The 72,089-nt window shown below is 41.9% G+C and overlaps 1 protein-coding gene and 1 non-coding gene across 3 annotated transcripts; one reads left to right on the top strand and one right to left on the bottom strand.

Moving 5' to 3' along the window:
• Window positions 1-491: 491 nt before the first annotated feature.
• Window positions 492-563, top strand: TRNAG-UCC (transfer RNA glycine (anticodon UCC)). Its single transcript has one exon. It is a non-coding gene; the product is annotated as a tRNA-Gly (tRNA).
• Window positions 564-26,942: 26,379 nt separating this feature from the next.
• On the bottom strand, window positions 26,943-71,789 carry RHOH (ras homolog family member H). Of its 2 annotated transcripts, XM_057727868.1 has the most exons (4): window positions 65,319-65,447; window positions 61,820-61,905; window positions 28,361-28,483; window positions 26,943-28,057 (listed from the first exon to the last, which is right to left on the bottom strand). In XM_057727868.1, exon 4 carries the CDS (start codon window positions 27,841-27,843, stop codon window positions 27,268-27,270), a length of 576 nt encoding a protein of 191 aa, XP_057583851.1. In that variant the 5' UTR covers window positions 27,844-28,057; window positions 28,361-28,483; window positions 61,820-61,905; window positions 65,319-65,447; the 3' UTR covers window positions 26,943-27,267. The 2 variants fall into 2 exon arrangements, with proteins under 2 accessions (XP_057583851.1, XP_057583852.1); XM_057727869.1 differs by lacking the exons at window positions 61,820-61,905; window positions 65,319-65,447 and adding an exon at window positions 71,700-71,789.
• Between the last annotated feature and the right edge of the window lie 300 nt (window positions 71,790-72,089).

Below are 72,089 nucleotides of genomic sequence, written 5' to 3'. Positions count from 1 at the left end.
TTCAGCAGCTTAGCAGAAATCTTAACTAACACAATGGCAAAATCACTAGGGGACTTCTGAAAAATGGAGATAACTATTATTTGATTTTATCTACTTTGCATTTTTCTGTGCTATAAACCCTCCAGCTTTTGACTTTTGGCAAAATGCGGTACAATGTGTGAGTAAGTGACTTGGGAGAAATCAGGGAGAGTATCTGGGTCCCCTAGCTGGCCCACAGAACACAGACAAGGAAGAGAACATGTGCAGGATGGTCCAAAGACTGAAAGAATGCCACAGAAACAGGAGCTCTGAGCCAGATTGCCATGACAATGCGAGCCCACCTGAATCTCAGGGAGGGTCTGGACATTGCACAGGGTGTGGAATGGAAAGATGATCCAATTCAATCTAGAACCTAAGGGTCAGGATAACGCCTACAAACACCTGGACCAAAACGGTGATTAATCCAAGAAGGCGGGAATATGTAGTGATTGAGAGTAGAGATTCTCGGGAATTCCCTGGTGGTCCAGTGGTTAGGACTCTGCACTTCCACTGCTGGGGCCCAGGTTCAATCCCTGGTCAGGGAACTAAGATCCCACAAAGCCATGCAGCGCAGCCAAAAACAGAAAAGAAAAAAGAAAAGAAAAAAGAAAAGAAAAAGAGTACAGATTCTAGAGTCAGACTGAATGAGTTCCAATTTCTGCTCTACCAACTACCACTATGTGACTTTGGGGAAGTAACTTAAAACCCCAGCCTCAGTTTCCTTATCTGTAAATTGGGTATAATAAAAATATTCTCCTCATAGTGTTTTCATAGAGAATTAAAAGGAATAACGTATGTAAAACTCTCAGCAGAGTGTGTGAGATATGAGGGATCAATACGAACTGGCTTTTATTAATAATAATATTCATTAATTTCATCATGACATTAAAATGAGATCCTGGCTATTATTCAAGGCTTACAGAAGAAATCACTAACTTTTAGACTCCTCTGGCAAAGTCATAAGCTCAAATGTTTCTGACTTGACTCGAGGACAGGGGGTGAGAGCAGGGCATTACTCCAGCATGTGAGGTGTCACAGGACCAAGTATCAGTGGCACCCTCGTTCAGCTGAGAAAACAAAGAATTTGAGAAAGATGCCCGAGGTAGCAAGTTAGTGGCAGAACGAGGACTAAAATGGGGTCTCAAACCATCATTTGAGTTCCCAGGCATGTTAGCAAAGCCAGGCTGAACAAAATAAGAGAAGTGTTACCTGCAGTTTCATGTGCCCTGGGGCCTGTCCCCTTACCTTGCGCCTCCTTCCCACGGTGTCCCCCTCTCGGTAAGCCACCCGCCATCACTCAGGAACTCAGGCAGGAAAGCCATAGTGGTTCTGTACTTCCTGCTTTCCCTCACCCCCTACTTCTAATCAGCCCTCAAGTGGTGTCTGTTTATCTCCAAAATCGCTCTCAAATCCATCCACTTCTTTCTACCTCCACTCCCAGCCTACTTCAGACCAGCTACAGTAGCCTCTTAATTGGCAACTACGCTTGCTTTCTTCATTTTCCTCTCCTCTCGGCAGCCACAGAGATTTTTTAAAAAGCAAATATCATTATTCCTCTGGGACTTTCGTAGAGACGTGGATGGACCTAGAGACTGTCATACAGAGTGAAGGGAGTCAGAAAGAGAAAAACAAATATCGTATATTAACACATACATGCGGAATATAGAAAAATGGTACAAATCAACCAGTTTGCAAGGGAGAAATAGAGACACAGATGTAGAGAACAAACATATGGACACCAAGTGGAGAAAGTGGGGAGGGTTAAGGGGGAATGAATTGGGAGATTGGGATTGCCATATATACATTACTAATAAGAAAAAAAAACAAATTGTGAATTCTAAATATATGCAGTTTATTGTATGTTAACTGTATCTCAATAAAAAAGTTCTTTAAAAGAAAAACAAAAATGCAAATATTATTCCTGTCCTGCCTAATACCTCCTATCGGCCTCCCACTGCCCCAGGATGAAGTTCAGCCAGCCTACCTTGTTAGTGTCAGCTTAAAACACTCCCCACCTCTGCTCTCGAAGCCCAAACCACACCAGACAGTTTTTCTGTTTCTAGAATAGAAAACAGAGCCCCCCACCCTTTGAATGCTGTTTCCTCTGCCAGGACACTGTTTCCTTCTCTACCTCCCTTCATCTAACTAACTCATCCACTCAAAAACACTTTTATCAAGCTCCTACAATATGTCAAGCACTGTTCTAGGCCACCGGTAAATAACCTTTTTCGTGCCATGATCTCTATTAGTAATCTTGTGAAACCTATGGACCACTTTCTCAGGCTAATGCTTTTTTTTTTTTTTTTTTTTGATGATGAATTCTATATAAATATCACTGTTTACTTATTTCACTTGAACCTCACCACTATGGTTAGATAAGATAGATATTATTGGACCTCCTCCTTTTCCCAACATGTTACAAACAGGGTTGAAAAGATTACAGTGAACACTGATATGGGAGGCAGAATAATGGTCCCCCAAAGATGTCCATGCTCTAACCCTTGGAACCTGTAAATATGCTGTTACGTGACATAGCAAACAAACAAACAAAACAAACAAAAAAACAAAAACCCCAACTTTCCTCATGGAATTAGGGACTTAAATATAGGGAGATTATCGCTATGGAAAGATTATCCTTGATTATCCAGGTGAGTCCAATGTAATCAAATGGGGCCTTAAAAGTGGAAGAGGAAGGAAGGCAGAAGAGTTAGTCAGAGAGATACGATGGAAGGAGAGGTAGGAGAGGTTTGAGACTTGAGAGGGACTTGACCTGCCATTGCTGGTGCGGAAGATGGAGGAAGAGGTTTGTTATATAGGTTGAATTATGTCCCAGGCTGATGTTTTTTAAATTCATAGAACAAACACAGGGGATCATAAAAGAAACCAAATGTATTGAAACGGTTACCAAAATATTTTAAAATTGTGATATAGTAACATATTATGTTTCTTTATTATTGCGTTAAATAACAAGATCTAGCGGTGGTTCTCAAAAATACTTTAACTTCCTAGTGGTCAGCATAAATGACATTTCAAGATACCTGTAAAACGGTAGTGGGTGACAAAGTCTCAAGCAGAGTTCGTATGGCTGTGGTTTGTTGCCTACACTCACGGAGAAAGGAAATGCTAAATTTCAGTTAGGGGTTAGTGAAAATAAGATGAACTTTTTGTTCTAGCTAAATTCTTGGAGCCCAAATGCTAGCCATAGACTCCTAGCAGAGGTTTAGGTTCAATCCAAGGAATGTAGTAAGCAAATTAGGAGCTTACGTTCCAGTCAGGGAAGATTAATAATAAACACAGCTTCAGATGGTGACGAGCTGTTAAAAGACGATAAACAAAATCATATCGGACTGCAATGAATTGTTTAAAGAAAATAAAAAGTGATGGAGAATGACTAGTAACTAGGGTGGTTGATTAGGGTGATTAGAAAAGGCTTCCCAAGGAGGTGACCTCGGCTGAAACCCAGAGGAGGAGAAGGAGCCGGTCTCATGAAAAGCCAGGGGAGAGGGTCGCAAAGACGGGGACAGGAAGGGGCAGGCCGGGCTTGGCAGTGGAGGGAGATGGAACCAGAACAGGCACAGCGAAGCCTCAAAGGCCAGCGGGGCAGGTCCTTGAGCAGCTGCTCAGTCCTCCTCCTAAAAAGTAAGATGCCGTTGAGACAGCATCTGGAGTTATTCTAGGAGCCCTTGAGATAACAGGAGTGAAAGGACCTAATGCACAACACTCCCTGGGAGCTTCCCACGGCTCATAAATCATCCCGTTTAAACCTGCAAGTGCACGTTGTTGTCCTATGAACTGGGAGGGTCCCCATTTCTCCGAGAGAAAATGCTTAAGGCCATCTGCTTAAGGTCTCATGGATGGTATTTGATAAAGCTGGGATCTGACGAAACCCTTTCCCTTGATCACCAGCTTTTTCTACCTCTTGTCTGTGGATAAAGCATAAATTCTTTCAAATCAAAGTCACCCGCCTCCCCAGTGGCTCCCAGGACATGCCTGTCTGCCATCCTTTCCCCTTCACAGAACAGTGTCTCCCAGGAGGAGAAGTGAAAAATCTAAAGGCGGCAGCTAAAAGCTGCAGGGCCTGGGGGAAGCCACTTAGCCCTAAGTGCCTAACTGTTAAAACCAGCGTAACCATGGCAACCCACTCCCAGGGCTTTTATTTAAAAATCTGACTGTGAAAATCAGCTTAAATCAACGTAAAGAGGAGAGGTTCGCTCTAAGTGCGGCTGATTCTGCCCTCCACAGCACCCTGAGGTGCTAAAAGCAACCCCACCCCCATCCCCCTCGCCCCCGCAGGGCAGCCCACCACCCACTAGGGACTCCCCGTCCTTTTGTAAGACAGAAGCTCCAGTGAGTACTCTTGTGCAGTCTTGGGCCAGTCCCCTTCCCAAGAGAAGGTTCTCTCATCGTAGAAGTGTCCACATTTCTAAAACAGCCCCAATGCAGCCAGCTAGCATCTCCTACCCATTTTCAAGAAAGAGAGAAAAAAAGGGAGAATTGGGCAGAGAGTGAGGGTTCGGTCAAACCTTCTCTATTTTCACTCTCACTCTTGTTTTTCTCTCCCTTTTGCCATTTCTCCAACCTGACCTCAGAGCCTTTCCCTAGAGATGCTCTTGGAATCTCCCGCTGGTTGGCACTTTGGCCTAAAGTATTTGGACTACAGGTTCTCCCTGCTTCATCCACCTGCTGCCTCCAGCAGCTCTGTGCCTGGTTTGTTTCAGGCTTTGTCCAATTCGCTAAGACCTTACTGGACTGGGAAACATTCCAACTTCCAATGGTACTGGGGGCATTGGAAGTACATTCCATGCCTGTGGACAACGTGTTTCAGACCAAGCAGTACATCTTCTCACCTCTTTTATTTCCCTGTCACCATCAAGACTGAGGATGCCCCAGAAGTGACAGGAGTGAACTTTTTACTGAGTCTCCATGTGGCCCACCACGGCTGAGTGCATTACCTCCTTTCAACCTACTTACATTATGAGGCGGGCACTATCATTATCTCATCTAATAAAAAATTATTATTTTGTAGAACCAGAAACTGATGTTTAGAAAGTTTAACAACTTCCCTGAAGTCATTGAGGGTTTTAATTAACTCATGTCATGTGACTCCATGGCTTTTACTTCCCCAGATGTTGCCTCCTGGTCAAAGAATGAACCTGGAACATTACCGTGCTGATTAAACCAGAGTCTACTTTGGGCCCAGAATCAGTATGTCAACATGAGGTGACACGGGAAGTGGTGTGTCATGGGGATTCTTACACATATACTGTAAATGGTCGCAGACACCTTTGTGAATGGAAAGTATTAACTGCCCCAAGCTTGCTGCCGGCGCCTCATGGAAACGAGGGCTCTGACGGACTCCCAGGCTCTGCAGATACCTCACGGTGGCAGCAGCCTCCTTTTCTGATGTGGCTTCCGTCTCAAAGCTTATCTTGCCAAACTGCTAGAGAGGACTAAAATTCCTTCCACGGGACTAAGTCCTCCTCATCTTGGCTGAAGCACACAGGGAGGAGGAAAAGCAAAGAGAGTTAGAGAGAGCAAGTGGGCGAGCTTCTGGCTGAGGCGTGTCAGGAAGATGGGCTTCCCCCAGCCTGCACAGCCTGATCGTCTGCACTCATGCTCACCAGATGGAAAATATGCAAGGGTTGGGTGGTCCCCCTCCAACCGTCTTCACAACACAACAGACAGTGAGCGTTACCAGGGGAAAAGCAAACACTACGAAAGAAGAAACTTGTCAGAGGAAATCAGAGGGCCATTCGTTCTCAGCCTGTCACTAAGGACCCCAGGACCTAAAGCCTTCCTTGGCCCTGGGCCCTAGCACACTTTGGGCTGGGCGTTCACCTCCCTCTCTTGGCTTCAGGTTTCCCTTGGGGAAAACCTCGCTCCCTGAGGGCAGGGACGTGGCTCCATGTTCTGTCATTTCCCCAGCACCCAACACAGGGTCCACCATGTACTGGGTGCTCAGAACCCCCTTGGTGAATAAACTCATAACATTCTGAGACCCAGAAGGCAACCTAAAGAATCCTTTGAAATCAAACCCATTTTCTCCTGGGAAACATAGGCCCTTGGTAACAGCATGGGAACAAAAGTTAGAGAGGGACCAAAGCAGATGTACCTAGAGGGACTCCTAAAAGGCAAAGTGTGTGTCGAACTATAATGGGTAATTTTGTAATATGATAGGAAGTGCTGCTCCACGTTTTTGCCAACTTTTATTTGGGTTAAGACGTTTCTGTTTCCTTTGTTTGACTATGAGACTCACATCCCCACTTATGTACACTCAGATTCAAGGTTAAGTTCTGGGAGGCAGCAGGGTGAAGGGTCTGAGCAGTCAGGGCTCTCACAGTGCCATGTATGTACCTGTGTGTATATATATATATATAGAAGCCTATAGAGTGTGTGTGTGTAAATACACATGTATATTATATAAATAATATCCCAATATTATGTAAATGTTTTGTAATATTATGTAAATATTATATACATATATATATACTCTAATCATAATCACAGCACCATTGAGGTCTCTGAGGCTGTCCCTCAATAAATAACATGTCTCTTTCCCATCCTGTCTCTGAACAAGTTAAAAAATAAAATAGAAGAGAAAGCCAGAAGCCAAGATGTTACCTTTGTCGCTGATAAAGCTGGGCAGGAAGACATGGCCAAGTGTGAGAGTAAATGAGCTTATTTCCTGAGCCCCAGAATCAGGTGGATTTCCCACCCGTTCTCAGCAGTGCTCACCAGGGGCAGGGGTGGAGAGGGGCCAGCGCGGAGGGACCTGTCCTGCAAGGACTCTCAGCAGGCAGGGTCAGAGAACACACACTCTCCTTGGCCAGGCCCGGGCCCAAGAGTTCACAGGGGACCGAGCCGAACATACCCAGGTGTTTTCCCCAGATTTACCAATGAGGTCATTCACTCCACCTTCAGGGTGTGGCATGTATGAAAGGTGGGGGGGGGGGGAGAGAGAGAGAGAGACCCAGAGTTATATTAATCAACCTGTAACATTTAATCACATGAATTAAATGTTTGTTTACAGGTTGTCTCCCACTTTTGACCAGAAGCCCCTTCAGGGTAGGAATTGTGCTTTATTTCCCTTTGTTTGTCAATGCCTTGTACTTGGAAGGCATGCAAATGTTTGCTGAGTGAATATGGACCTGGAGTCCGGACAGCCCCAGTTCAAACCTCCTTCTCAGCCAATTACTATGGAAACATGAGCAAACTGTTTACCCAGAGGTTGCAAATGGTCAACAAACCACATCCAACTCAGACATGATGTGTTTGGCCCATGGAGCATTGACCCACTGCTGTCTTAAAAGTTGTAAATTAGTAGGCAAGACTTAAAACTCAGGAAACTTCATCTAAAGATCTAGATTTCTAGCTTCTCCTGAAAACTCGGAAGGCTGGATGTGGTCGACTGATTGCAAAAATGGCCTCAATGTTTCACACCTCCCTTTGTCCACGCACTTTGCAAGGTCACTTTACAGTTCTTCCCATAAAGGGTTGGAGTCTATGTCCCCACCCTTTTCCTCTAGATCAGCCCTGAGACTTGCCTTGGCTGACAGAACATGACAGAAATGACGCCGTGCCAGTCCCAAGCCTGGACCTAAGAAGATGTGGACACGTCGTCTCTCTCTTTCTTGGAAACCTGCCAAAATCCCACAGGAACAAGCTTGGTCTAGCCCACAGGAACGTGAGAGATCATATTGAACAAAGACAGGTTATCTCAGTTGTCCCAGCCAAAGCCCAAGAGAAGCCAGAGAGCCTGTGCAAGGTCAGCAAAGCCAGCCCAGCTAACCTGCCTGCTGACTGCACGTGCATGAGTGAATCCAGCCAAGACTAGAAGAACCACCCACGTGATCCATAGATCGCGGGTTGATAATAAATGCTTATTGTTTTAAGCCACTGAGTTTGGGGGTAGTTTGTCATGCAGCAGTAGCTAACTGATGTACCTGGCCATGCTGGGCCTGCTGTCCCTCGTGGCGGTACTTAGCTGGGGGAGCAGCGCCTTGAGATGAGGCTGGAATGCTGCGGCTCCCCACTGCTCCTGCTGCTGTTCCTTCTTGTCTGTCTGACACAGGAGCTGAGTAATAGTTGACATTAATTGTCATCCTTTTCATTTTTTTTTTCCTTCTGGTATATGCTCTTTTGTAGGTCTATTTTCCGAAAATACAGGACAACAATGAGAGTCGTGGCATAATAATAATGGTAGTATCAGTAAATTTTATTGTAGGTTACACTTATTGAGCAGTTACATGTGCTGTAGTGCACGACCTCACAATCTCTGTACAACGCTATGAGGTAGGTGTTATTGTCCCCATTTTAAAAATGAAGGAATGGAGGCTGAGAGCTTCAGTGACTTAACTGTTTGAGCCACAAGCAGGCTTGACCAAGTCATGTCTTAAACATTCCCTGCAGCCACGTTTTCTTCATCTATGAACTTTAATGAGAATGGTCATTTTAAATTTTAAATTGTTTGTGTTGTCTAATTGAGAGGCCTTGACTCTCACCGGTAACATTTCATTGTCATTCTTGAGCTGTTGTTTTTCTCATCGTTGGGTTAACAGTAAACCAAAATAGAAGTTCTTATAACCATGACTATCAATAGAGATAGAGAGAGGTATATACTCTCCGCAAAACGAGAGAGTGGAGGGGAAAATGTCATCTTACATCCACTCCCTACATGTACCTCAGTTTAAGCTCTTGATTTAAACCCTCTCAGCTTCCGTTTTCTCTGTAAAACGGGGTTAAATACACTTGCCTTGGAGGATTCTTTAAGAACTGAGTTAGCTTTAGCAAAACAGACAGTGGTTTGGTGCATAAATTCTGGAACTAGATTGACAGGGTTTAAATCCCAGATTTCCCACTCATTAACTAAATCCATACATAGTGCCGAGACAGATGCAAACTGCTCCTAATAGATATTCAATAAAATTACTTTAGTCCCATTTTCCTGTAAGAATTATTTCTAATCTTTACATTGTTCTAGTAAATGATTATTGATCAAAGCTAATTTTAAAGCAGATTATTATTTTAGAAATATCCTGAGAACTGATAGGGACCAAAACAATGTCAATATGTTGAGTATTAAATAACTTTGATAAGAATTATAAAATATTTATACCTTCTGATCAAGGTACAAACACATTCCGAAGATAGCCCAGACAAATAACATAAAGGCAAAAACACTAAGATATTTACAGCATCTACTCATGCAATGGAATATTTAGCCATAAAATAAATATTACTATGGAAAAACATGAAAATTTGTTCAGAAAATAATGTTAAATGAAAAAAATATATATACAAAAGAGTATATACATGTTAATTGCAATTCTACAAAAACGCAACTACACATTGAAAATGATTGGAAGAGAATATTGAATAATATAAATAGTTGTCATTCCAAGTTTATGAGATTTTAATAAAATTTTCAAGTATACTATAATTTTAAAGTTTAGAAAATGCAGATCATTATGCTACACTATCATAAAAAGTGTAAGTAATTGTAGGCCATTACTCAAAGAGAATAACTATTTTTATTGGAATTTATCAATAAATTTAATTGTGTTAGTATGTTTTATTGGTAAACGTAACAAGCTATTATACAAGCAAAATTTTTTATTCTCTTAAAACTTGCAATCTGAATGTTTATACTAGGACTCTTTCCCTCACTCCCACTCCCAAACCCACCTTCATTCCTCCTTGTTGTTAAAAATGAAACAGAACAAATCAAAATTTCAATACTTCTAGCCCTCGATCAGACTATATCAGAGGAAACAAAGGCTTCGTCCTCACCAATGACAGCATGCTGTGTTCAGCCAACCAGGTAAACAGTGTAATCATAGTTCTCCAGGTTGCATGTTGTCTGATGGAACATTTACACACAGGGTGTCACAGTCACACTCAGCTTTCGGCATGTGCCCCTCTGGTTGCATGTGAAAAAGAAGATCTCCCTCCTCCTGGATACCACCGCTGAGTAGAAGCCACTCCAACATTCTTCCAAAGGAGGATTTGGATACTTTTTTGGTTTACTTGAACAATGGAGGAAGGGAGCTACGGACTAAAGACGGCTGCCCGGATGAGCGGCTGGAACTCAGTTCTCTTCCTGAATCTTGCCAGCTGAGTATGGACTCTGGTTTTCCTATCTGTAAAATGGCTGATTCTTCTTGCCCTTTCCTGCTTCATAGGTGATAATGGTGGTGGTGATGGTGGTAAGAGTAGCTAACGAGAACCTGCTATGAACCAGATCCTATGTTAAGCTCTTAACCCTCATTATCTCACTTCATCCCCACAAAAACACATGAGAATGGTATTTGTATTATCCCCAATTTTGTATCTGAGAAAACAAATTTGGAGAAGATACATAATTTGCCTTAGGTCACACAGCTAACACAGGGCCCTGAAAGAACTTAAATTCAGATCCATCTGATGATGCAGAAACCTGGCTTTTAAACTTAATACCATATGCCCTTGATGTAAGTTTATAAAACATCATAGGAAAGTATGTTAAATATCCAAAAAGTCTGGAAGAGACATATTAGAAGATTAATGAAAGGACATTTTATGGTATTATTCTTGGTATGTAGTACAGGTTCCAAAACAAACTTCAGTTCTGAAACATTCTTCTCTACTTGTTGGGAAGAAAAACAAACAAACAAAAAAAAGTGTGTGTTTTGTTTTTTTTTAATTGCTCTCAACCCATGGAACTTGCAGTCATGCGATACTAGCTCAGAGCACCAGAAGGGACTTTCAAGGTTATAGAGACCATTCACTTCTTTTCATAATTGAAGACAGTGCAGCTGGGAGAGCAGAAGGTCATGGCCACACAGAACTCCAGTCCAAGCTTGATTTTGCCAGGCGTTGTTTAATTCTCTCCTGGCCCCTTCCACAGAGCTTTCATCTCTGTTCAGATGATTCTTGGAAGCACTGAAAAATTCACCTGCCCTCTCCCCATCTCTGTCTCCCTCCCTCCCTCCCTCCACCACCAACCACATCCTTGGGCCCTCGGTCATCGTCATGCTGTCTGTACTTGCTGGTCTGCCTGTTTTCATAGTGCTCCACATGCAGGTGCAGGAAGGGCTGCAGGTGTGAGCTTTGATTAGGTGGTGAGAGACTCCCCCAGACCTCAGCTATTCTCAGCTCACCATGTACCGGGTAGTCTCATCACTCTGCCGCAGACAGTGGGTCCCCCCACCGCCAACTGCAGCCAAGATGTCTGCAGAACTGCATCTCCAACCTTTGCACAGATTCATGAAGTTGCAAAGGAGTGAAAGGTAAGTATACAAAATACAGAGACCTGTAGAAATACAGCTGATGAAGGCCCATTCTTTACCATGTCAATTAGACCCAATCGAAAACTTCTCTAAGGAACACACTCCAATCAAGCTTTTGCCAACTCCTTTTGGATGAAACTGCTTTGATAAGGTCACTACTGTGTTAAGAAACCCAATGGCCAACTCTCAGTTCTCTTCTACTTGAACCTCAGTAGCACTTGACACAGTTGAAGAAAGGGTAAGTGCCCAGATAATAATGTCACCTAGTTGAGAGTTTCATTAATGCCCCAGTGACAAAGTTTTGGTAGTTAACACCAAAGTGGACCAGCAGTCTTTGTGGTTGTGGAACATATGTTTGTGCTGAAGTGAACTGTGGACATGTCCCTCTCTGTTATTGTTGTTAGGAAGTACCACATGTGTCAAGTCATATGAATCTCTTAACAGAAATCTGTTAAGCCTAAGCGGATGTAATATTACAACTACTACGCACACCCCTGCCACTTGCTGAGAGTCCGCTATGCATCAGGAATTGCATCGTCTAGTGCTTAAGGTCACAGACTTACTGGAACCTTCGGGAGCCTCACCACCTGCGTTCAAATTCTGGCTCTGAGGCTAACCAGCTTAGAGAACAAGAGAAATATAAAGCATGTAAGGCTACCACGAGCAGTCGCCTAAGTTGTTCACTGCACAAAAGTACTTAGCCAACAAGTGAGTGGTGCCTACAGTTTTACCCACAGGCCTCTCACCAAGCCCTGTGTCCAGTGCAAGGTTATGTCCGCCTGAAGGAGGGGGCACTGCTTGCAGGTGTGTGTGCTCATGAGACTTCAGAGGAAGCAACTTTTTCTAATTTACACAAAAATGTCCTAGCAGCCACTGAAACTGGGGCCTCTCTCGTCCATATAATTTTGTTGTGGGATCAGTTACATTTAGAACTTCAATGCCCAGAGCACCACCTGGCACACAGCACTCAACAATATTGTCAAATGAATTAAACAATCTGAGAAGTATCTTCAGGAAAAAGTTGTAAAAATAATAAACAAAAGATCACTGTAGAAACCTCAAAAAACAGTCAAAACTATGTTCACAATAATAGTAAGGACTTCCTTGTCTATTTTGTTCATTCTCTGCAAGGGTTCAGGGTTCATTGATATGGTTTCAGATTCCACATGGCAACTAACCTTTAAGGAATTATAACATACATTTTTGGAGTACTTTCAAAGAAAAATATCCACAATGATCTGAAAAGGCTGCTAAAATACTTCTTTTTGTTCATGTGAAGCTGAATTTTCTTCATATATTGCATCTAACACGACACACTGCAGATCGCACCGGACTGAATGCAGAAACAGGTATTCAATCCAACTATCATCTAAGTTAGACATTAAAGCAATTTGCAAAAATATAAAACAATAGCACTCTTCTCATTAAAACTGTTGTTTAGGAAAATATTTTTTAGTTAAGAATGTGTCATTTATGTTAACATTTAATGGATCTATTATTGTTACTTTAAATGAATCAATATATAAATATTTTGTCATTTATCTGTTGTAATTTTGGTTTGGTTAACATTAATAACTACAACTCACATCGACAAAAACTCTACAGATTTTTCAATGATTTTTAAGAGTGTAAAGTGGCCCCAAGACAAAAAATTTGAGAACTGCAGATATAAGGCAAACTAGGTTATCAGAATCATCTAGGGAACTTGGTAAAAATACAGGTTCTGGGACCCATCCATCTAGGTTCTGATTCAGTAGAGCTGGGATAGAGCTCTGAGAACTTGTATTTTGTAAAAACTCTCCCAGTAATTCTGATCATCAGTCACTGGTAAAAAAAAAACAATTAATGTAATAGAAGTTTGGGGTAACAGAGCCCGGGGCAGTGGGGCACACACTTTAATTGTCCGAGAAGGCTTGAGTTATCCAACAAATATTTATCAAGCACATACTAACTGCCAGGCAATATTGGGAACATTGGCCAGACACAACCCCTGTCCTGAAGAAACTCACTGACCAGTGGGAGAAAAGAAGAAGGCAGGAAGAGTTACTGCACACCGTCATGGAGTCCATGATGGGGGAAACAGGACGCTATGGAAACACAGAAGCAGAGTACACCACTTCAGAGAGCTGGTCTTAAACGATACGAAGGTTCTGGAAAACTGAGGGGAAAGGGCGTACAAGGACCTTGATTAAGGGTAATGACCTGGAGGTCTATGGTCACGATGCCCATGTCATAAGCAGTACATTGACCAACCCAGCTGGCATGGAAGGCTGGCTAGAGAACAGAGCACGATAAAGTCAGGGAGGTCGGGTGGGCCAGACGATGGAGGAGTTTAACACCAATGAGCTGCTTGCAGTTTGGTGGAGATGTGATGAAAGATACACTTTAGGATTATAACTCTGGTGCCATATAGAGGATGAGGGGCTGAAGAATGGGATGCCTGCTAGTTGGCAATGAGAATAACGTGATTCTGGGGACCATCCAAGCCAGGCAGGAGAATAAACAGCAATGTTCATGCCCGTGGTCTAAAAGAAATTAGATAATCTGCTGAAAATCAGACAGTGGGATAAAATAAATGTAATAAACCCGCCCTAAACTTTCTATGTCCCTTTTGTCTGGAGTCTGTGAATCATTTTATAGCAGTGGCTCTTGAAATTTTAGGCTCGTGGACTCCTCCGAGAATCTGTTGAAAGCTTTAGACGTTCTTTCCGCGGGGACTGGTGGGGGGAGGATAAATTAAAGCAAAAAATTTTGTGTGACCAGGCAGGATTTTCTCCCCTCTCATGTTCCTTTACTCTCTTACCTTTTTCTTCTCCTTCTTTCTAAAAAGGTGTCATTTGGTAAGAAGGAAAAAAAAAAAGATTCCGCAGAATAAGGCATTAGAGTTTTCCCGTAAGTGGTAGTATTAGTAGCAGAAATGTTGGGGGTAGACATTTCACTTTGAAGGCCAGGAAGCCTCTTTGTGGGGACCCCAAAGGAAGCAATACAGGGTGGAAACAGGGACAGAGTCCAAGTTTGGTGGAAGAGGAGGGGGAGAACTAGATTACACAGTGTTTGACCGATGCCTCGTGGAGAAAGTGAAGAGCTGTACTCTATGAGCAGAGGGACTGCCTAGTAATAAGTCTTTCTTTCTGGAAGTGGACTGTATCTTTACACCCACCAGACATGGTAGCCATAACCAAGGGCAGGTTTTACCTCTTTGCTTCTTATCTCAGTTTCTTGTGAGCCCTCATCTTCCACAGCACTTGGGAACTGTCTTCCCCCAGTCAGGGCTGCTGGTCACAGTTGTGCAGGCTGTTCACTGAACAAAACTCTAGGCAGAGGGGACAGTGGAGACTGAAAGCCAGCCTGTGCTGGGCTTGCCACGCTCTGTTGGCTGGTGTGGAGCCAGGTGCACCCAGAGCAGATGCAATTTCTAATCCTCACAAAGGTGCCCCGCAAGCTGGCACGCCTGTACCACCTGCATAACACTTTCTTTTCTCCCGCCTCCTCCTCTTCCCTTTACCACAGGGGGCCGTGGCAGAGAAGGGTCCATTTGTAAGTCTCCACAATATAATATGGTCTGGGAACATCGTCCAGACTCCCATCTCCCCCCTCCCATTCTTTGACTCCTCCTGCATCTCACCCTCACACCTCTCCCAGAGCCCCTCACACAGACTTCACTGTCTCAGAAAAAGCAGACTGAGGTTGAAAGAGAAAAGTCATTCACTACATGATGTGTCCTTCTTCTACCAAGAGCGGAACAAACGCAACAGACCCAGCAGAATACAGCAGCCTCCCTCCTCCCCTCAGCCTAAGCCTCGAGCTAAGAGAAAAGCTGTGAAAAAGGACAGCCCATAAACAGTGCCTGAGTAACAGCCACAGAACTGAAACCACAGGAGACCCATGCCTTCTCCCACAGCTGTGGGGTGAGTCGGCTTGGCTGGCTTCCAGGTCACACACCTGCTGTGAGTCTTTCAGTCAGAATTGGCCTCAAGCTGGCCCTCCCCTCTACCTTGGGGGGAGCTTTCAAAGTGTGGGAAATGTGAAGGTTACCCCAAATGCAAGCCTGGCGGACTTACCCACTTCAGCTGTCCCCTCCTCCCTTCTGAGGGACTGGGCTTTTCCTGCTCTAGACAGTTCCTTTCCTGAGCCCCCTGGTGGGGTCTGTTCCTTCTAGTCTCATTCCTATGAGAGCAAGCTAAGGCCCAGAGCTCGATGTGGAGAAGAGGAGTAACCTAGTACCACAGGGCTTTTGACTTCAAGGAGACCAGGAGTCCACAGTTATCTTAACAATGGTGAACATGTACGATGCTCTCATTGCCTACAGAGGCCTCCCCATTCAATGCCTCCCCTAGTTCTCACAACCTGAGCTATTATTCTCTCCATTTTGTAGATGAAAAAACTGAGACTCAGAAATATCATAAAGCTTGCTCAAGGTCATGGGTTCCTGCCAACTCCACCAACCCATCAGAATTGTCTCCTCCTTCCTTACATATGATCATGTGTCAAACTATTGCAGGCTTTCTTCAGGGCAAGAGGTCTCTAGGAGTCCATTTCAAATACTCATATTTGATAGGGATGACCAGAGAATCATACTAGAAAAGGAAAGAAAAGAATGGCTGGTTAAAAGTCAACTAGAAGGTGTCTGATGGTCAACTGGGGGTGGGGAGGAAGGAAGTGCAAGGGTGGCCAGTTTCTGGGAACGTCTCAATCCTATTACAATCTCTCCTCCTCCTCCTCCTTCTTCCTCTTCTAGGAATTTATTGTACTTTTAAGCAGTATTTGTCTGCAATGATTGGAAATAAAGAAAAAGAAAAAGAAGAGGTCTTCTACCACAGTAGTTTAATCAGAAGGTCACAGAACCACCGGAAAGGCCAGATGACTTTCTCACATGAAAAGTTCCATTCTGAAAACCTCCTGGAAGAGGAGAGGCCCTGAGTCCATCCTACACAAACCTCCAGCCAGTCAGCTCTAACAACAGACTTACCCAAGGTGATTGCCCTTCTTTGGAGGGGAGGGAAATAGAGGTGTCCAAGGGTCCTCATCAAACAGCTTCTTAGAGCCATGCCATAGCTTGGAGGCTCAGCGGGCCTCATGCCCTCCTCCCTACTCCACCCCCAAACTTCAGAACGAACCAGGGAGAATCAGAGACGTTAGCATCAAAGCAGAGCAAAATCCGAGGCTCTGTGTTGTGGCAGGATGGGGTTTTCTTCCCCCCTCACCCCCCCTTTCCTTCCTCCCCAAGGCCCCCTCCCAGCTCTTCCTGGGAGGAAGTCTGGTAAAATGGAAGAAAGAGACTATGAGAGCCTGACATCAAATAGTTCTGACAGGTGTCAATAGTAACCAAAGAAAGGTGTGTTTGTTTCATAGCTGTTTCGCTCTGAGGGGCTTAAGCCTCCACCGGAGACATTCTGGGTGGAGCCCAAGGCTGCAGGAAGGGCCGCGAAGGTAGAAAAAGATGGGGCGACAGTGGGGAAAGAAGAGCTGGATGGATGGCCACCAAACTCTGTGATGAACTTACAGGTGACTTGATAGGAAAGTCAAGAACTCTCTGGACTTCTCACCTGTCATACTAAGACTTTTCTTTCTGGGACTGGATGTTCCTACAGGCCCTCCAGTTATGTAACCAAGGAGCTAGAGTGTGGAACAAAATAGACGGAACCATTCTTGGAAGTGTGGTGTCAGGAGCACAGGCTTGGGCCAGGTTGCCTGGACTGAATCTTGACTCTGACACAGGCTAGGTGTCTGACCTTGGGTAAGTTTCCTCATCTGTAAAATGGGGATGATAATATTAACTTCATCTTGGATGCTTACAAGAAAATAAATTAATATACATAAAGCATATAGTGCCAGATGTATCTGTGGTTTTTACTATAGCTTTAAGCAAGGGCACACACAGACACACACATTTCCCATACAAACTTCAACAGATGCCCATAGATGCAATTAACAAACATGGTTACAGGTTCCTTGGAAAAATCTGGAATAGTTACCATGCTACCTTTACACACAACAGTGTAGGAGCATGTATATTCATTAACATGCAAGGATAGAAAGCTGTTCACAATATAGTAAACTTTAGAAAGCAGATTGGAAATCAGATTGTACCATATGATCCCATTTTTGCAAAACTACACACATATGTGTATAAGTAAAATTCTGGAGGGGTAAATACAAAAAATTATGTAACAGTGACAATCAGTGATTTTAATTATTGTCTTTTGCTTTGCTATTTTTTTCTAATTTTTTAAACAACAAGCATGCAATATTTGTATAATCTGGGGGGACAGAGATAGAAATACATATATATGTAAAGACTCTCTTTCCTTTACAACTCTTTTAAGCTGTCCCAACCAAGCTGGCTTGCAAATTTCCCTTCTGAGCATTTGGGTGGAGGAAGGGAGAGCCTCTCTCAGATTCCCCTGGAGCCCATGAAGGTCCAGCTCTGAGTTGTTCAGGGCTCGTTGCTCTGGCTATTGAGCTTGTTAATAACACACAAGGCAGCGCTGCGGGCTGGCTGCTGTGTCCTGTGTCTTCCTGAGCCTCTACTGTTGCTGGTTTCATGTGTTGGCCTTTCCCTCTGACATTTTCTTTTCTTTTTTTTAATCACCTGCCAATGTCCCTGACATTTTAAGCAAAGGGTAAACCTTTAAACTTCCATCATTGAAACCTGAAACAATTAGACACAGAATCCAGAGCTCAAAGGTAGAGGTTGAGCAGTCTGAGGCCTGAGGGAAGATGGAAGAGCTCCCGACCTGGCCTTGAAGTCCCAGCTTTGCCTGCAGCCAGCTATGTGTCCTTGGACTACTATGAGAGTCAGTTTCCTCATCTTCAAAGTGATGAGCTTGGGCTAAATCCTCCCTGAGGTTTCTTCCAACTCCAAAAATGTGAGTCTAATAATAGCACACAATAATATAATAATGGTAATAATATACAATACAATTTAATTTATAAACAGTGGTAGTATAATAATTATAATAATATAACAAAAATAATAGAGAAACAGAAGAAAATGTTCCAGCCATGTTGATTTAGATATTAGACCCTCAAAGAAAATATATACACTAACAGAAGGAGAGAAAAAAGTGTGAGTTTGCATGCAGTATCCATGAATTAATGCAAATATGGTTTGGACCTAGATTAACAGATAATTTCCCTCTTTCATACTTTTCCGTTTCTTGATTAGAGACAACCACATAGCAGTGGGTCCGATTTTTTAAAAACATGTTCTGATGATAAGAATGATAATATTGACAGCCAGGGCTCAGAAACAGAGACCTCACTTCTGGTCAGTAACTGTGTGCAGGGCCTGGACATGTCACATAGCCTTCCTGGGCCTCACCTCTCTCATTTCTTCACAGGGCCAGCTTGAGCCTCAGACGAAATCTTGGTGGCAAGGAAAAAGGGGAGTTTGGAGCCGAGAGATGTAGGAACGATCCCAATTCTGCCAAGTATTAGTGAGGTGTGCATAGATGAGTTATGTAACCTTCCCGAGCCTTAGCTTCCTTGCCTGTAAAATGGACCAGATAATAATGATCCGCAGCATCGCTGTGAGCTTACGGGAGACAACATACACAAAGCACGTGATTGTTTAGAGAGTGCTAAGCAAACACTCGCAGTAGGGCCATAAGACGTGGAAATGCACTTTGGACACGTTTAAAGTGCTATATGGATGAATGTGTGAGATGGTGACAAGGACTGATTTACTCAAGAGACAGAGGTCAGCGTCTACTACAGGCACAGCACCATTTCAGATGCTGGAGCAACCAAAGACGGGTGACAGGGGTAGCTAGCTGCAGAGAGAAATGATGAAAAGGAGGAGAAAAAGGGGAAGGAGAGATGTATTTGAGAAGTACGTACATGCAGTGATTTATTAGGGGCTTTCTGAAAACGTAAAAAATATACACTGTCAATCAAAAGCCTCAGCAAATCTTTAGTTCCCTGAGATGACAGCTTTACCACCCAACACCTGCCCTTCGGTCAATTCCAGTGACTCACTCATAAATTGCACCCCTGCCTATTTCCATCAGGGTGAAAGTTCCACAAACAAGACAGATTGGGGCACCTCATTATGTCCTATTTAAACAACACAGCCATAAAGGGCAGGCACTCCAACTGCATCAGTAGATGGGCTCTAGCCTACTGTAACCTTGCTGTTTCTCAAGCCGGGGCTACCACGTACATGCACAGATTCTTAGAATCGCTCCACACAGCCCAGCAGGCAAGCTCTTGGCTCTACTATGAGTCCTATCTAGACCCTGAGCTCTAGTCATTTCCTTCCTTGTTTTCAGAATCTGTTGGAAACCGCTTGCCTGTGCAACCCCCAGCTTCTGTAAATCATGTCGCTTTTCTGCGCCAGTCTCTTTGCTAATCGAGTCCTTGAAACAGCCCTAACTCAGAAGTCAGGTGGGTTGGAATCCCCAGTGGGTCAGTCGCTTCTGGAGAAAAATGGGTGTTGAACACTGATTATTGTGAAAAGCATGTGTGTCCCTTTTTTTGAGGCCAGCAGAAAAAAAGTTAAGCCTGCTTTCTTTTTCAGGGGGTGGTTTATTTTTAAATGAGGCAGTCTGTCTATATCATCCAGGCTTCTCTTCAATTAGAAGAATGAACTACCAAGGGTCCTCTCTCCCTTTTCCTAATTTATTTCTTTATAACACTGACCACCCATCCACATTTATCAGATTTGTTTACATAATTATTATCTGCCCTTACACAGCTATCCCTACCTAACTAGATCCTAAACTCCACAAAAGCAGCAGTTTTGGCTATTTGCAGTCATGGTCCCAAGAAGATCACGGTCCAATGGGGGAATGGAAATATAAACACGTAATTATGAAACAATATTGTAAATCCAATGATGGAGAGATGCTTGAATCGATATCTCTTTTAGTGACGTCCTCTACTTCCTTTGAACCACCCCCTTAGAGAACGTAAGGGGCCTAGTAAATGAATGAATAAGTAAGGCAACGGAGCCTCTCTTGATCCCTTCTGGAAAGCACTGAAAGGCACCTGCTTTGTGCTAAGAAAGAATACTGCAACTTATAAAGGACAGGAAACCTGGATTGAAAAATGAGCTTATAAAAAGTGAACAACTAAAACAAAACCTCTCTGCTCATGAAGCTTAGAGAAAGAGCACCCAAAGGGTGGTGGGGAGAGTGAGGTGGGCTGAGTCTGCCACCGACTCATAGAGCTTTGGGAAGGTCATTTAACAGTCCCCAGATCTTAATGTCTTCATGCACTAAAGAGCAGGATCCTCCCAGCTCTGAGGTATTGTAATATGACAGTTGAATGATAGAGCTGCCATTTATTGAAAACCTACTATGTGCCAGACATAGCACAGCCTTTACTTGTATTCATTCCTTTCTGTAATCCTCACCACCCCATGATGTTATTTCCTCCATTTTACAGGTGAGGAGATTGATGTACAGAGAGGCTAGTTAACTTGCACAAGGCTGCCAAGCTAGTGCGTGGCAGAGCTGGAATTCTGGCAATTTGACTGTACAACCTGAACTTGAAAAAAAAAGTTTTTTTCTTTCTTTCTTTCTTTTCTTTTTTTTTTTTTTTGGCTGCACCATGTGGCATGTGGGATTTTGGTTTCCTGACCAGGGATGGAATCTGCGCCCTTGGCAGTGAGAATGCAGAGTCCTAACCACTAGACCACCAGGGAAGTCCTAAAAGAACTTTTTAAATTATGAATGATATCAGGCACACAGAAGACTGTATAAAACACATAATATTTTTGAAGAATAAATAACAGAAAAAAATTAAATGGTCATTCTTGTACCCACTTCCCAAATTTAAGAAATAGAACATTACCAATACCTGTGACATCCCTGGGTGGCCCTGCTCAATTGTATTCCCTTATCTCCCCAGAAGAGGTGACCACTTAATTAAATGCTGTGTTAATCGTTCCCGTGCTTTAATATGTTTTTGACTCTAAATATTATATCGTTAAGTTTTGCTTGCATTTGAACTTCACTTAAATGTGACCATACTACTTATATTATTTGACTACTTGCTTTTTTCTCAATATTGTCTACATTTATTTATATTGATATGTACAGCTACGTACAATTTTCATTGTTACATAGTATTCTATGCGATAATATACCAAAATTTATTTACCCATTCTCTCTTGATGACATTGTGTTGTTTGTACTTTTTTGCTATTACCTACACTGCTACTAAGAACATTTGCATACAGCTTTCCCAGGAAGTCTATGTAAGTATATCTCTAGGGCATGAAATGTCTAGGTCAAGGGCATAGGATATTCAATACTACTAAGAAATCTCAAAATGTTACATCAATTTATATCCCCACAAGAAACACATAAGATTTCCTACTGTGTCATACCTTTGCCAATGCTTCACAGTCATAGTTTTTAATTCTTTGCCAGTATGGTCGTGTGAAAATATCTCACTGTGGATTGTGTTTGCATTTCCCTGCTACAGGTGAGACTGGGTGCCTTTTCTATTGTTTATTGGTTATGCATGTTTCCTCTTCTGAGAAATATGCATTTTAAAATTCGGCTGTTTTTCTTGATGATTCATAGCAGTTCTTTATATATTATGGATAATAGCGTCTTGATATAAATATGTCATTAGAAGACCCACAATCGTTGAACACTGCTATCCCAGAACTATTCTTCTGCTTATTCAGATTAGAATTAATCAGCACACTCCTTTCTCTTCCAAGCAAATAGAAGTAGAGAGCGATGTATCCTGGGTTTTGAGGCTCAGGACAGGGGAGTTAACCAGGCTGCCAAACACATATCCTTCCGAAGAGTTTTGAGTACTCACTTACTGCCAGAACACATAGATAACTATTAATATTTGGTGAGTTTATCAGTCAAAACTCCATAGGAAAGTAAATTTATTCCAGATGATTCAGAGGAAGAGACCTGAATGAAGGCACTACTTGTAGAGGTCTGGGTTAAGGGAACACAGGAGGGATATTGCTGCATCCCAAGACTAGCGCCAGCAGGAAACCATTACCTCATATAGGACTGAGATACAGAAAGAGGAAATACAGTCCTGGGGCCCCATGAAAGCTACAAACGTGGAGGTGAAGCTGCTCAGCAGGTGGGAGGGGTTCACAGCTATGGACCAATAAGCATCACCCAAGCAGGAAAGAAGGAGGAAAAAATACCCGACTATTCTCTCCTCCTACCCTCTGACTTCTAGCCAGTCTCCCACCAGCTGCATCCAAGTGGCAGCCAGCCAGGAAGAGATCCTGGGTGATGCGGTCCACAGGGTTAGCCTCCCAGCCACAGGGGAGGGCAGCCAAGGGTGGAAAATGGAAATGGGGGAGTGGGGACTGCCAGCAGAGACCACCACGCCACTGGGATAGGAACCACCTCAGACTGTTTCATAGGAAAAGTGACAAAAAGCAGCTCACAAAGGAAGGTTGCAAAGCCCTAACCATCAGCGTGTAACAGGGATCACGCTCACCATCTTAGCTAAGCTAGCGAGTGTAATGAACAAATATAATCCACCATGTAATTTTTAGCGGGTCACGTTTAATTAAACCAAAATTACACGGTAAAACTGGGACATTTTGAAAAGGAGCTGCACAAGGGAAATATCTCCATATATCAATATGAGCCTCAGTTTCTTATCAACAGAAAGAGACTAACACCTACCTTATGAGCATGTCCCAAGGATTGAATGAGTTGGCATATGTAAAGTGCCCAGCGCAAACCTGGGACGAGCAGGAATCAAATGCACTTTGTTGCTACCACCCTCGTGTGTCATTTCCCTCATCTTCCTCTATTTGGCATCACTACAGATGGCACCTGCTCCTGTGTAGGTTTCCCACCATGTGGCCCTAGAATACGCTGACCTGATCTAGAATATTCAGCCTATGTATATGCATAGAGGTCCACCAAAACCATAATGACACAACCATTTGAACAATAGTTCATAGATATAAAGCTATTATTATTCGAATATTATTGCATGAATTCTTAGAGGAGTCCAAGAATCAGTATCTGAGTTAGGGAAATGGAGGCCCAAAGACACATGACCCAGACTCTGTGACTCCAAAACATGTCACAGCTCTCTGCCTCTCACTCCCCCATTAATGCTGTCTATCTACCATTAAGGATTAAGTTCTATGTCAGGATATATTTTAAAATGGACCAAAATGTGAACTTTAGGTTGAATCAAGCACTCTTCAGGAACTTTACATCACAAGTAATTCCTGTGGCTTGTTTTATAATTTTTGGTGAAAAACTGCTCAAGATCTTGGCCAGGGATTACGTTTCTTTGCTTTATCAGAAGAGATACAGACTGAGGGAAAATAGGACCCTACCCTTGGGTTGTTCTGATCTTCTCGGCCTGGGGATGAGCACTTGCAGTTGCCCTGTGCCCTCTGTCGTGTCGTAACCCTACAGACGTGCCACACTGGAATCCTTCCATCCCGTCTCATGATGGGTAACGTGCCCTTCCTTGGTACCAAATTCTTAAAAGGAAAGAACCGGGCTCTCCTCTCCCCCGTCACTCCCTCATTCAAAGGAAGTACTTGAAACCTAAGGGATGGAAAAGTGAGATAAGAAAAAGAGAATTTTTTCCAAGGTTTTTAAAGCATCAAATCATGATGTATTTCATTTCTGCCAATTCACATGCAATCAACCTATAAAATTATACTTAAAAGCCAAGGGTTAAAGCAGACACCTTTGCAAATGATGGTGCTCTGTGACTTAGGTAGGTCCCTTTCTCATTGCCAGAAACAAAAATAAAAGGGAAGGACAAAGATCACACTTGGAATATTTTATTAAACATAAGTTTTAAAATACAGGACACTTGACTGTTAAGGTTGGGGCCTACAGGGTTACATGAGATCGGATGTGGCAAAGCCATACAGTCAGGCTGCTCTGGGAGGAAGTGGGGCACAGTGGTTTGGGGCACAGTGGTTTTGAGCACAGCTTTGGAGTCCGACAGACCCGCTTGAGACTCCTGGTGCTGCCACTCACCTGCCGTGTGGCCATGAACTTGTCGTCAACGTGCCAGGCCTCAGTGGTCAACGTGCTGGGCCTCAGTTTCCCCACGTAAGATGGTACTTACACCACATCGTGAGATAACACACTCAAGCGCTTAGCACAGGACATCTGAAGCCCTCAACGAACTATAACCGTTGGGATGCTTTCTACTTTCTTGTCAGTCAGCCTAACTTCATCACACGAGCTCCGCCGCCCCATTGAGTCAGTACAAAGTAAAACAGAATAGGATGAGTTACTCAACCACTCAAACCAACTCTTTAATGTAAACAAGAGCATATTTAATGTTGCTGTTAAGGATGGTTAAAACTCAACATACAATAGTCTCCAAAAAGGTACTGAAGGTTTTGAAATGTGAGAAACATAGTCCGAATCTAGGCAGGAAACATAGATACACAGTCATGTAGAACATACACGGCTTGGATTCTAAAAAAATGACCTATTTTCACTCCCTCCCCACCCCCACCCCCCACCCCACAAGGCTGGCGAGGATCTGCTTCCTTCCCAGAACCACTTTGTGGCACATCAGCCCAATTCTTGTCCTTCTCTCAGATTCAATTCAACACAACTTTAACTATGGTTCTTTCCCTGAGCTGGGCCCTGGAAACACTGACATGAACAGGAGGCAGCTCCGCTTCAAGAACTGTCTCCCCTAGTAGGGGAGACAGATGCCGACTGGCCTCAGTTTCCGCCAGGTCCCATCCCTGGGGAGGGTTTACACGTGGATTCCTGTTCTCAGGCATGAGGGTTCCCAGAGGGAGCCTCTAAGCTTGGCTCTAGCCAGCAAGCAGGGAGCTCATCTGTGTGCCCAGATGAAGGCAAAGTCATTTGCCCATGCCCTCTATGACCCTCCCTTCCTCCACCGCTTCCACTGTGCAATCACCTCCCCTTCCCTCACTTCCAATCAGTTACCTGGGCCCTTCCCATTTTCAGATTCCCTATCCCTGCCCCGCCCCGCCCATCTCCCTTCAACAAGAAAGAAAGAAAAGCTTGGGGACAGCCAATTTTAGCCGTTAGAAATGTATTCCTGCTGTCACGTGAAATACTCCCCACCCTAAACCGGCCCTGAGGGAAAACCGGCAGGAGTTAAGACCATTTGCGGTGTCTGTGTCGGAGAAGGAGGAGAGGACCAACAGGGACATCACGAGGAGATGCACTCCCATCGCCGCCGCTGCGTGGCCAGCTTTGAAGCCCTCCCACCCTCTGGACGCCCAGCAAAGACAGCTGGATGTAGTCGCTCTCAAGTCAAGGGACACAGGTGACACAGAGCTGAAGACAAGCTGTGGGACTGGAGAGCTGGAGCTGTCTGGATGTAGGCAGAGGTGTCAACCCCTCTGGGAACTGAGGGAACCTCGGACCCAGAGACGCAGACTCAGGTCCCAGCCCTTTTACTGGATGTGGATGAAAGAAGAGGAAAAAGAGAAGGCAGTGTGGAGATGAGCACACATTTGATTTTGACATCGATTATAGCTATAAAGAGTTGACCACATAAGGAAACTGAAAAATTGGTTTGGTTATGTCAACATGACTCTCATCATAGTCATTTATGCCAAGTGCCTTATCATCGGGGTATAATGGCATGTTACACCATGACAATGATGTACTTTAATAAATGTAGTTCAGAGTACTTCTAGGTTTTATTTGATTAGGGGAGTAAATGAAACACTTGGGTTCCAGCCTTCATAATTTCTTAAGTTACATAGTCCTGTGTTCTTAACTCCAACAGATGGTCAATATCATTGCTTTTAAGCTATTAGAATGGTGGTGGATGGTGGTGGGAGTGGGGGTGGGGGGGTCCCTATTGATTCAGTATTTCCCTTGGTAACTTTTTATTATCTAAGCAATTGCTATATAGTTTTCCTGTTCCCTGTGCTTGGAATTTGTGATTTTTTTTCCACTCAGGTGTCTCATATTCATGAAATAGTAAAAGCTATAAATTCCCTTTTTTCCCTTAAATACATACATATACATGGAGACAGCAGCCCAGTTATTCTGATTAGATCCTAAAATTAATAACTTATGTTGCCATGCCAGCTCAGTTTAGAGTTCAAATAACAAATCTGCTAAATCACCATTATATAGACTTTGAGCCTGCTCTCTCACAAGACCTACAACCAGCTAGGAACCCCAGTGGCTGAAGAAGCAGGCCAAGTGCAACAGACTCTGAAATGAAAGTAAGACTTCCTCACATCTGTTCCAAGCTCTGCTTCTATCATTTGAAGCAGTCTGATTCTGTACCTGAAAGGTTTTCCTTCAATCTGTTTTGGTGAAGAATACCTAGTTCATAATTGGAGTTCTTTGGGTAAAAGACAAAACCATAAGAAATGCTTTTTTAAAAAAATAATTACAGAGACATATAATGATAGCTGTTTAAAATCATGAGACAGTATTAAAGTATCTTATGTCATTGAACTGTATTTTATATACAACTCTAAATAACAAATGGGTGGAAAATTAATTGCAAGGATCAGTTTAGAGCAATTTTAAAATTTGATTACCTAATAAAATCTAGCAGGCAAGTGGTTGCAACAAATTACTACTTCAGGTGAAAATACTAACGCTACAAACATACAGCAGAGCCCTATAAGGTATTTTCTCTCTTACATCGGTTTGTGAGTAGGAAGGAAAAGACTTTCCAAGTGTGAAAACTAATTATATACAAGTGCTATTCATTTTGTTATTATTTAAATAAAATGTGTCTTTAAATATGGAATTCTTTGGAAAACTCACTTCATTGTCCAAAAGTATGGAGACCACTTTGGTTTTCTAATCGAAGATGGAATATTCATTACAGTTTCCCAAGGGATCTTCTAATTGTACTGGGCAAAGAGTTCATTTGCAGAGTGTATTTCATAATAACATCCAGTAGCCAAATCTCATCAACAACTGTATCCGAAAGGAAACACTGCTCAGGACGTGTCCAGGAAGAGCATCGATCCTTGCTGGCTCGCCTGCTCTGTCTTTGTGGTGAGTGAGTGAGTGTCGGGTGAAGTCTTTGGGGTTTAGAGGATCTTGCACTCAGTAATGGAGAAGAACCGCCTTCTGTTGCGCCTCCTGGCTTGGTTGACGGCGGTTCGGACGGCACACTCAAATACCTGCTGTACCCCTCGGTTGCTGAGGGCTGAGCACTCCAGGTAGCCCTTGGCTCTCACATCCTGGGCCAACCTCTTTCCTTCTATGGCATTGACACAGGAGGCCCTGTGGGGCCCCACCTCCCGCTGGTCAGTCTGGGTGGCCACCACCAGCACGGGGGTGCAGGGCAGGTTGCTCCTGACTTCACCAATCCACTTGTTTCTCAGGTTCAGGAAGGAGTTGTGGTTGGCCACAGAGTAGCACATCAGCACCACGTCTGCCTGCTGGTAGGACAGAGGGCGGATACTCCTGAAGGCATCATTGCCAGCTGTGTCCCAGAGGCCCAGGCTGATCTGGATGCCATCCATGAAAACGTCTACACCTGTATTTTCATATACTGTGGGCTTGTAGGCCTCCGGGAAGGTCTCCGAGGTGAAACGCACTAACAGAGAGGTTTTCCCCACGGCAGAGTCTCCCACCAACACACACTTGATGGAACTCAGCATCTTCCCAGCCCGGAGTCCTAGTTACAAGTTCAGAATCCCGAGGAAAAGAGCCCTCAGTGGGCTGCGGAGGCAAATGCCATTCAACGCGGGTAATGAAAACCAGATGGGTTTGTGTTCTCAGGACCTCTGACAGCAATTTGCAGAATGTGACTTCGTCCCGCCCATCCAAGGGAGACACACAAGGTACTTCGGAAACCTCCAAAGGCTGGTTCAACTGGAACAAGAAAAAGAAGGGGAGAAAGTGAGTCTTTTCCCCCTTTTTTGATGACGGAGGATGCTTCCTCATTGGCAAACTGATTAATCGGGGCGCCCACCTCAGTGCAGCTGCCTGACCCCGCTTGTCTCAGCCACTCTTACCCGCAGCAGGGAAAGCTTGGATCTGTTATACCCCAGCACTTGCACCCACAGCCCCACCCAGTCAAGAAGCAGATGCTGATTTGATCTCTGAAATCAGCCCACCGATAAAAACACAAGCAACTGCTCTGGTGGCAACATGAAAAAAGACCTCAATAGCAACCTGATGTGTGAAGGAGGCGTGTTCAAACAGCTCTCTCTTGGCTTCTGCTCCAAGAAGTGGGGACTGCAGCTGACAGCAGTCTCCGCCGCTTCAGTTTCTAATGGATCCCAGCCACCCTGGAAACTGAAAGAAAGAGCAATGTGATGAGCTGCACATAATATAAGCACTTCCTTTCATTTATTGATTCATCAGCCTGTCCTTATGGGAATTTGTGCTGAGGTCAGAGAGAAGAAATCACGAGAACTCTAAAACTTTGCTGTGGTTTTTCCCTTGAGGTTTTTCCAAAAATTGGCTATACATTTAATGGAAAGGGTACTGTCCTTCGCATTTTCTGCATCTGAAATCAGACTCTATTACCTACACAAGGGCACGGCTTTGAGCACATTGCTTAATCTCCAAGCCTCAGTTTACTTGTCTGCAAGATTTTGATAGATTTAGGAACCACTTCTCAGAGATGTTGTGAGGATAAAATTGTTTCTTTCTTTTCTGGACAGCTACCTATGTATCAGGAACTCTGCTAGGCCCTGGTTAAACAAAGTAACTTGCTTAAAAGCAACCATATTTGGTGCCTATCACTTAAACAGGACCGCATAAATATGACGGAACCTGAATTTCATGAAAGGGTCAAATAAATTCTCATTCACTGCAGACGAAAGAGCTCCAGACAATGAGATCAGCCTTGGAGACGGTGTCCCATTGGCCGCGGGACATCATCACAAGGCCAGCCCAGCTTCAGACAAAGGAAAGGTCTTTCAGACCAAATTTCAAAGTAGAGGTTATTAATACAATTTGGGCTTATAACCTCCTCCATAGGCAATCTTCCTGACAGGTCACATGTAAAGTCATGCAAAACAGGCCTATAGGATAGGTCTGCTTCAAAACATAATTTTTAAAAATCACTCTTCTAAATTCAGACATTCCCTTCCAAGACATTTTTATCCTTGTCCACCTACAGTCTCTGTTTATTAGACATTATAGCCCTTGCAAGTGAGTTAATCAAATAAATAATTCACATGATTTTCACATATTCATTTTTACAACACATAAGCTGGGTGACTTTGGCCAAGTTACTTAACCTCTCTGAGCCTTCGTTTCTTCATAAAAATGAAAATAAGAAAAGCACCTTCTTGGTGGGATTATTGTAACCATTCATTATGTGGAGAGTCTGGCTTAGCACAGAAACTGGCGCGTGGGATCTATGGGCAGGCACCATATTTTTCAATACTATTGGAAAATAGTATTGAAAATACTTCTACTACTATTTATTTTTTGAATGTCCAAGCATAGAGGCTAGGATGTCAAATATTCGCCCAGACTCTGTTTGAAGACTCACTCGGGTCACTCATATACGGTGGTCCTGGACACCTCTTTGTCACCAGGCCTTTCAGGAAGGTTCCCTTGGGAGCTCCTTGGGTCTCCGACTTTAGCTCCTTAGACCTACAGATGATTTAAGTGAAGCATTTGTGACCCCTCGTTACTGAGTCCAATGCCAAGATTTAAGACATGTTTTAAGTTGGATTTTGACCCAAGTGTAACGGGACCAGGCCTACAAAAAACATGCATGTGTCAGGCTTTTGATTATTAAATAAAATCTTCCTAAGAGATCGATTGAATAAAGCCAAATTTCCTGGGTAAATCTCTACAAAAGGAAGTCAATGAGGCAACATTGTTAAGAACGCAGGCTCGGGACTTCCCTAATGGTCCAGTGGGTAGGACTCCGTGCTCCCAATGCAGCAGGCCCAAGTTCTATCCTTGGTCAGGGAATTAGATCCCACACGCATGCCACAACTAAGAAGCCCACATGCCACAACGAAGATCCCGTGTGCCACAACTAAGACCCAGCATAGCCAAAATAAATTAAACAAAACGAAAAATAACGCAGGCTCTAAAGTCAGGTAGATCTGGAATGGAATCTGAACTGACCAACTGACTACATATGCCACAAACTTAGAAGAGTTTCTTAACCTCCCTAAGCCTCAGTGTCCCTCTTTGTAAAATGTGATGTGATAATATCTACAACACAGAGGTGTTGAGAGTATTAAATGTGCTTAGATACATAAAATCCTTAGCATTACATCATGTAAACATACTATAAGTACATAGTCAACACATAGAAAACACAACAAATAGTCCTTATTTATTAATGTCATTGTTAAATAGTAATTAGTAAATATAATTATAAATAACTATTAGTTGTCAGTGGGGAAATTGAAGTAGCATTAAAGGGGTTTCTGTGGCAAAGGGTGCTCTGTGTGTCTTATACTCAGCCATGACTACAATGTATATATTCTACAAAATACATATTCTTCTTCTGGCATAAAAATAAAAATATAATGTGAACAAAGAAATTTGTGTCTAACCTTTGCCACTCAGAGAGCTCCAAAGACTCAGACTGGAGAAAAAGGCTCTGTTTGATCAAATGACCTTCATTCCCAGCCAGTTCTGGCACTAGGAGGCACATCAAGCCAGTTCTCAGGGCCACAGTTTCCCAAATTGTAAAGTGGACAAGATTAGCTCTCTCTGTGGGTCTTTTAAAACTGAGGCCAAAGGAGACAGCTTTGTTGCCTGCCACCATGTATACAAGAACCTAAACCTCTGCATTATTCCATAGCAGCACTGTAGCAGCAAAGGCAGATGATAAAACTTGATGAAAAAAGCAATTATATTCCAATAAAGAGCTTAAAGGGAAAAAAAAAACTTGATGACGTGTAGCTTTCAGCAGATGGCTAAATATGGAGCTCAGAGAGGAGTTGGGGGAGGAGCTCTGGTCCAAATTAGAGCAATACCCTATATAGACACGACAGATCATCTACAGATGGTGTGTCACATGTGCTCACGATGGAGGAAGTATGGGTCACATAATGGTGGATGATTGATGGGCTTGACTTCAGTGGAATTTCACCTAAAGAGAGAGATTCTCCCTCAAAGGGCCTCTGGGTGAAAAATAGAAGCAGGTTTTCAGTGGTATTTCACGACTGGCTAGTTGGCAGAGGTGCTCCAATTATACGTTGCTTGATACAGAGGAGTTACCAAGAGTGACTTCAGATAGCATCGTGAGCAGTGCACTGAACGACCCTTTTAGAACTTAAATCAGACTGAAATTAATGGATCTGCAACCCCAGAGCCTCTCAGATCTCAATAACTTGATTTCTCTTCCCTCTCTCCTCTTTACACTGTTTTCACAGAAAAGATGACTTCCCCAGGCCCCCATGGTTCACACACAGAGAGAGGAAGAGAGCAGGGAGGCTTCATCTTGCAAAGGCAATTGTGTCTATCATAGCAAAGGCACAGAGGCAGACAAAAGGGAAGGCTTGGAGATGAAGCGCCCTAAACCATTCCATCTTCTGGAGACCTGAGAGCTGGCCAATAAGAAAGCCTTCTTTCACTTTATCCTCAGTTCTCATCCCAACTAACAGCTACCGACTCTCCACTATCACCGTTTCTTCACTCTGTGCTACTTTGTTTGCCTGGGAATACTCACTCTTCCAGCTCCTACCTCTTCTTTGATCACCTGACCCACTGCTAGATCAGATGCCCCCTCTGTGTTGCCATAATAACCCCTGCTTCTCCAGCATCAGGCTCTGCTGAAGTGGTTGGTCCTCTTGCGCTTCTCCCTCATCTGAAAAACTGGAATGAGAGCAGCCCTACCTTTCTCACAGGGAGCTTGTAAGGACCAGGTGGAAATGATAACAACACAGCAGTAATTTATGCTTGTATTTTTACAAGACTTTGTACATTTGAGAACACTCCCTTGATTGTCTTGTGAGAAAGCCCCTCACAAAATAGAGCAGAAAATATCAATAATAATTTTAAAAATATAAAAATAAAAGAATTCCCTGGCGGTCCAGCAGTTAGGGCTCAGAGCTTTCACTGCCGGGACCCAGGTTCAATCCCTGGTCAGGGAACTAAGATTCCCATAAGCCGTGTGGCACAGCCCAAAGTTTAAAAAAAAAAGAATAAAAAATAAATTGAATATGAAAACAAAGATAGAACATAATATAAAACTAGGATGAAATTATGACTCTCACTGACTAATGATTATTATTGCAGATTTTAGGTATCTGGGCTTTGATTGAGGTGGCTTACTTCAAAACGCTGATAAAACCCTTATATTTTTTCAAAAAGATGAACCCATGGCAGCCATTGGCCAGGGATAGCCTGTCAATTATAAAGAATACATCTAAATGTCATCCTTCTTATGAGAGTTTTGGGCAAAGGACTTTTGCTGGCAGCGGCCAATTCATTCATTAAGGAAATTGCTTCTGCTGTGACTCTAACACACTTAGACGATTAGGAAATTATCATGCTTCTCAGCAACTCCAGCCAGTGCCTTCTCTCAACCCTTTCACAGCCTAGCAGGGACACCACAGCAAGAGCAGACCCTGCTCAGGATGGATGACTCCACATATTGGGGAGGAGGAGGTGGTAAGGGAGTGGATGTTTCCCTTTGTTTCTTTTTCTTCTGGAGAAAGAGAATCAATTCAAAAAATCTTAAGCAACTTAATAGAGGAAAGGTGTAGCCACCTCTAAACTTTAACAGTCCAATTAGTTCACATTCAGTTTTCATTCTCTAAGAGATATACACTTGTATATATCTTCTAAACATTTTTTTTCCAATTAAAAAAATTTTCTATTTTCAACATAACATACTTACCAGGTTTTAGCTAAATAGCTTTCCACTGTTTCAACAATTCATAATTGCACAGCCGTTCCCACTGTTAGCAGTCTTTAAGTCAGTTCCAATATTTCACAATAATTAAGTGTCATTTTACATATTAAATATATATATATGCATTTACAGAAGTTACTTCTATGTGGAAAAATTTTTCTTGGGGAATATATTTACGAATGTGGCATTACTGGATCAGTGGGTCATTTTGTGACTTTTATTTACATTATTGAGCATCTTCTAAGGGCTGTATATATTATTTATTCGTTGTTTTATTTGTTTCTAAAAAACTGTTGTTTGGGGCTTTCTGAGAGCACAGCATGAGCAAGCTGGCTGCCATCCTCATGGAGATCAACATTTCACAACGGCAGAGACTTCAGGGGTTTGAAAATTCTGCCACAGTCACACCAGGAGGCAATGGCCGGAGCGAAGTTAGACCTAAATAGAGTGTGAACCTGAAGCTGCAGCAGCTCCATGTGTCACCCACACCCCGTAATTCCCATTGCCCTACCCAAGGAATCTCAAGTAAAACCGTGCTTCCTAAGCAAACCCAGTTTTCGAGACACTTTTTCCAGCCATCCCTTCCAAACAGGTCCCTGCTCCAATTTTCTTCCTACAAATAAGGAGTTCTTGATATTTACACGCGTGTTGTGTCTTGATTCAGAAGCTAGTTCCGCAAGTGTGTTCAGTTTGTGAAAATTCTTCTGGCTACAGACCTATGATGTATTCACTTTTCTGTACAAAGATTAAACTTCAATAAAAAGTATTTTTAAAAACAAGATTACTGCCTTTGCAGGGAATATCTTCTCAAGGAATATTTTATCTTAAGTTTTTCATCTTGCAAGAGTTCATTTCACTAATTCTCAACCCTACTGCAGTAATTCCCCTTAGCTCGTTTCTAATTGCTACAAATAAAGATTAAATTTCTCCTCCAAATCACAAAAGGAAATCTCTTTTAAATCAGTTTATTTTTATACACAGATTATCTGTATTCCAAATGATTTTAACTCTGAAAGTTTGCTTGCAAGACGCTGGTGAGCAGCTTTCATCATATGTTCTCCAGAGTTAAGGTTCTAAGCAATATTTACATTCCTAAACCTAAAGACTATTGAATCCCATTATATTTGAATTTAAATGGAATATCACTAAGCCCTGAGGCCTCTTTGAGCCAGGAGCCCTGCCCCTCTGACCCCAGGCCAAGCAGAGACCCTGGCAACCTTGCCCTCCTCTATCCCACGTCCTTGCCCTAATTGGTCCCTTCCACTCCCAGGAGCACAATCATTGGATTGTCTCCACAGGTCTAGAGTTCTCAATTTGGTCCAAGTTCAAAGTCAAAAACAAGGCTAGCCAGCCAGGTAACTGCCCAGAGCACCATTAAAGACTCTAGAATCTCATCTCAAAACTAGTAAACTGCTGGGAAAATGTACTTACTGCAACCTCTCTCAAAGTAATTAAAAGGAATTTTCTGGAAAACTGCTTGGAGTTGGGGGTGGAACCCCCACGAGGCACCCTCAAGGGAAGGTCATGTGGTCTCTGAACTGCTTTCTAAGGGAATTTCTTTTACGGAAGGACTCATATTTTCTCAGTTGGGTGTGCACGTTTGGGGCCCAAGCTGAATTGTTCAAGGAAAGAAAGCAAAGAGGCAAATACATGCATATCTAACCATCTAGAATTAGTGATGCTATAAAGCAAACTCATCAAACTATGGATCACCTGTGGGCCAAACCTACCATCTGTTTTCGTATGGCCCACGAATTAAGCATGGTTTTTACATTTTTTCATGGTTAAAAAAAAATCAAAAGAACAGTATTTCATGACATGTGCATATCATATGACATTCAAATTTGTGTCCATAAATAACCTTTTTTTGGGACACAGTCATGCTTTTTCATTTACAAATTTTCTATGACTTCTTTCTTGCTACAACTCGAAGTTGCAACAGAGACTTTATGGCCCACAAAGCCTGAAACATTTACTATCTGGCCTTTTATAGAAAAAGTCTGACAAATCCTGCTAAATAAAAAGAGGCAATTCAGGGTAAGAAGGAGAGCACAGACCCTGGGATCAGGCAAGCTTGGGTTTGGCCCCAACATCTGCTGCTTACTGTGTGATCTTGGGTGAATTACTTAACCTCTCTGAGTTTTAGTACCTTTGTCAATAGAGGCAGTATAGCACAGTGTTTAAGAGCCTGGATTCTGAAACCATGCTGCCTCCAAAGTCACTAAGTCTTAGCTTCTTCAACTGTAAATAGGCAACACAGAGAATACCTATCATACAAAGTTGTCATATGGGATTAAATGGGTCAGTGAATATAAAGCACACAGAATGGTACCTGGCAGGGACTTCCCTGGTGGCACAGTAGTTAAGAATCTGCCTGTCAATGCAGGGGACACAGGATCAATCCTGGTCCAGGAAGATCCCACATGCTGCAGAGCCACTAAACCCATTCGCCAGTGCGCCACAGCTACTGACCCCGTGTGCTACAACTACTGAAGCCCACACGCCTAGAGCACGTGATCCACAACAAGAGAAGCCCGGGCACCACAAAGAGTAGTCCCTGCTTGCCACAACTAGAGAAAGCCAGCGCGCAGCAACAAAGGCCCAACGCAGCCAGAAAAAAAAAAAAAAAAAAGGTACGTAGCACAGAGTGAGTACTATAGAAATATCTGTTATTTACTTATTTACCTTAAAGGGTTGTTTTAAGGTTATTAGAGCTAGAGCTGACATGCAGGCCCAAAGTGAGGTGATTGTGAGGCCTGGGGGCCTGGGAGGGAGCCACTGGCAAACAAGAAACAAACACTGGAGGAGAGGCAGGTCTGTGAGACGAGGGGAGAGTGTGGTATTTCAGATCTGGGTGCCAGAGAGATTCCAGGAGAGCCGGGGGGATTGTGGCCACATTATAAGGGATGAGAATGAGTGGGAAGGGAAGAAGGATGGCAGCGAGGAGAGTTCTTATTCTTCCACAAACTCTGACATGAAATATCTAGTTACATACATATTCTTGTCTACATTGTTTATAATGGGAAAGAAATGATTCAAGAACAGGTGGTTCTTGGATAACTAGTTTATTTCTATAATCGATACCCTTTAAATAGCAGAGTACAAGTATATTAACTAACACAGGAAAAGGGTCCCTGAGCTGAATGGGATAAAAGCAGGTTTCAAAATATGTACCGTAGGATTCCATAGTTATAAAAAAGTCTAGAGCAGCATATACCAACATATTAAGATGAATTGTCTATGGTCCTGGGATTGTAGCTGATTCTCATTTTCTTCTCCTTGCTTCTGGGCATTTTAAAATAAAATTAAAATAAAATAAAACACATTTTAAAAGCATGAGCTACATGTACAATCTTGAAGTGCTTTGTATGCATTGCTTTACTTTTTAAGTTTGGCTTGAAAAGGCAGAAAAAGCTGATCTGAGGGCCCTTAAGGCTAGAGAATGTCTATGAGCCCCCACCAGTGTCCAAAGACAAAAATTTTCTATATCCGAACAGCTGAATTTGTTTAAAATTCCTAGAAGTACTATCTCTGGCTCCTGGTTCTTTTTTTTTTTAAATATTTATTTATTTTTAATTTGTTTTTGGCTGCGTTGGGTCTTCATTGCAGTGCACAGGCTTCTCATGGTGGTTTCTCTTGTCACAGAGCACAGGCTCTAGGCATGTGGGATCTTCCCTGACCAGGGATCGAACCCGTGTCCCCTGCATTCGCAGAGGGATTCTTAACCACTGCGCCACCAGGGAAGCCCCTCCTGGTTCTTTTTTAAAGGTCTATCTTGGAAAGAAGACAAGCTAAGCTGAGTAACTATTCCTCCTCTCACAAATGTCTTAAGCCCATTTCTCTTTTTCTTCCCAATGAGAGAGTTTTTGAGGTGTTTTTTACGTTTTTTTAGATATCCAAAGAAGTTTGAATACAGCCTGGGTGTTTGATGACATTAAGAAACTATTGTTAATTTTGTTAGGTGACAATCGCATTGTGGTCATATACGTTTTTAAAGTCCTTATCTGACAGCTGAAATGAATATGACATCTGGGATTTATTTTAGATTATTCCAGAAAAGGAAAAAAAAAAAAAAAACAACTAAGGATGATGGATAAATACGACTGAGAAAACATTGAGAACTGTTGAAGTTGAATGATGATACATGGGTGTATATTAGCCTATTCTCGTTATTTTAATATATGTTCAATTTTTTCTTGATAAAACTTTTAAAGGGTGGGATCTTTTGTTTTCTATAGCATTTTGTCCAAGCTGTGGTTTCATTCTCATCTTTAGTTTTAAAGAAAATGCAGAAAAGCATCACTAAAAAATAAAAAGTTTACTTCATGCCACAGTGACTTGTTCAAATATTTGAAGGAATGTCGAAGCATCAAATAACAAGTGGCATAAAGGTAGACGGTGCAAAGGCTTAGAGCCTGCCTCCTGGTGCAAGAGAGATAAAGGGGTAAGAGTCGTGCCCAGGTGAGCATTCCCAGCCAAGGCATAAAAGAAAGCCTTGAGCTTCAAGTACAAGCTCTACCTGCACCTCAGTAAGACATCACTATCTGTCTCTGGGAAATAAGGGGCACGGCTAGAAGACATTCTAGCCAAAGGATACTCTTGAAGTTACTTTGATATTACGTGAACTTCCTAACTGGTATAACTACGTTCACTAACTTCCCTTGGCCATCCTTGCCCCAATTCTGCAGAATTAGCTCTTTGCAAAAGAGCAAAAAGTAATAATGAAAATAACTTAAAAAAGAAAGAAAGAAGGAAAGAAAGAAAGAAAGAAAGAAAGAAAGAAAGAAAGAAAGAAAGAAAGAAAGAAAGAAAGAAAGAAAGAAAGGAAGAAAGAAAGAAAGAAAGAAAGGAAGGAAGGAAGGAAGAAAGAAAGAAAGGAAGGAAGAAAAAGAAAAGAAACTCTAAAGGGAAAATGGACTACCCACATAAAACCAGATCACAAATTAAAGTAACTCTGAGGATGAGGAAGACCCTCAGCCCTAGGGGTCTTTTTTGTCTGAAAAGGTGAAGTGGTGGTGAAGAGTTTCTATTTTTTGATTTTATGTTTTCCCCTTAGACTTAGAGTAGCTCCGTCTGATCCCACTTACTGTGAAAACATGAAATCTACCTGATATCTGAGTAGACCTCCACCAAGCCCAAGACACCTAGCAGCTCTAAAGCACCACCTATAACGAAGAAAACCATCACATCCCAGGGTTCCCCCATCCCCCCACACCAGAACCACCACCACCACCGCCAGCATCACTAACACACATATTCAAACCATTAGTGGTGAACATTTCCTCCCTTGTCTGCTGATCCAATCAGACTGAAGTTGGCCTCCTCACTCTAGCTAACTCTTCCCCTCATTTTGTCGGGATCTTCTCTACATACCTTTTTTTCCTGATTATAAAAGTAGTTCATACACGTTATGGAACATTTAAAAAATACTGAACTATCTAAACTACCTAAAGGAGAAAAGAAACTACCACCTAAAACCAGAAGCTGCGAGATATTAGTGTACCTTTTCCTGTTTCGTTTTCTCAGTGTGTCATTTTTTTTTTTCAAAACTAATTCATACTTTATATATAGTTTGGCATCTTGCTTTTTTTATTTAACATTTACATCATAAATATTTCTTATATCATTAAGATCCTTTAAAGATAATTTTAATGACTGTCATATTTCATCATATGAATGTAGCATTATTTATTTACCCAATTAACTATTATTTAAATTGTTTCTAATTTTTTACTATAATAACACTGAGTGAACACTTAAAAAATAAATTTGTACAAACATACAATTATTTCTTTAGCATAAATAGGTATGAGCACAATCACTGGAAAAAGAAAGATGAAAAACTTGGATCAATTTGTACTCCATAGGTAGTATATGAGTGTTCATTTCATTACACTACCATCATTGGCTATAATATTTGCCAGTTTGATCTGTTTTCATTTGCATTTCATTTATGACTAGTGAAAATTAAAATTCATCTGTTTATTGGCCATTTATATTTTTTCTTTCATAAGTCACCTACTTTGCCTACTTTTCTAGTACGGTGGTCATCATTTCTTAAAGATTTTAAAAACTCTTTTTAGAGATTAAGGATATTAATCCTTCTTGGTTAAATGAGTACGTTACTATTTTTCTTTGTGTTTTTTATTTGTGTCCATGAATTCTGGTAATTCCCCCAATTTCTATTACTCCATCACTGAGCAACCACCAAATAGAATGTGAAATAGCATGTCCCCCAATTGTGGAAAGAAACTTAGCACGATTAGATACCTGAAAGGTCATCAAATTCAACCCACTCATTTTCCCGTGAGGAAACCAAGACCCAGAGAAGTGGTTTAGCTACTGAGGCCTGACTTGAGGCCCAGAAACTGGATTACTGAGTCAGCACTCTTTCCATCTACACAGTATTTTTTCAAATATATATTATCTACATTTAATATCCCATCCTTAATTTTAAAATGTACACCCTTATAGATAGCTTAGATGTGTATTCCAAATCAGTGGCTTTTTACTCAAAAGATGACTGCCAGTATTAATACAAAACTCTTTTTCAAGCAGATGTTCTCTTTCTCATTAACTTCCTTTGAGAGCTAGATCATCACTCTTTAGAGACAATCATTAAGGCTTCCAACATTCTCTAGAATTAAGGTAAACCCTTAATTTACAGATTGCTCAAACTGTAAAAGAAGTCAAGGTATTTTGTTCTGGGTATTTAGCCCAGAGCACTGCACGGAGTGAGGTGATTTAGTTTTTCAGCTTCAACGTATAAAACTGCTGACATTCCATCATTTGCACAGAGCCCGGGTTGTGGCGTTAAGGTATTGATTAGTTTCTCCTCTCTATCGCTGACTAGCAGCATAACCTTGGGCAAGTCACACAACCAGGACTGTAAAATGTGGAGGATAGTGCATAGTTTCAAAGATTTTTAGGGCAATTAAAAAGAGTCTATCTCCCAGGCCTAGCGGCATGCCTGACCCTTAGTAGAGAAGGATAATAATAAACACAGTGGTCAGATACTGTTTGAAGTGCTTTATGAAAATTAGCTCATTACCCATTACAACAATACTATGTGCTCGATACCATTGTTGTTATTTTACAGCTGGGGAAACTAAGGCACAGAGAAGTAAAGTAACTTGCCCAAGAGGACCAGCGAATGAGGGGGGCTTGCCTCCAAGCCCACTCATAGAGCAGCCTCCCCTCCCACTGTCTCTCAACTGGGGGAAGCCTACCTTCCTTTGCAACCTTGATGAAACTAAGCAATCTGCTGCTATCTGACTCTTGTGTGCCCCTAAAATTCATATGTTGAGGACTTCCTAGGTGGCATAGTGGTTAAGAATCCACCTGCCAACGCAGGGGACACAGGTTCGAGCCCTGCTCTGGGAAGATTCCACATGCCACGGAGCAACGAAGCCCGTGTGCCACAACTATTGAGCCTGTGCTCTAGAGCCCGTGAGCCACAACTATTGAGCCCATGTGCCACAACTATTGAAGCCCACGCGCCTAGGGCCTGTGCTCCACAGCAAGAGAAGCCACTACAATGAGGAGCCTATGCACTGCAATGAAGAGTAGCCCCCGCTCGCAGCAACTAGAGAAAGCCTGTGTGCAGCAATGAAGACCCAACGCAGTCAATAAATAAATTAAATAAATAAATTTATAAAACAAAAATTCATATATTGAAATCTAACCCTCATGGTAATGGTATTAGGAGGTGGGGCCTTTGAGAGGTGATTAGGTCATGAGGGTGGAACCCTCATCAGTGGACTTTGTGCCCTTATAAAGGAGCCCCAGAGAGCTCCCTAGCCCCTTCCACCATATGAGGACGCAGTGAGAAGGCACCATCAGTGAATCAGGAAGCGAGCTTTCACTGGACATTGAGTCTGCCAGAGCCATCCTTTTGGACTCCCCAACCTCCAGAACTGTGAGAGATAAATTTCTATTGCTTATAAGCCACTTAGTTTGTGGCATTTTGTTACAGCAGCTCGAACAGATTAAGACACAATCCTAAAATAAAGGCAGCAGATGAGGAGGGAGAGCTGGAAGGACATTTTTCAGCTGGTGAGTGACTTCTTTCTTAGCACAGGCCGGGTTTCTGACAACATTCGAAATATTTCTCCCTTAAGCGGACACTCTCACACATCACTGGAAGATGTACAGAAGAATGCCATCGTTGTAGAAGGCAATATGACAGAATCCAGCAGCACACTTAGTGTTTCTGGTGCCCAGAGCTGATCATTTTTTAACTTCCCTCATCTATATGGCAAAATTAGCTTCAGTAATAATGTGAAAGAGTCAGGAAAGGTCATTATTTCCTTGACTCATTCCATAGCTTTAAAACAAACAAGCAACAATTTATAAGAAAGATAAATTTCAATTTTTAAAGTATTATTCAAGTGTAGTAAAATATTTCCTGTGTGAGCTAAAACGTGCAGGTACCGAGCAAAAATATTACACTTTGCAATCTGAGCTCTGCTTCACTGTTTTAGATTTAAACACAAAACTCCAAAAAGTCAGGTAGAATAACAGAACTAAAGTAAATCAAGTTCTGTTTCATAGTCTCTATAATCATCGTGCTCTCAGTTTGTAATTCTAATCTACTGTTTAGGAATCAGAAAATATGTAGTGCCATTGGGGCAGGAATCACAGTATACCCCCAATGTCGGCTCTAATGGAATCCGTACACACCCCCAAGCACTTACGCTAACTTTATCGCTGCCAGCGCGTGGTGATAATGAAAAGCAGACCCACAATGGTTTTATTACTGTCTTTAAATTCTTAACAGATAATGCACCCCCTCACTGCCTGTACATGGGGTAGATCCCTTCCACCCCCATGTCCTTGGAACGTCCCTGCCAGTAGCTTTCAAAATTTTAAAGGCATATACCTTTTAACCAAGAAATTCCAATTCTTTAAACCCACTGTCTTGTACCTACACAAGTAGTCAAGACATATGTACAAGCATTTCATGGCAGCATTATTCACAACAGCAAAAAAAAAAAAAAAAAGAACTGAGAATAACTAAAAGGTATCAAAAGGCAGTGGTTAAATTAATTCTCCTGTAGCCATACAGTGGAATTCCGTACAGCATTAAAAAGAATTAGGGTAGAATGGGGGGTGTGAAATAGGTGAAGGGGATTAAGAGGTACAAATCTCTAGTTATAAAATAAATGGGACAAGAGTGTAATACAACAGGATAAGGAATATGGTCAATAATACTGCAATAACTTTGTTTTTTGTTTTGTTAATAATTCTGTAATAATCTTGTATAGGAAAAGATGGTTACCAGACTTATTGTGGTGATCAGTTCACAGTGCATGCAAATGTCAAATCACTATATAGTACACCTGAAATTAACATAATATTGTATGTCAACTATATTTTGAATAAAAAAATAGAATTAGGTTAGCCTTGTAGGTATTTTGAGGAAAGGTACCCATGATATATCAGTAACTGAAAAAGGAAACAAGTTGAACGATTCATTAAAGAATCTCATTTATGTAGAAAAATAAATGTACAAGCCTGGTCTGATGCTCTTGAATGCCCAGAATGGCCAGAATGTCATGGGTCCAAGCAGAGGAAAGGTATCTGTGCAATGGTGGACAAAACCAGACTTGCTGTGAATTCTAGTTCATCTGATACATGTCCCTCTACAGATAAAACTGTACTAAGGGCACAGCAGTTACTCCCTTAGTTATCCAAGGGAGAAGAGGAACAACCTAAGAACACCACTTTGCACAGCCTTTCCTGGGTTTTTAAAATCCCCTTTTGGGATATCAATGCATATACTTTCTATGTTGATTATATTGCAGATATAATACACAGCAATGGGATTAACTGTCTCCCTAGGTGCTCAGCTTCTGATTAAGGACTTACAGAAACTGGGAGAAACAAGTTCATAAGGACCCTGAAATTATCAAGATACTCCAGAGCAAAATTCTTTTTTTACCTGTTTAATTCACTGTTTATGCATACATAATATTCTATTAAGTTCCAAATCCATAGAAGCCTAAAAAAATCACAGGATATCTGCCTTTAATTAGCTTTAAACTAGGAATACTTTTAAAGAGCCTAATGGGGACAGAAAATAACAAAGAAAATGTTAATGTAGTTTAGATTAGGCCTAGAGGTTTTTTTTAAAAAAATTTCCTACTTAGATAATAATGTCAGTAATGTCTCTGACCCTCACTTTTTGGTTGTGGCTGTTCTTTACAGAAGAAATGACTTCTTGGGGAGAGGTATGCGATGGCTGTGCAAAGGCAGCTGGCATGGCAGTACTTCATCATAATAAGGCCTCATATAGCTGGGACCTTAGAGACTAAAATCTTAAATTAGAGAGAAAAGAAGCAACCTTCTGCATACAAATTACCTCAGCGTCATCCCCCGCAAAATTAAAATGTAAATGGACAAGTGTCATAATAAAGCTAAATGCAAAATGCCAGGAGAACGCTGAGGACAGAGTGCTTAAATCTTCAGGGCGGTGGGGGTGGAGGAGGCAGAAAGGAGTGACATTTGAAGTAGGTATTAGATGGGAAAGAAAATGGGATTGGTGGACCACATCCAGACAGAGGAAGGGCTGGTGCCCCGATGTGCATGGGAAAAAAGTCTTGTATTTTGAGGGTAGAGAGTTGGCTTTTGCAGCTGAAGCACAGGCAGGAGACGATTTGGAAAGGAACACTGGGGCCAATTTGTAAATGGCTCATTACTCCACAGTAAGTATAAAATAACCTCCTTCCCACCGGCTCTCTCCTTACCTTTCTCCTCTTCCCCATCCCCACTTCACCTAGATATTTTTGCCTCGGGACTATGTAACATCCCTCAAACTCTCCCTGCCTTTCCTCACTCAGTAATCTTAAGTGTGCTGCTCTCATCTCCTGAAATAAGATCTTCCCTGCTCTGACCCTTCGTGGTAAAGTTCTACCTGTCCCAGAGCCCAGCTCAGATGTTACCTCCTCCAGGAGGCCTTCCAGAAACTCCTTGTAAGCGTTATTTTTCTCCCTTATTTGAGCTCACATGTAATCTTTCAATGTTTTTATGTTTACCTTTTTGAATAGTTAATATAATACATGCCTACAGTAAAATTCAGAGAGTACAAAAGTGAAAAATATGCGTTCCTTTTCTGCCTGCCCTCCAGGGCCCCCAGCCATTTTCCCAGAGGCAATCATTGTATTAAGTTTTTCATGCATTTTCCCAAAGCTATTATGACACGTATTCACAAACATATATGCACGAATGCATATGTGTAATGACCATAACACACACTCTCGCTCTTTTTTTAATATACAAACTACAGCATACTATTCTATACTCTCTGATGCTTTTCTTATTTAATTTTTTCTTTATCAGCAGATTTTCAGGCATACCTCAAAGATACTGCGGGTTCGGGTTCCAGACCACCACAATAAATCAAATATCGCAATAAAGTGTCACATGAATTTTTTGGTTTCCCAGTGCATATTAAAGTTATGTTTACACTATTAGCCTATTAAGTGTGCAATAGCATTATGTCTTAAAAATAATGTACATGCCCTAACTAAAAAAGGCTTTATTGCTAAAACATGCTAACCATCATCTGAGTCCTCATCAACTCATAAACTTTTTGCTGATGGAGGGTCTTGACTCCACATTGATGGCTGCTAACTGATCAGGGTAATAGTTGCTGAAGGCTGGGGTAGCTGTGGCAGTTTCTTAAAATAAGACAAAAATGAAGTTTGCCAGGGCTTCTCAGGTGGCTCAGCAGTTAAGAAACCACCTGCCAAGGCAGGTGACACGGGTTTAATCCCTGGGCTGGGAAGATCCCATATGCCACAGAGCAAACTAAGCCCGTGCGCCACAACTACTGAGCCTGTGCTCTAGAGCCTGCGAGCCACAACTATTGAAGCCTGTGTGCCTAGAGCCTGTGCTCCGCAACAAGAGAAGCCACCACAATAAGAAGTCCGCTCAGCGTAACGAGAAGTAGCCCCCACTCTCTGCAACTAGAGAAAGCCCAGGCAGCAACAAACACCCAAAGCAATAAATAAATAAATAAAGTTAATAAAAATAAAAAAAAATTTTTTTAAATGAAGTTTGCAACAAAAGGAGATCAACTTGATGATGGGTGATGCCTTAGAGGGCCAGGACAGGGAGGGTGGGAGGGAGTCGCGGGAGGGAGGGGATATGGGGATATATGCATAACTACAGCTGATTCACTTTGGTGTATCTCAAAAATTGGTACAAGAGTGTAAAGCAAATATATTCCAATAAAGAGCTTAAAAAAAAATGAAGTTTGCCATTTTGATGGGCTCTTCCTTTCATGAATGATTTCTCTGTAGCATGCAATGCTGTTGGACATTTTACCCACAGTAGAACTTTTTTCAAAATTAGAGTTAATGCTCTCAAACCCTGCTGCTGCTTTGAGAGCAGATGTTAACAGAAAAGAGTGTGAAGGGGCAGAGGACTCAAGCCTCCTGCCACAGATGCCCTTTCCCTGCTCCTGGGCTTTTCTTCTCGCCTCCCCTCGCTTGTCCTTCCTTCTCCACCCCCTACTCTGACCCAGAGGCATGGGCGCTAAGAAGCTCTCCGCCTGGGCGCGTGAGCCAAGCAAGCACAAGGGGTGCCAGCAGGTCTGATGTCAACACAGCGTTCAGTTTCAGCCATCTTAGCTGTACACAAGATAGAAACAGAACTGTGCTTCTCTTCCTGAGACCATGTCCCAGCCCAATCTAGGGTCCACTGGCCTAACCTGTGACAGAAAGAACTTGCGAACACCTTGCACTTCAGAGAGTTTTCAGAGGCCAGCTGGAGAAAACACCCAGCCCCTTTACAGACTTCAGCAGCAGAACAGCTAGGCAGCCAAGGTGGCAGGAAGGCCCAAAGGGGAATGTCACGTAGACCCCACAAAGTCCCTCAGTTCTCTAAGGCATCCTCATGGCTTTCCTCGACCAAAAAAAAAAAAAAAAAAAAGCAGCCATTGGCCACATCACCATTTGCCTCCCAAATGTCCACACTGAGAAATTCTCAGCCCTTATAAAAGCGTTCCCCACAACGTTAAAATGACCAGGTCCTAGCAGGGAGAGGGACTGGATAACTATTGAATATCTGCTCAGGGTAACTTAGGGCTCTCCCTAGATTATCCAGAGCTCCTATCTGGAGTTTGGTGTTTTCCTTTATGCCAACTCTCACACCTCCTCACAGCTATTATCAACATGTATGAAACCAGGAGGCCTAATCGTAAATCAGTTTCTAGCATCAGGGACTTCCAGAAAACACACTCCCTGTGCAATGGACTTGCCATTTCTGTTCATTTTTGCCCTCATTTGTCTGAACTTTCTAAACACAAGACAACTTGCCGGAAAGGATAACTTTTTAAAGGAGAAAAACACACCACACCTCTTTTATCATTAAATTCCTTATTATTTTAGAAAAATATTTAATAATGTAGAACAAAGTATATGACAACATTGTTACATGAAAAAAAGCAAGTTCAAAACAGTATGCGTAACATGATCTTGATGTTTCCATAAAAATAGGGAGAGGAGTAAGAAGCTAAACCCGGATGCTAGCAATGCTCTGATTGGTGCAATGATAGATTTTTTGTGTGCTTATCTATGTTTTACAAATTTCCTTCAAAAAACGTACACGGCTTCTGTAACAAAAGGGAGTTGTAAAAGTAACACATGACTCTTCATTAAAGAAAATATAAATGCATCCTGCAGTTTCTTGCTGGATAGAAATGGTATTTGCTAGTCTCACCAGATACTGCAGTCACTTTCAAGAAAGTATGACACAGGCCAGCTGGATCCGGGGTCAGGATCAGCCCCTGAAGAATGAAATGACCCTGAGCCAGTCCGGGACCCCCTTCCCACCACAGTCACCTCATCTGTCAGAGGAGCAGGTCTCACTGGGTCTGTAAGTCCCTTTCCTAGTTTTGAACTCCTCACAGCTCTTCCAGATACCACTCACGTGAAAACAAAGCAAACAGTGACAACAAAAAAGCCACCTTGGAATACTCCAGTGATTTGGATTGTGTCTAGAACACCTTGCTCAACATTGCTAGGAAAATTCCTGGAGAAACTCAGATCCTAGGAAAGAAGTTTCTTGTGTAATAGAGGTGGTTGCCACAGTTAGAATTTTGGCAACGTCTTTCCTTTTGTCACTGAGTACCAGAAAGGTCAACGTCATGCTTTAGCCTAAGGCTCACTTCCTCTCTATGGTCTTGTGAATGAGATCAAAATACAGGAAGTCCATTAGCCAAGATTCTCTGTCCATTGACAATGCATGAATGGGCACTGCCAGAGTACGGTTCTCAGATTTGCTTGTTTTCTATGTTTCCATGGATCACCAATCCTCTTTTTTCTGATCAATATATCTTCATATGTGGACTTCCTAGGTGCTGCAGTGGTTAATAATCTGCCTGTCAATGCAGGGGACACGCGTTTGATCCCTGCCCCAGGAAGGTACCACATGCCACGGAGCAACTAAGACTATGCGCCACAACTATTAAGCCTGTGCTCTAGAGCCCATGAGCCACAACTACTGAGCCCATGTGCCGCAGCTACTGAAGCCCACGCTCCTAGAGCCCGTGCTCTGCAGCAAGAGAAGCCACTGAAATGAGGAGCCTGCGCACCACAATGAAGAGTAGTCCCCGCTTGCCGCAACTAGAGAAAGCCTGTGTGCAGCAATGAAGACCCAACGCAGCCAATAAAGAAATAAGTAAATTTATTTTTTAAAAAATCTCTTCATATAAATCCAACTTCTCAGGAGATGACTCTGTCATCTTCATGTACTAGGCTACCCAAGTCTTGCCTTAGTGGTACAAGCCCACCTGAAATTACTTTCAAGAGACAATAATAAGTTTCCAAAAGAAATCCCAGGACACCAGCATTAGCCAACCTCTCAAGTCCATAGTTCCAGAGTGAACTAAAATTCATCAGAAGATAATCCTCTAAACTCATTCCATCTTCCTCCAACTTCTTCACCTGTACATTATGCCTGTATCTTCTAACACTCACATATCTCATGTAGACATCCATCAGAACGCTTCCTTTGAGTTTATCATCCCCAAAGTGCTTACCTTGTAAGATTAAATTTGAAAACCTCCCAGAGAAGTCTTCAGTGTTTCATTTCCCACGAGGCTTTACTAGCCTGGACCATGGGTGGATGGGGGGGTGTGTGTGTGTGTGTGTGTGTGTGTGTGTGTGTGTGTAATCAGGAACTGGAAGAATGAGACCCGCATTTGCTTTTTTTCTGTTGTTTTTTTTTTAATTTTTGGCTGCACCATGCAGTTTGTGGGATTTTAGTTCCCCAACCAGGGACTGAACCTGGGCCCTTGGCGGTGAGAAGCATGGAGTCCTAACCACTGGACCACCAGGGAATTCCCCACACTTGCTATTTTTTCTAAAATAAGGTCCCAGGAAATTTTACTATCACAGAGTCAACTATCAGTAGGTAAACTAAGTCCCCTCCCTTTTGCATTGTGGGGCACAGAAAGAGAGAGGGGGCCTCCTTTCTCTATCACATGCAATGTCTGTTACCCCATCTCATTTTAATGATATTCTCCCAGCTGAATTCCAGGCTCTTCCCCACCATGAGTCATCACTAGTACTCATGCATAGAACTGAGCATTTGGGGCTCCTCATTTTGAAGCACAACAGTAGTTCAGAAGTATCTGGTAAGATCCCCACAGCACAATTCTTGATCTGGGATCATCCAGAGGCCCAGCTCAGGGGAACACTCCCCACAGGGAGATGGCAAAGGAAGTGGCTTCCCAGTCTATCAGAAGTAGCTGCCGTCCCTGCTGATAAGGATCCCCTGCGAGAAAGTCTGATGCATGGGCTTCCCAACCAGCCAGCACAGCAGGCACCGCAGGTCCCTTTCAGGGGACAGCCTCACCAGAAGTTACCCGCCTCCACAGAGGACATCCGGGTGACGGGAAGTCCCGTCCCAACAGCTCATCCCTCCCACCACTGAAGTAGCCCTTTCTCCAGAGGCTCAGCGCTTTGTCGAAACGCGAACATCCTTGGACGATAAAGCCCTTTTTACCATTTCCACATTTATATGCATGTGCTGCAAGTCTCATTCTATCCTCAAAGCCAGTTTTGATTGGAGGAGGAAAACGTATACAAAGTATACAAAAACTGTATACAAAGAGAGGGAAGACACTGGGCATTAATCCCATTCTCTGGGTCGTTCCCATCTAAATCTGGGCCCCTCCTAAACAGGAAAAGCCCTGGTGGCCTATCAGTCTCCTGTATTGCCTGTGGATTGATAATCTGGAATGTCATTGATCTGAACCATCAATAATACCATTCGTATGTTCATTCCTCCAATACATACTGCACTCTGACTACCTGCCGGGCGCTATACTAAATGTTGCCGGGGGAACAGAGAAGGCTGAGGAATTATAACCCATCTCAAGGTCAAGTGTCCAATGTGTGGATGAGGATCACCTGGGTTCATAACACTGATCATGACTGAGGTATTAAGGAAGCACTTGGTGTTTATTCACTGCATTTGCTACTCGACCCACAGTGCTGTGATATACCATTAGCCCTGGGAAGTACCATCATTCTCAATTTGCAGATAATTTTTTTTAATTTTTTTGGCCATGCAAAGCAGCTTGCAGGATCTTAGTTCCCCAACCAGGGACTGAACCCAGGACTACGGCAGTGAAGCACAGAGTCCTAACCACTGGACCACCAAGGAATTCCCTCAGTTTACGGATAAATTGATCAATGTTCAGTGGGTAAAGTTGGTAATCTCCAAATTTGAGCATCATCAAAAGTAGAGGTTGTTTAAAATGTTTTCCTGGGCCCCTCATGGGGACATTCACATTCAGTAGGTCTGGGAAGAACCGGAGAAGCTATTTTTAAAGTACTAGGATGACTCAGAAGCACAGTCAAATTGGAGAAACACTGTTACACAGCTAAGCACAGCTTTCTCAGACAGCTTTTCATTTGATCTTCACAATCTGGGAAGTCAGGATTATTATATTATTATCCCCAAATTATATCTGAAGCAGCTTCAGCACACACATACACAAAAAAACAATCACCCTCCCACCCACCCCCCCAAATTCTCTTTCTCCATTTTCTTTCTTTTTTATCCATTGTAAACAAAGCAATGGAACTACCATAATGGATCTTCTCATAAACAATCATTTATGACATTGCTATCTGCAAAATCTTTTTTGGTCTTTGTGCAGTACTATCTACAGAAGAGCAGTCAAACACCTTGCTATGATTCTAAATAAAAACTACCCTCAGACATCAGCCAGTGTCTTTCTTCATACCTCATTTTGCCATTAAAAATAATCAACATTAAAAAAAATAATAATAATCAACATTAAACATAACAACCATGTAATGGATGGACCTTGTTTAAATATTGAATTAAATAAGCCATTTATAAAAAGGTATATTTGAGACAATCAGGTAGATATGATTATGGATTGGGTATTAGGAGGTTCCAAAGCGTTACTGCTAATTTTGATAGGTGGGCGAATGGCCATGTTGTAGAGTAAGAGAATATTCTTGATTTTAGAGATGCATAGCATATATGGGTAAAGTGACATGATGTCTGGAATTTACTTTACAGTATTTCAGCAAAGGGGGAAAACAGATGAAACAAATATGGCAATATCTTGACAGTTGCTGGATTTGGGTGATAGGTATATGGGGACTTCTAGATGTGTTTGAAATTTTTATAATAAAACAATTTTTTAAAAAATCAACATATTAACTTCTCCATAGTGCCATTTTCTCCTTGTATAGGCAAGTTCTCAACTCCTATTAAAATAGCTTGCCAATAAGCTTTTCCCTTCACATCTATTTTTTTCTAATTTGTTCTTTAAAAGGTGTTTTGTCTTGCTTTTTTTTAACTAATGGCCATGGAATATACTTATACTAACTATGTCTATCTGAAATTCAAAATCTAACCAGCATCCTAGTTTTTTATGTGCTAGATCTGGCAACACTAGACAAGGGGGAATAGCCCCAGTCAGGAGTCAGGATATTTGGGTTCAATTGCATCTCTGTCATTGGCCTCCTAACCAGGAGTAACCACTCACCTCTAGCACTTCTCTCGTCATGCATGTGATAGGAGGGTTTCAATCCGGCTCGAAATACAATTAAATGTAGATACTACTCTTGTTCCAACTCCTTGGGTAGAAATGCCTTTTAAATAAGTACACCTAAGTGACTTCTCCTCAGGGGAATGTTAAGAGGGAAATTCAGTAAAGCAAAGACATATTTCCCCCAAAACATCGGACAGATAAACCAAGCCATCGACAGCACCATTTATTGCGTGCCTACTCGGTGACAGATCCTGAAGTGTGCGCTTTTTTTTTTAATATTTATTTTTTTTTTTGGCTGCGTCAGGTCTTAGTTGCGGCATGTGGTATCTTTCATTGCGGAGCACGGGCTCTGTAGTCACGGCACACAGGCTTAGTTGCCCTGAGGTATGTGGGATTTTAGTTCCCCAGCCATGGATTGAACCTGTGTCCCCTGCATGGGGAGGCAGATTCTTAACCACTGGACCACCAGGGAAGTCCCGGAGCACTTTTATGTATGACCTCATTTTATCCTCACGACAATCCCACAAGGCAAATAATACTATCCCAACTTTATAGATGTGATGACTGAGATCCAGAGAAATTAAATAACTTTACCCTGATTACCTCCAAAGCCCTGAGTTTCACACCACACCTCTATGCTTCCAATTCTCTCATGCAGAGAGGATCAGGCAATGGCAGGCAGAACCCAGCTAGTGGACAGTTTCTAGCTCCTAAATCAGTCCTTTAGGTTTCTCTCCTGTGAGTGAATCCCCTGGTACTAGGTTATTAGTGGTAAAACACAAAGAGTGTACAGTGGGTTTTAGAACTGCCAAGAAAACAAAATGTCCAACTACTTCTTGGCTTTCATTTTATCTACTGATATTTATTGATTTTGTTTATTACTTAACCAGCTTTTATTAATTGCCTCCTAGATGCGCAGCACTACTTTGTGAGAGATTCCCTACTCTCCTGGAATTTAGCCTATTGTGGTGAAAAGATACAGAAGCTTGAGTCAGGTAACTAACAACTAAAGACATTAGGTACACTTAATTACTTAATTAGGTACATCAAAGCGTGAAACAGATCAGAAACACAACAGGATCTTAAAAGGATAGGAATCATTAAATCCCCCTCCCCCTGCCAAAAAAAGGGAAGAAAAAAAAGGAAAAAGGATGGGGGCACTGTAAAGACTTGCAGAGAAGCAGGACTTAAGCTAGGCTGTGAAGGGAAGAATTTGAAAAGGTTGGAGACAAAGCAAAAGGTCTTCTAGGCAAGTGGAACCACCTAAAGACTCCCAGAGGAGGTGACCTAGAATAGAGTCTCTGAGGAGAAAGGCGTTAGAAGAGAGGGATTGGCAGAGGATTGAGACCAAACATGTGTGTGGGGACCAAGTAGATCAGTGTGCCTGGACCCCAGACCAGAGTTGAGGAAGTGGTAGGAAATGAGAATAAGAAGGTAGACCTTGTGCCTATAAGGAACTGGAAGCCACTGATGGCTTTTGGGTGGGGAAATATGTTCAAATTAATGTCTAGGGGTAATTGGTCCATTCAACACACAAAATATATATATCGAGGGCGTAGTGTACTGATATACAAAGATGAATAGAACACAGCTCCTGCTCTTAAGAAATCCACAATCCAATGAGAGAAGACCACCAATTACAAGATAATGTAAGTTGTTCCTTAATTTAATTTATGACATTATCTATGGCAGGCATTGTTAGTTTTCTACTCAATATCCCAACCTCTCCTTGTCATTAATAATCCAATTTTGTTTGTAAGACAATGTGCAAAACCTTAGGCAATGGAGCATGCTTGGCCTAGGCCACTACTTCTCAAGGTTTTTTTCATTACCATCCACCTTAGAGCATTTTTGAGACACTTTTTCCTAATCACCTCACCCATGAAATTTTAATACCATAGATATACTCTGTTTATGTATTGTGTGTATACCTATGCTATATACATAAAAAGAGTAATATCTTTTTTTCTGCCTCTCCTCCCCACCAATAAACAATTCTCCTCCTTAGGGATTATCATCACCACCGCATCTACCTTCACCCCAACCCTACCCTAAACCCGTTCCCACAACATCCTTCCCTTTGCTTCCCTGTGGGGAGTTCATGGTCTAAAGCAATTATACAGCAATTCTACTTCCGGTTTCCTTACCTTCCTCACAACTGGGCTGGCCACGTAACCAGTCCTAGCAATGACATGAAAGTTGATGTCTGTTTAGGAATCTCTGGAAAAATTCTCGTTTTCCTAGAAAAAGCAACAGCCATTGCCAGATCAGCCTTCTTTCCACATCCACCCAATTCTACGCCTCTCAAAGGAGGCACAAGGCTGGAAGCTGCAGCAGCCATCTTGTAGCTATAATGAAAGACACTAGAACTGCAAAGGCAGTATCACTGAGCCACTGAAGCAGTGGCAGGAACTCAGAGCTGCAGACTTCTTATGTGGGAATCTGGATTTTTTGTAAATTACCATTAGGTATTGTATATGATGCAGCTGAAAGCATTGCTAACTGACACATTGTCTGTGGCACGAACCTTAGCTTGTCTGACACGATCATAAATTATTGTTAAACTAAAGCCAGAAGAAAGCACAAACAAAAACACACAAAAATATGTGATCAGGAATATTACACAATCAAACAGGAGATTTCACTTACGTTTAAAAGGAAAATGCTTTCCTTCACTAAACTAATCAGCTTTTCAAATAATTGTAAAGTATTCCAACTAATATTTAGCATTTGAAACTAACAAACTTGATGCTTGATATTACTGTGTAGAAAAACAGTCATGAAAAGCTAAAAGATAATTTTCCTACCAAATTAATGATTTGCCTAGTAGGTATGTCTTTCAAAATATTTGAAAGTCAATTATTTTTAAATTAAATATTTAAGATGCATAAGGAATATGTGCTTCTTAAAGGATCCCTTCGGGAATCTTTTCACGTTAAAATTTTTTAGATAATCTTATATATTCATCATTTAAATATTTTATATTTTACTTAAATTCTGATACTAGCTAAAGCTAATTCTCTCTTATTTTAAAAGCATAAACCAAACCAATTTAATAACTCTAACTCTCTTATTAAAAGTGATTTTCAAGTTTTAAGATAAAAGAAATTCAAAATCCCTTTAAATCCAAAGATCCTCTAAATCTTAAGAGATAAAATTTAATTATAGGCTTAGGGCTTTCAAGCATTAGGTTTTTTTCAAAATGTCAAAACAATTCTTACATCAAAACCATTTTTCTAGTTTTATTATTAACCTCACACCATAAAGTGACTTTCTTTTAATAAGGATTTTTTACTTTTTTTATTTTAAAAATAATATATGCAAATCACAGAAAATACAGGGAAAATAAAAATCTTTTTTAAATCATATATAATCTTATACACTAGATTATAACTTTTAACATATTGGTTTATCTACTTTCATATTCTGAATTAATGTGTAAAAATATGTAGGCCTTTTTAAACAAAACTACATAATTTTGTACTCAAAATTTTTCTCACTTATTAAACATTCTTCAAAAAAATCTTAATGAATATTTACAAGGCTGAAGTAAAATTTATTTAATCATACCTTTCTGTTGGACATTTTAGATGATTTTTAGGTTTTTCTATTATAAAAAAATCATTGTGTTGAAAAGCTTTGCTTTTATAATAAAACGTACTGTTTTCTTAGGATTAATTCTTAGAAGCAGTCAGAGGATATGAACATTTTAAGTCTATTCCTTCATACTGCCCAGTTACTTGCAATTTTTCTGAAATGAAGCCTTTCTATAGCCATTTAAAGTAATTTAAAATAATAATTTAGAACAGAGCATATTACATGGTGAGCAGAAGGGATCACTCAACTCTTTTTCCCTGACTAGTGATTTTTTTTTTTTTTTTTTTTGCATCTAGCATAAATTTCTTTATTGGTTCCATGGAAAACACACCCACCCACACATTGCCTATCTCACTGATTTTCAAAATGGTTTCAATTTATTTTTTTATATAATTTTTATCTTTTATTAATATTTTCTATTTGATGAAACATTGTCATTAGACTTTCCATTACTTGATATTTTTTATAAATTGTACTTTTGCCAATATTTTATAGGAAAACAAAAAACGATAATAATTTAAAAGTTCTTGATCAAATTCTAAAAGACTATGAAGGCAAGTGAATTTGTTTTGTCATTTATTATGCATTTTAGTAATTTGTTAAAAATATAGTCTTTAAGAATCGTTAAGCACTCTCAAAATTGGCAAAAGAAACAAGAAGTAATTATAATTAGTAGATAAAATAACGAGCTACGTACCTGTTTAAACCAGTCATGACCAGATACATAAAGGAAGAGTGATAATATTTAAACTCCAAACAGCATGAATGAATGTAGGAAAAGAAAGGAACCGTAAATTGGAGGGAGCTTACGAAGTGAGGTTGGCTGGTCACAGGTTGAAAAAAAAGTTGAACATGAGCTTAAGCTGAAAATGCTGATAACTTTTTTTTCATGAGTACAATTGCACAATCTAGTTTCTAAACTGAAAGCCACAAGAGTCTAGTCCCTGTTGGAAGAGAAACGCTTGTTTTTCCTTCCATATTTGTGTGTGTTGGGTCTTTCCTGGATGACATGTCAATGGGTAGCCCTTGGGGAAATCCAAAACTATTGGTTTGGGTTTAGAACTTTTGGTCCAAGTTTTACGTGGAACTCCCCTGCCACCGTACCAAAACTGCCCGTGCGTTCTCATGCCTCTAGAATCTAATAGAAACATTTCCACAATCTACATCTTGAAATCACTTTTCCTGAGATGTAGAGGATGAAAAGGAAGAAAAGATAGCTACGGGACTCAGAAAAGTTACCACAGCTGCTTGCCTTTCATTAATTCAAGTCATCCATTTGAGCATCAGCTGTATTTCTCTTATATTAAGAAGCAATGTTTACTTTAAGCTCCTTTCTATAGTTTCTGCACATTTTGAAGGGAAAGCACTAGCATGATGGTGTTTTTAATACACAAAAACTTAAATACTCACAAATAAAATGTATACACGTATATTTAGGTTAAAAGGCATATGCCATATTTTCTTACAGTGAACATGAATTACTACTATATTTTTAAAATCAACATTATTGCAGACATTTCTCTGATATTGCCAGATATTCTGTGTATAGGAATAGAGTGACAGTATCGTTTTAGTAAATGTAGGAAGTTGTAGTACTGTCAACATGTAAGGTTTTTCTGACTTTTCCCCTCCTATTTCCTGTATATACCCAAAACCCTCTTCTACTCCCTTATCACAGCCAGACAAGAGAGAGTGAGAGAGAAAGATTATCGACATAAATTACAGCAAGTTACTGTCCAAAGTTATTGGAGCTTGAGGAAAATCAGGTTTTATTCCCCAAAAATATACCAAAGGGTATTTCTAGACCCTTTAAAAGTTTTTGCAGCTGATGACAATGGTTTTACATTGTTTAAATTTGAATCCAAATATACAGCTTTCCTTTTCCTTGTTAAAAGGACTAATCACAGGCATTCTTACATTCCTCAATCATGGTTGAGATCATTTTCAGTTCAAGATTGGAACAAAGGCAGGCAGAGTTTTTTTGTGGCAACTGAGGAAAAGGTTTACGATGACGTGTATTTAGAAGTGCTCAAGAAGGCGGCCATTGGAAGAGCACCAGGAAAAGCAAAGGAAAAGTAGGGATCCTGCAGGAAAGAAAGGAACCTCTGAAAGAAAGGAAAAACATCAAGGAAGAGATACAAGATACATGCCAATCAGTTCCCCACATCAGCAACTAGGTTGCTGGACTTAATGCCAAAGCTGGGGAAGCAATCTCCAGGAGACAAGGGGGTGGAAAGTTTGCCACTGGTCTTTGGTGTACATGGAATATTTCTGTTCTGTGGCCTGTAACTGAGGATTCTATGATGCAGTATTATTATTTAAATGCATTAAACGTATTAAATTAAAATAAACTAAATACATCAAAAAACACATTGAATATACTGAATTGAAGCTGGCAGGAGCCCTAGTCATGGGTGTGCAATAATTTAAATGGTTGTAGAAGGTGAGGTGCACTAATTACTTGAATATATTTGTCACAGACTTTCCTCAAAGAAAGACGTATAATTCTTACACCATGCCAGACCTAGAGAAATCTGACTCATATTTCAATTTTTTTTATGCAGTTGCACATACCTTTTCTCTGAAGGGTTGAAGACGGGGTGCATTTCCCCTTCCCATCCTGTATCTCCCCCACTCCATTAATATGACAGATTTGGGACAAATCTACACACCCTGCCTCAGCCCCTATCACCATCTGAGTGACCAGGAGATTGACAAAAGCATGAGCTTTCAGCTGAAAACACCCAGTTCCCCAAACTGCAAGTCAAGTACCGACTAACGGAAGAGAGCCAATTGGGCTTCTGTGGTCTAAAGGCTACACAGGAAAAGTACTATCACCAAAGTCATCAAGGCCAAAACAGATGTTCAGCTTCAGATAGGAAAACCAACATTTTACACTCAGAAGCAATCACATTACACACAGGCTAATGCCTTTCACCTCTAAAAGCAGCCTGGCTGGGTATCCAGTACTCACTGAGAACCACTAACTATACTCTGGAGTTGGCCAGATCGGCATTTACAACCTGCCTACATTTCTTGTGCCAGCTAGGTACCACATGACAATAAATAAGACATTAAAGTAGAATCTCAGAGACTGTTTTCCCAAATGGCTACTGATCCTGGCTTCACATAAGAGAATTCAGAATTATGGATGTAAAGCATCGGTCATATATACTCTGAAGAGAACCAGCTCTAGGCCCACATGTTTACCCAGCTTAAGGATCCAGTGCTATAAAATTACACATGCACCCGCCATCTTGCTCTCGTTTTAGCCATCAACTGAAGAGGCAACTTTTTTCTTTAGCAGCTAAATCCAACATCAACAATAACTAGAACTTTCTCAATTTCTGCAATGCCTTCTCTGCTTACTGACAGCCTCTCAGGCAGGATTTCTTAATATGAGGCCTCCAGACTACCGATCATCCTTGGATACACACTAAAGGATCCCGAAATCTCCTAAAAGTGTGTGACAAATGTGTATGTTCCTGTACCTGCACTTTTTCTCAGGGAGTCGGTCGTTGGTTCTCATCAGATTCTCAAAGGAATTGATGACGGAAAAAATGATTAGGAAATACTGCTCTAACGTGTAAGCCAATTAGTCCATGAAACACCCTGTGAAGTAGGGAAAAGAACAGTCAGCAGGTGCTTGCAGAAGGAGGTCTGACTTCAGGTGCCAGATCTTGCATATCCAACAGACCCTGAGTCATGCCTAAGAAGGGTTGTTGATTTATCCTTGATTTATCACGTCATGTCCCAAGAGGCTAGTGCCCCTGACGATAGGGAATGTGAAATCTTTTTTAAAGAATATTCAATGTAGGGCTTCCTAGGTGGCTCAGTGGGTAAGAATCCGCCTGCCAATGCAGGGGACATGGGTTTGATCCCTGCCCCAGGAAGATACCACATGCTGCAGAGCAACTAAGCCCTTGCGCCACAACTATTGAGCCCGTGTGCTGCAACTACTGAAGCCCATGCGCCCGGAGCCCGTGCTCCACAACAAGAGAGGCCACCACAATGAGAAGCCCACGCACCACAATGAAGAGTAGCCCCCGCTCGCTGCAACCAGAGAAAGCCCGTGTGCAGCAATGAAGACCCAACACAGCCAATAAAATAAATAAATAAATAAATAAATAAATAAATAAATAAATAAATTTATTAAAAAAAGAAAAGAATATTCAATGTAAAGTTGGAAGAACCCAAGATATTAAAGGTGATTTGAGAGCTTTTTACTGTCACTAAAGTTCTAAAGCCAGGTGAAGCCGACGGTCTCAGGACCATGACTTCTGCTGCTTCGTGCGATGTCATTTACTTTCAATGTGTTTATTTTGTGATACGTACGTTGTTATCACGGCACACGTCTGATTGGTATGACTACTTTGAGTGCCATAGTTCTGTATATGAAGTACTCCATTTCATTAAAAATTAGGCTTTCTTTCCTTCTTTAATGTGATATTATCATGCACTAAGGCCCAAATGTTTTCTGAACATTGCATCACATATCCAACTCAGGTTCCTTCTTGATTACCACTTCCCGATGATTTGAAATAGAATAGTCATGGGTCCCAGGCTCTCCCTGTGATCATTTCTCTCTGTGCTTCCACTTGTAGTTCCCCTGTGCACAGCTACTTTCAGTTGGTCCAAATGCCTGACAAAAGTTATTTAACTGCAGAAGGGAAGTTTACGGCACAAACTATATTCCCCTTTAAGGAGTATCACAGGAATGGTCTCCTGTCTTTAGTTTGTTTCTATAGATGCAACACAATAACTTGTCCCTTCTGGGCTTTCTGTGTTGTCATACCTCTTTTACATCATAAGCCCTTCAATCCTAAGTCTCAAGGTAACTGGCTCACCCCCTACATACACACACACACACACACACACACACACACACACACACACACTTAAACACATTGAGATTTGAGAACCCATGATTTAGAAGAATCATCTTCCTTTCTGGTTTGAGCCTTATTGTTTTGGGATCAAAATGAAACTATTTTCACACCCACCTGGCTCACCTCTGAGATCAGCATCTCCCTTTCTCTTCCTAAGAAATGTTCTCGCCTCTCTCTCCCGCCTTTGACAGTAGCTTTTCTCTGGGCTCTTTCTCAGTCTCCACAGACTATGTTAGCAAGTCCCCCTTCTAGGCTGCCAGTCACTTCTTTCTTCCTGAGCTGCCCTAAGGAAACCTCCTTAGCATCCACCACCCCAGGCTGCCTAGATCCTAACTCCCTTTACGATACCCTGCCCAGGGTTCACAGTACACATCTGTATGTCAAAAGCAAGCCCCATCTGGTTCACAAAACTCCCCTTAGCCTTCTCCTTAAATATTAAAACTACTTAAGACCACTTATTTACAGGTTTTCTCCACAGTTTTTAATGCACACACACCACTCCTACAATACACGAAGTAAAAACAAAATTCTACTATTTCACCATTCTAACACACCAAATGCTTTATTTTTTTATGCTCACATTTAATCCTCATTCATAATGAAACCAGAATGTAAGCGAAGATTGTAATCCTGATCTTCTAATTTAACACCGTATCAGATATATTTTCATAACTACTGTTAATTATGACCTTTAATGACTATAAAATATTCCACAGAGTTAGTGCTGCCTGATCACTGCTGCTTAATATTTAGGTTATTTTCAGATTTTTCTCTCATAAGAACAATACAGTGAACTTGTTCATGCACGTTAATTTTTTTCCTTCTTTGAATTATTTTTTTGGAATAAATTCCTGGAGGTAGAATTAATGGATCAAAGTATATGAGCATTTTAATGGCTTATGATGCATATTGCCAAGTTGCCACGATTGTATTTTACACATTTCCTCAGTGGTATGCTGGTAAATGTTTATTTAACAGGCTTTCCTCAAAAGAAAAAAAAAAAAAGATATGGACAGCCTGATTTACAGTGTTTGCCAATTTTTGTGATGTAAATACTCCTGCCATGGTCAATTTCAACTTACGAACATGACATCACTGAATACAAACCTGGGAAGAGATGCTTAATAGCACAGCGTTGTATAATATTTCTAGCACACAGATAAATTGAAGTAGATAACTTCAAAAGCACAGATGATAGTAAAAATGTGCTAAATAGTCAGGAGTAATGTTTTTAGTATAACCTTTATTTTTAATATAATTTATTTAACTGTGATTTATAGAATTTAATTTTTAATAGTGACTGTGTTTAAGAACTGGCTTGCAAAATTTCTGAAAATGTCACAATCAGCTCTTGCAAGCAAGTGCAGGCTCCCACACACCACTGCATATATCTCACCTGATATTTTGCAAAAGCACATCTTTTTTTTTATTGACGCCATTAAAAATTCACCTGATTCCATCTGTGCCACAAGCAATAACCACGCTTTTAGGTTAGCAGATTATGATAATACATAATGAATAAAACATTATATGAAAAAAAAGATGGAGCAGGAGGTCTATCTGGGTCAATTCATTCTGCCCATCCTCCTCCAATTTGGATAATACTCTCTTCATACATTCACCTTACTAGTATTTTTCCATGGGTCACCTGTTAAAAACTACTCAATATTTATTCACTCAAATAATGACTGGATGACTACACACAGCTCTCATGGCAAATGTGATGAGAACCCTATTCATGTTGCTTAACCACTCTCTTCTTTGGTTTTCCTTTCTACGAAACGGGGAAGAGGTCACTGCTGACTTCGGTTTTACAAGAAACTAAAATGTAGTGATAAGAAAAATTCAACTTATGATCAAAGAAGCAATCGAGCATTCCGTAATGCTTTGAAATTTTCTTCCAAAAGTAATTCATTAGTATTCTGTTTTACTGGAAAAGAGAAACGAGAAAGTGACTTGGCACTTTCTCACGTGAAAGCAAATTCCTTTCCTTGGCCTTTCCCTGAGTGATACTGAATTGCCTCTACATGTCTATAACACTTTAGAATTTTTTAAGTGGCACCCTACATTTGCATGTTAAAATGTAAATATGGTTGACAAAGACTCTAAACATGCTCACATCCTTGATCAAATCATCCCACTCCCAGAAATTCTCCTGAGAAATAAATTCAAAACAAAGGAAAAAACTTCTGTATGATGATCCTATTCACAATAGAAGGAAGATCATTTTACCTCATTTCAACACTTCCTCGACTTACCATCTCGCTGCTTGGGGCCCTGGTGGGAGAGTTCTGGCTCAATGGCTCCCAAATGCTCACCTACAGAACAACTGTCCCCAAGTCACCTGGGAGGAAAAAATTTGTATTTTTATCACACAGGTTCCTGGACCCCATTCCAGGGCTGGGCTGTGAGACATGAGAATTGCTATTTTTGAAAAACTTCCCAAAGGGTTTTGATGTCAAGCCAGCTTGAGGAACTGTGATTCCAGGCCAGAACCAGACAAATCAAACTGTCTCTGAACAATGGTCCAAATCCGGGAACGGTAAGATAACTTGCTATGCAAGGCATCAAGAAGTTGTTTAGGGCATTCAAGCAGCTGTTGGAATCACATGACTGTAGAGCCTTAGAGGAGGAGCCTTAATCCTGGCACCTTCCATGTCCCTCTCTTCACCCTTTCCATCTCCGACCACCCCCTTCACTGCCCAGCCCAGCACTCAATACTGTCAGGCTGCCTTCCAGCACACTCCACTTTGGCATCCCATCCTGACTTGTGTCCACCCCTTTCCATACACAAAGCCCCCAGATTTCCTCCTTAGGATATTAGTGGGGCTCTAGAAAGAAAAACAATATTATAATTTGACCAAAGTATTCTGCATGTATAATTGAGAATTCCCTGCATGACAAATATCCTGGCCATATTTGCATTTTTAAAAGGCACTTACTAACCCAAAAGAATCTCTGATCTGGAGAGCGGAACGGGAAAACAGGATGCTTTTTTTTTTTTTTTTTTTTCTTTTGCTGTGTTGGGTTGGATCTTTGTTGCTGCACACAGGCTTTCTCTAGTTGCATCAAGCTGGGGGGCTATTGCAGTGGCTTCTCTTGCTGTGGAGCACGGGCTCTAGGCATGCGGGCTTCAGTAGTTGCAGCGTGTGGGCTCAGTAGTTGTGGAGCACAGCTTCGTTGCTCCGCAGCATGTGGGATCTTCCCTGACCAGGGATCGAACCCATGTCCCCTGCATTGGCAGGCAAATTCTTAACCACTGTGCCACCAGGGAAGTCCCCAGGATGCTTTTTAATCTCGGCTTTCATCCAGACCCAAGCATCCAGAACTCAAATAAGCACTTTGGGCACTCACTGTCAAAATGGTCCCACTTCTGAAATAGAAGTGGATTTTCAGCTGTGCCTCACCAGCACTAAAATTAAAATATATCATAAAATAATTTAATTTAAAGTGACCAAGGAAGAAGAGTCACCCACTTGCCTCTACTTCCAAGTACTCTCTCCTTCCACCCAGTGCATTCAGAGAGCATCAGCCACAGATGCCCACAAATAACACAGCAGTCACTCAGAGTTGTCTTGTTAAATCTGAGAATTTGCTACAGAAAGGCTTAAAAATCAGTTTCTAATCTTGTTTTCCTTTCTTCCTATACATTATCACTATAAAATATCTAACCCTATGCCTAGTCTATTCTTGGTTCCTAAAAAATATTAATTCCCAGCCTCTACTTATCACTCCTACTTTCCTTTTAAAGGAATACTGCATTAAAAAAAGTTACTTTAGAGATATCATGTTCCCGAGCCAGGGACCACACCATCTTCATTCTAGTGTCCCCAGCCCTGATAAGAATCATAATAGCTACATTTACTGAGAGTTTGTTTTATTCCAGGCACTAGGCTAAATGCTTTACATATTTTTATCTCTTTTATCCCTACAAAAATCCTCTGAAGTAGATATTTTCATTTATTGCTAGAGCTACTTTACAGATTTTTCTTTTTTAATGTGAGGATTGAAGAAGTTAACTAACACGTCCGAGGTTCTCATAGATTAGAAGCAATAGCACCAGTATTCAAAGTCTGGGTTAGTATCCACTGTACTGTGCTTTTGTTACTATGTGGATGCAGATATTTCATAGCCCAGAATAAAAAAAAAATGCTCGGAATCGTTAGGAAAAGAGCAGCAGCATATCCACAACATCTCACCCAGACAGGCAAAGGAAGTAACATACAGAGTAACATACCATTCATGGGATTTGGGGCCTAACTTTTGAGGAGTGGGAGACTTGCTTGTAATCAGTCAACCAACTTGTCCTCCCAAGAGGAAGGCCACTTTAATTAGCAGATGATTGAAGGGCCTCCTTAATAAGCAGGAAGCAGAAACGGAGGTCTTATAGGCACCTTAAGCCACACAAACCTTTCTCTGCATAAATAATGTACGAGGGGAGAACAGTAGAGGGAGGGTAAGTGGAGGATCACAGGGGTGGAGACGCACGAAGCAGCCCCAAGCACGCAGAGGCAATGATCTCACGTGGAATTCTGTTAGCGCTCTGAGAGTTGAGACAGAGGCGCCCAAAGGCAGAAGAAGACCAGACGACCATTGAATGGAGTAGTCTCTTTTCCTCAGCAGCCTCTCAAGGTCCTCCGTAACCCGTCTACACCTTAATTTTCTAAGCTTATTTCCTGCCAATGTATAAAACACACTTTTGTCTTTTCTCAGGTCGGTTTCCTCAACGGGGCTGGTCATCTTCTAGTCGGTCTCACTTTTGTGCCTTTGCCCACACAGTCCTTCCAGTTTGAATTAACCCTCCCCTCCATCTACTAAAATCTCTTATCTTTCCAAGGCCCATGTCTTTCAGACTACTGCAGCTTACCCTCAAATCTCGTTTGCAGAAGTGCTATTACTCTTACAGTCTGTGGTCACCCCATCCATCCCTTAATTCCCATCTTGCACTGCTTCCTGAATTTTAGTTGCTACCATGGCTACCAGATCCTTCAAAATAGAGAATTCTTCACATTTCTCTTCTATCCTTCACGACACCAACTTAGAATCAATAAGTGATTATCAAATACTTGTTGTTTACTTGAATATTTCAATGCCAGCTTTAATTTAATAAAGAACCCCAAACCAGTGATTTCCCAAACCTTGTTTAGTTACAACCCAGGCTACCAACTGGTACCTCATAGCACGTCTCCAAATCAAACCACCTCAAAAACTAAATTTAACTTAATTTAAAAATATGTACTTATACATCAAATATCACTTTTAGAAAAAAGGTCTTTAGCATTGGGACTAGGTGAAACCAACAAGCTAGGAATTCCAGACACGAACTACATCATTTGGATTTTTGCTCTGTTTCTTTTCTGAATTAGAAAATTTTTAAACTCATATCTGCACAACTTAGAGGATCTTTGGATTTACTTCATCAAACATTGGGTGATATTTAAACTACCCAAATATTTGAGCTCAGTTATTGCTCATCACAAGCACATGAATTCTCTAGGAGACTATCTGGAAAACTGAAAAACGAACTATTATAACTTTTAATGTTTCAAAAACTACATGCATCTTGTTAGACTTGGGCAGAGGTGGAGGGTAGTTGGATATCAGAGCAACTCCCCTTGCCCGCGTAACGTGGTTCCGTACTTTACAGCAGGTTGAACAGGGTAATCACTATGTTGAGCCTTATAGTAAAAGTTAAATAAAATCAGAAAGATCTCTTTTGACACTGAAGAAATATTTTTAAAGAAGCAAAAGTCTTACCTGTTGTAGAATGCCAAAGAAATTTCTGGACACCAAAATGACTGACGCCGGAAGTCAAATGTGTTTGGTGCAGGTAAGTAAAAACAAAAGCAGCCCAAGGCCTTTCACTACTATGATTTTCTTCTATGATCAATCTTTTCTTCCTCCCCAAGAATATAACTGTTTCACCTCGGAAGACCTAAAATTCTGAGAGCTGGACTAGTAGAGAATCCAACCCAAGATGGTTGGGTTTAGTGTGCGTGGTGACTGAGGCCGCAGGAACAATCCGAATGTGACAAAAGAGATTATCGAGTTCCTGTGCATGTCAGTTTCCTGTAGCTGGCTTCTCCGAAGACGGGGTTTCATTCGTGTGGGTTTGGTGATGTGTGTATGTATCTGTGCATGTGCATTTCCCTCCATGACAATATGAAAACTTCCCCAGATAAGAGACAGAATAAGGCCTTTGCTGCATGGCTGAATTTGCCTTGAATTTATCAGCTCTCTGGGGACCATTTCCCTCGCCCCTTCCCCCCATTTCTCACCAGCAAATCACCTATATAAAACGGTGGAAAGGAAGCATGAAAAACTAAGATGATTCCTTAAGGAAGTAAAATAAACCAAGAAGAAAAAAAAAAAAGCCACAAGGCCGCTCCACAGACTGATCTTGGCTAATTTAAGCTTCGGGAAAAGCACCTTAGACTTTCATGTCAGCTTGGTGAACATACTGACTATAGAGGGAAAACGGTAAGTGGGCGGTTCAGGTTGTTTTATTGGTAACTACCAAATAACAATTGGGAAAAGACAGACTCAGCCCCAGCGAAAACTCAGGCAGCTCCGCCATGCGTTTACTCTTAGATGCACCAGCACCTGTGTTGTGAGATACGTGACTGAGTCGTTTTCAGACTCCTCAGAGTTTCATTATTTGCCTCCAAATACTAATTTACTCTTTCCGTCCTTCAGGGCAGTCCAGGTGCAGAGCCATCCGCACGTATTTCGATTATGGCTGAGTTGCCTACACCAATATATTTAACTTTCACGATGTGGTCACAATCCTCCTTGCCTCAAATCCCTAAATAATCATAAATGCTACCTCCCAAGGTGACATCTTGGTCAAAATGCCTACATGCCATAAGGATGAAATCAACTCCATTCAAGTCAACAAGCATTTATAGAGCCCCTATTGTGTGCGAGATCCAGTGCTGGTGTTGGGGGAGAGCACACAAAGATGAGCAAGATGGAATCTCTCACCCATGAGGGTCAAAAATCAAGTCAAGGGGAAAGACATGGATGTAACGGAGGTGCCGTGCGTAAGGATCAATTTACAAATCTCACTCGAGGGACTTCTCTGGTTGGTCCAGCAGTTAGGACCCCGCGCTTCCACGGCAGGGGGCACGGGTCCCATCTGCGGTCGGGAACTTAGATCCTACATGCCACATGGGCAGCCAAAAAGAGAAAAAAAATCTCACTTGAAAAATCCTGGGACACCAGAGCCAGACGAAAGGAAAGTGTGTACAGCCTTTTGGCCAGTTAAGATAGCCACTGACTGTTTACATGGATTCTTTCATAATATTCTGCTAGCAACCCTTGGCTGGCTTCTAGGGGGCCGCTCGGACCTGCATGCATCATCTGAGGACCACCTCACTCCCTCATTGCTGCAGACTCAGTATCCTGCTATGCACCTGACCCTGTGACCTGAAGAGAAACACAAAGGCTGAGACATGTATTCCCTGTGCTGGTAGCACCTGTGTCCTAGTCAGAGGAGACAAACAAAAACATTCATACAAATGCAATAGCTACGCATCGTAATAACTCTTGCAAAGGAATGGGAGACGAAGCTAAACTAGAGAGCAAGCCGTATCTACATACCGGGGTGGTCAAAGAGGGCCACTTGGTGAGCTGACATTTAAGGTGAGACCTGAAGCGGTGAATCTCAGCCCTGGCTGAGAAGATTTTTAAAAAATACTGGTACCTAGGGAATTCCCTGGCGATCCAGTGGTTAGGACTCTGCACTCCCACTGCAGGGGTCGGGTCCCTCTGTCACCAGGGAAATAAGATCCTGCAGGTGGTGCAGCATAGCGCCCCCCCCCCAAAAAAAAGAAAAAAACAAAAAAACAGTAGCTAAGCCCCACCCCCAGAGATTCCTGTTTAATTTGTCTGGGTTGGAGCCTGGGCATCAATATTAACTCCTCTGTCATTCTAATGCGACACTACCACTCTAATGATGAAAAAGAGGAACCGAAGGGGAGTAGAAGGAAAGACACTCCAAGCAGAGGCAATAGTATCTGCGAAGGCCCTGAGGTGGGAGAGAGCCTGGCATGTTCAAGGAAGTGAAAGAGGAAGTGATGGGTCTGGTGTGCAGTGATGGCAGGAATAAGTGGTGAAAAATGAGTATTCTCGGAGATGGCCACACAACGACTAAGGCAGTAAGAGACTCTTCCATGAACTCAGGCATCCGTTTGTTAACGTGCAGCAAGAACTCAATCTGGCAGGTAAGAGCCTTGAAACCTCTGATATGCACATATCTCGTTCTAGAAAATTCTCCCAAGAAAGTCAGATCACGATTAAAACGTTATTAGGTGGGCTTCCTAGGTGGCGCAGTGGTTAAGAATCCTCCTGCCAATGCAGGGGACACGGGTTCGATCCCTGCCCCAGGAAGATCCCACATGCCGCGGAGCAACAAAGCCCGTGCGCCACAACTATTGAGTCTGTGCTTTAGAGCCCATGAGCCACAACTATTGAGCCCATGTGCTGCAACTACTGAAGCCCACGTGCCTAGAGCCCGTGCTCCACAACAAGAGAAGCCACGGCAATGTGGAGCCCGCGCACCACAACGAAGAGTAGCCCCCACTCACCGCAACTAAAAGAAAGCCCGCGCACAGCAAAAAAGACCCAACACAGCCAATAAAATAAATAAATTTATTTATTTAAAAAAAACGTTATTAGGTAAGCAGAACATATGGCCAGTGGATATTTATTTTTTACCTCTAGTTTCGGTCATCAAAAGATTTAGGGCAGCTTATAAAAATACATACACCTTAGCAAAATAAAGCAAATTAAAAACAAAAAATGGAAAGATGAGGCTAAAAGAAATGAAGACAAAAATTAAGCTAAAATCAGGGGTGAGGTTGATAGAGAAAATGAAAATGCCATGTTCTAGGTGTTTAAGCAACTAGTGTGAAGCAGCAAACACTGCCACATAAAAAACTCAGTGCCCACTGAATAGCCATGAGCACACTGCTCAGGATGGTGAGCGCTTCCTGGCTCCCGGTGCGGAGACTAAAGAGAAACTTGGCTCCTGGATTCTCATAGGAGGATATCACAACCGAAGTGAAACACTCTCCTGAGACAAAAAACAGCCAGCCGCCAGTCTTGTGAGACGGTTCCTTACATTTTTCCTCCGTGTCGGTTGATTTCATCTCATGAAAGAGTTGACTAAAAGCAATCCCAGGCTGCACGAAGCGGAGGGTGTGTGAAGGGATTAGTACAATGTGTGCTGCCCCAGGACGCTGCTTTGATATGCCAGTTCAACGCAGAGATGAAAACAGACTTTAGAAACACTTCTGAAAGCTCAGGATAAAATTGTTTTCTCGTCCAAGCTTCCAAAAGATTTGGGGCAACAAAGAGCTGAAAATTGGATGTACCTCCAACAAGAGATCCAGTGGTGTTCTCAGTGCCCCAGTGTCCCTTGAGAAAGCAGAGGAGTCAGGCAAGGACACCTGCCTACAGGGGTAGGCCCCCTCCACCTCCAGGAAAAGGTGAGACACTGCCCTTTGGGAAACAAAGCAAGAAGGCACCAAAGCCATGGTGTGTACGTTCAGGGCCTCGGGCCTTGTGCATTTTCTCCACAAAAGGGCATACAGACTCCAGAGAAGGGCAGATGGGGCGTGTCCGCAGGACCAAGCACCCCCACCCCGCCCTGCACGGTGCTGGGAAGGGTATTGCCATGTGGCTGCAAGACGCCCCTTGCCCTCCTGGCTCCCCAGCTGACACCCCTGCCTCTTCTGATAGACTTACTCTCTCTGTGTATGTAATTGTAGTTTTAGATGTTCTCAAAGAGGCAGGCTTTGTACCGCCTCCTGCTCCTGACGTCTAGAAATGGTTTTTCCTCTTGCCTCTTATACACCTCTAGCCTTCACATATATTTTCATCTCAGAGGGAATTTTCTGGATGGGAGTGGGAGAAGGTTGGGAGACAGCTATCTAACTTTCTCCCTTTTCTGGAAATCTCTCTGTTTGGTTCTCTCTCTGTGTGTCTTTCTCTATCTTTTAACAGACAGGGGTAGTGGTGAGGGGAGGAAGCAAATAACCTAAAATACATGTACACACTTACACACACACACACGCTCACACACACACACACACACACCTCTGGGTGTGTCAGTTCTGATGCTCTATGGTCCAGCCTTGGGACAGAATTGAGGGGAAATCCTGGGGAACTCTGAGTGGTGGGAAGGAAGGAGACTATAGGCGTGGAGTTCCCAGTAGAATCCCGTCCCTTGTTATAAGCCATATTCAGGAAGACTTCCGCGACAACCACACAACCCACTGTGAGATGGGCTAGTGCCCTCCCATGAGTCCGCACAGCACCTTCTGTTAACACTGCCAAGCACACACCAAAGAGCCCTGTCACACCCAGCTCAGACGCCCTCGAGGCCCAGGGCCCGGCCTCGCTCACTGGTGCGTCTCAGGCACTAATTAGTCAGCTACTGAGGAACCATTTGCTGACCCATAGATTGATCCTCTCATCTCATCCTCACGACAGCCTTATGCCGTAATCATTTTTAAATATATTTTACAGCCAAGGAGACCTCAGCTGGCTAAATAATTTGCACGAAACTCCATGGTCACAAAAGCAGAACAAAGCTTCACCCCGTCCAGCCGTTGCGGCTCTTCACTCTGCCGGCTCCCAGCGGGGAGATCTGGGCTGCGGTGGGGACAGGGACGCAGCCTGAGCCCCGAGCCACAGGTCCATTTTCTCTCCCCCGAGCACCCCTCCTCTGAGATTCTGCGGCATACGCAATCCACGAAAGGTCAAGAGGTGCTTTCTCAAAAACGTCTTCATTTGAAATGTCCTCTGATACGGCAGACCCGCAACTTATTTTCTCTTTAACAGCCTCATGAGAACCAGGACCTCTTTTATTGAGGGTTTTTAAATAATATAACAACGGTCTGTGCACTCTGAACTCACGCGTCATAAGTGGCATTCTTGCTCATGGCAAAGGTCTCTGTCATTTAGACCAGAAAGAACTCTTAATGACAATGGTAATTGTAAAAAAACAGTAAACCTTGGAAACCCCGCGATTTCAATCATTTACTACATTATTTGTACCCTGGGTTAGTGAGATGCCTCCCCTCCTCCTTACTGTTAGAGTACTAAGGGAAATGATTTTGATTTAGTAAGCAGCTTTTAATGTTTACACGGACCCTCATTCACAACATGCCACCTAATAAAATAAAATATTTCACTGGATTCTGAAGATGGGAAGTATGTACTAAAACTTTGACTGAATGTTTTGATTTTCAAAACTAGGGCATTAGTCAGACTGTAATTATTTTTACCCAGCTCCCCACAAAGTGATAAACAACTGTATTAAACCAAAACACGCATTCCTTTTGATTGAGAGATTTTATGATGGGGAGTGTAAAATACTAGCTCTTCATAAGAGAAAGAGCTTAACTCGAATGTATCACTTTCAGCGTAAAAATACATTCATATAAAACACGCTTTAAAATTCTAAATATTAAAATATCCTAGAAATGCCACAGGCTAGAAATCACATGAATGATTTCCTCCTTAGGCATTTTAACTTATTATAAACAACGGCCTCCCTAACCAGAAAAGAGTATCATTTCAAATATCTTCTAGGTTCCCTCTTATAGCCATCGCTATAAAAACATCATTTCCCTGGCTGTGATTCTCATCATCTATTTTCTCTTTAACTGTTTTAATGTAACATAATGTATTGCCTTTTGTTTCAGTGAATGGCAGGTTCTCAGGATTCTCAACTGCCATTTTAATCCTGGTCTGTTTGCCGTGTATGACAGTGTTTATCAAGCAAACATTTACATCCTGGTTCTTTTTATTGCAGAGCCATAATTCATAACAATGCAGGGTCTCCTAACAAAAGATGATAGCACCCAACATAATCATTCAAGCTGTGGTGTAACTTTTTTCTTAAAGTTTCAGAGCAGAGCTAATGTCGTTAAGTGCCCGTTGCCCTTCAGAGAAGTCCCTGGTTAGTGAATGCACTTTTCCAACCCTGCAGACATCAGGCAAAGCACTTTTAGAACCTTTTTAGGACCTTCAGAGACAGCTTAATAAACTACAAAAGAAAACCAGTAGTGCTGCATTCCATTTACAACTTGTTTTTGACTCAAAATATAATCTGGCTTGGTCACCTACCTTATTCACCGGATGTAGCTCCAAAGGGCTGTCTCCCAAAATCAAATCCACCCAAAGAGGACAAAGATTGGCTATCATTGAAGAAATTTGAAAGACTGTGCCTCAGGCTCTAAGTGGAAATCCAGGCGAGGAGTTTGGAACATAATGTGGGTAAGAGTAACGTCTTTGGGTCAAGTGCATGAACTCCCAGGGGACTCCTGCATTGCATACAAGATCTTCTCTAATGTAGAAATTCTGACTTGTTTAAAAAAGAAGAAGGCCATCACTGCTTCTTCTCACATTCATATTTTACTGTTGCCTAGATAGGGATCTTCGCTTTGGGCGCAAACATCACAGGGTAACTGCAGCTCAGCACACCTGCTCAGAACAGGGGGTTGCAGACGTTTCAGT

This window comes from Hippopotamus amphibius, chromosome 3 (genome assembly GCF_030028045.1).
Source record: "Hippopotamus amphibius kiboko isolate mHipAmp2 chromosome 3, mHipAmp2.hap2, whole genome shotgun sequence".
NCBI lineage: Eukaryota > Metazoa > Chordata > Mammalia > Artiodactyla > Hippopotamidae > Hippopotamus > Hippopotamus amphibius.
Note: the sequence above shows the minus strand (reverse complement) of the source record. Positions and strands in the feature narration are given on the sequence as shown.

Bases quoted from the DNA above. Each gene is read 5' to 3' on its own strand.
- RHOH (XM_057727869.1), bottom strand. From the start codon at position 27,843: ATGCTGAGTTCCATCAAGTGTGTGTTGGTGGGAGACTCTGCCGTGGGG.